Here is a 72,089-nt window from a genome sequence, read left to right as displayed (position 1 = left end):
GGCAATAATGAGGGGCGTCCATACTCTTACTCTAATTGAAAAAAGCTTGATTAAAACATCAACCAAAAAAAATGCTTGATTTGAACATCAACCGAAAGAAAAAGATTATTCGAGCATCAATAAAATAAAAGCTTTAAAAAAAGGTTTATTCGTGCATGAATGAAAAAAGGTTTATGCATCAATTGAAAAAATGCTTTGTTCGAGCATCACCCTAAGTGGACGGAATTATCATGCACCTTTGCGTCAAAGTGGATAGCGTCTCAAGATTCTCCTCTATACATTGTAACCGACCTCCTCCGCCTATAAGTACATCTTCATGAATCATAAAGAGGCATCCGTTTTAAGATGGGAAATGTAGTCTGGTTTTGGAGACAGGTTTTCCTATACTGTTAAATCTTATGATAAAGAAAAGAAAAAAGGGGTTGTTCGGGGCTGGTATCCTGATTATAAAATGGATGGTGATGTTAACATACGCGTAGATGCAGATGAAGATAAAGATGGGAAGCGGGTTATTGAGTTTTCCTCTGAACAGTATGCATGGGCTCGGGGTATAGAATATGGTAGGATGGAATTTGCGACCAATGGAACTTGTAAGAATGTTGATTGTTCTTACAAGTTTATATTGTATTACCCTGAATTCGTTACCATCTTCCTTATTAATAAGAGAGATGAACGCTCCAGCGAAGGAATAGTAGTAATCAACAAATGAGTGCTGACTTCTTATCAGTCTAATATATTTCGATATACGCTTGCTATTGTTAGATCTTACCCTATAGACACTCTCTCTGTGAGAGTTTATAGTCACTCTCACTGTTTATAAATAATTAGACTTGTGTTCATATAGACACTCTCTCTGTTTATAGATAAATAGAAATATTATATTTGTTTTATTCTGTTTATTATGTTTTACTACTGTTATTAATTTTAATGATGCTGTTTAATTTTGATGTCTTTGAGAAGATGTTAATTAACAATTTCTTGGAACATCTTAATGGAAGGTAAGGAGAGAAAAATTTAACAGGGGGAGAATTCAATAATTGAGGACGAGTGAAGATTTCAGTTTTTTATTATGTATATGTATAAACTTGCTTCTTTCAATCATTGGCAGAAATTAAAGGCAAACATATGAATTTATGTTCATTTCCAATGTAAACAAAAATGTAAGGCCATGTTGGTGATGTGGTGTCTACACGATGTTTGCCCTAAAGGTTTCTGATACCTTTAACCATTTGTTATAAAGTTGTTTGTGGCAATCTTGAATGTATAAAATTGAAATTATGGAAAATTTAATACTATAAACTTTTATATATCAGAATTGTGATAATAGTAATGAATGATACATGTTTATTATATCTGAAAAAAATGTTAAATATGCAAGATTTCGTAGTTAATGAAAAGTGGATTTGGATATGTCATTGGAAAGATACTAGTTATATATAATATATGCTACTTTAATGAAAACAGTAAATTAAAGTCTCGATATCTTTAGACCTTCTATGTTTCCTACTAAAAGAGGGGTAAAAATTTTATTGAATTTCAAAGAGAGCTGAACAACACAAGAAACAAAGAGAACTACATAGCTTTATCCTGGTCTACAAGTTGAACCAGCATCTGAGTTAAATCAAGGGGAAGCATCCTAAGATCAAGAATGTTCCAAGCCGGCCCCTGCTCAGAGGCCCATTTAGCCAGACAATTAGCCACACCGTTCCACTCACGAGGGATATGCATAAAGGACACATAATATAGAGAATTGCATAACTGAATGATCTGTTGAATAACTAGAGCCAAATGCCAATCCACATGCACAAGGTTCCTATTATGCAATAAGTTCACAACCACCTGCGAGTCGCTCTCACAGATGATTCTTTTCCAGCCACGGAGACAACACTGTTCCACTGCAACCAAGATAGCCAGGGCTTCCATGAGGTTATTAGTATGGTAACCCTTGTATATAGAAAACAAAAATTGGATATCACAAGAACTATCACGCCCAACTCCCTCCCCCAATACCAGTCGGACTAAGATTTCCCCGAGAAGAACCATTAGTGTTGATTTTTAGACCTTCTGTGTTTAATCATATAAGATAATTTTATTTTATTATATAATATAAGAATCTATTACTTAAAATTAATTCTCATGTTATAATAAGATTTTGTGATTTTGTTTGTGGTTAGTGTGCAAAAGGATATTTTTGTAACATTATATTTGGTTTGATGGTTAGGTTGAGATTATAATTTTTCTTAATATTCAATTATGAAAAAGAAATAGACTTCATTAATGTTTCCATGATCATGTTTTTATGAGATTATTATTTTATTAAGAATTATATTCAATATAGTTTAGTTTTGGGTTATGTTTTGCGTTTAGTTAGGTTTGGAGAAACCTTTCATTTTAGTTGAGAATTGGATATGTGCACAAGAGTGAAATGGGTTTTATTTGTTTCAATGATATTGTAAAGATTAAGCTTTCATGGTCATATATATTTTCCCTATAATGTTTAGCATTATTTTGAATTAAATGCATGGATTGAATAAGCTGACCATAGTAGCTATCATATTGTCTCATCATTTGTTGCCCTTTATTTAATCTTTGACTCTACCTCACACCTCTCACTCTCTCCCCAAATTCCCACTCTAATTGACATATTACCTTCCAACTCTCACCATTTCTTCATCTAATTTACCCTCTATCCCTACCTCACATCTCTCTTGCACACTCTCACATTTCATTTAGTTTGTTTATGTTTAACTTGGTATCTAGTGTCCAATTAAATTTGCAAGTGTTCTTTCAATAGGGTTTATTATTTGAAAAAAATATTTCATTGGATATGTGATAAAGGGATAAGATTTAAATTTGGTTGATATCAATATAGGACTATAATATTTTTTATGGCTAAACAATATTTGTTTTTTATTTTTTATTTTTTATTTTTATTTTTATTTTTAAATTTTATTTAAAATTTACTTTTTATATTTGATTATATTTAATAACAATTTTGTTCAATGATTAATATAAAAATATTTAAATAAATATAAATACATTTAAAAAAATTAATTGTAGATATTACTATTAAGAAGGAGTTTGTTGAAAACAGATTGATAAAAGTATGACAAATGTGTTTCAATCATTATTTTGTCACTGATGTCAAACCTGCTTTTTTGTTGGTAAGACAACTGCTTATATGATTTAAGTACTATCACTTATTTGATTGATCAAAAAGATTTGATCAAAAGATGTAACAATAGCACCTAGAGCAAAGGTCGAGTTATGATATAAAAAGGATTACAAGAATCAGCTCAGACAATGGTAACATAATGCATTGATAATCTACTTAAGGTTGCAAAGTTTGGTTACACTAAGCAAGTTCAGAAGAATAAGTTAAACAAAGTTTGTTTGCCAAGCTTGACTGAATGGATAGTAGGTGTTGAGCAAAGTTAGTGCAAGCCGAGCAGAAAATCAGTTGGAGCCAAGTAAATTTTAGGGTATCCTAAGAAAAATAGTGGATGCTAAGTAAAGTTTAGTTGATGTCAAGCACTAGTAAACTTTAGTTCGTGTTGAGTGATTTTAAAGACAATGCCAAGAAAAGCATTATGTGCTAAGCATCAGAAGCAAGTTAATGTTGAGTGCCAGCATTACTACAAAGATTGTGAATTCGATGGATCTAAGCCAACAAGTTAATTTTCTTAGATTGTGTGAACTAGGTGGAAGATAAGTTTGATGAGCTGGTGGCACATAATTCATGGTAAACCATTTTGAGGTGAATTAAAGGAGAAGTTTCTAGAATTGATATGGAATGAGGGGTAGATTCATTGAATCCTACCTAATCTATTTTAACCCTAAATTAGATGATGGATAATCAATGATAAAATATCTTAATTCTTTATTTATAGGAATGGCTAGTTAGAAGAAAAGGTTGTCATGTGCGAGAACATAAGGAAGACAAGGAGTTAAGGATATTACTTCATTCAATGACCTAAATGAGAGTCTAGATTGGCATGTTAAGTAAGAAGACTTAAGGGTATGAATGCTTGAAGGATGAACAAGATATCAGAGTTGAAATGTGTGAAAGCCAAGAAAAATGAAGGATTGAAATAGATATCTGTAATTTGCAAATGGAGTTGTAAGTTGTTATCAGATCAAACCTTACTGTTACTCTCTAATAATTGTATCGGTCTAGGGTAAATCCTTTGGATTAAGGTTGACCTAATAGTGATTTGTAAATCCTTTAACCAAATGACATTCCAAGTGAATGGTCTAAAGTCCTCTAACAAGGCTCACTCCTAACAGGGTGACTGAAATCTTTTAATAGAGTCACATTTAACAGTGTGTATTGTAACCTTTAATAGGGTTGACCTTTCACAAGGCATCACTTTAGAAGAGTGAAAAAGAGTAGCATGTTACTGGTGGTTTTTTCCAAATTGAGTTTCTATATAAATCATTGTGTCAAGTGTGTTGTTGAATCTAAGTAAAAGCACAAACCTCTGTCACCCTTTTATAAAGGAAAAGGATAACAAAAGTATAATTGTTCATCTTCAATGACATAAAACTAGTATTATTATTTAGAATTAGAAAATTAAGTAATGAAATGTGTAGAAATGAATGAAGTTTATTATTATAATTTTATTAATTATTTGGAATAATAATTGATAATTTTTTTAAATTTTTATAGATAATTTTTTAGTTGCTAAAAAATGCTAAAAATTAGGGGTCTAGTTCCCACCACAAAACTATATAGAAATAAACTTATTCCCCTTTAATCTCAAACTACATTATAGATAACATATATAGCTAGAACAATCAAAAATAAAAATTGGCTTTAGACCTATATTTTCTCTTTTATAATGATTCAAATTTCAACTTACCTGAAATGGATAGTTTCTATCTCCCACCACATTTTTCAAAATAAATTTATTCTAACAAGAAAAAAAATTATACATTTGGGAAGATGATTCTCTCCTCTAGAATGTCATATAATTTTAAATTTGATATGATTTAATTTATTTTTCTTTCTCAAAATTGACGTCTGTTTTAGTGTTAAAATATGTGTTATAGAATTTTTTAATTGCATTATACTAAATCTAATTAAAACAATATAAACTCTATATGAGAATATTCTTAACTCTAAGATCTATAAAATAGTTATTATATTTTATTAAAAATATATCATAAAAAACAGTAATCTTGAGTTATTGAAATGTCACTTTTCTAAAATAAATTTATTTCATTAGTAATTGAATACAAACTAGTATAAAACATGCATTTAATAGAAATTTTCAATTGGAAAAGTATGAGACCATATATAACTTAGCTAGAATAAATTTAGCTACATCATATGTTTGAGAAAAAATGATTTTTAGATCAAAATGCTCAAATTTAGTCATTCTGAAAGGTTAGCCTGAAAGGTGACACAACTTTGTACTATTACCCATCTATTATGTTTCATGTTTACATTTGTGCAAATTGATTTGATAGTAACTTACAAGTTTTAAGTGATTGCATAATCTTATGGATCCATGCATGATGATAAATGTTTTATGGGTTCACTAAGAAATAAATATTTATATTTATATATCTGGACCTTTGATAACTGATTCACCCCCCCTCCCATTATTTTAAAGAATTCCAACAATTGGTATCAGAGCCATCTGCTTAAGAGGACTAGTTTGAAGGTACTAGAAGCACAAAGATCAAGATGTCAAAAAGAGATGTACCTATAATGCCTCGCCAAGAGATCCAAAGACTTAACCTAAGTTTGGTAGCATTTTTTTTTTTAAATCATGAAAGTAAAACCATTCATAACATTTGCGGAAGCAATAGTAACATCCAACTAAAAGTAAACATAACATACATAACAAGTTACATTCTTCATGAATCCCTTAACATTGTATCACATCTAAATTAACTATTCATCTAACATCACATCCTTAGCAATGATACATCCAATGTTCTTAAATTACATTCCCGATTGCTCAATCATCCACTATACATGCCACAAGGTATGAAAATATTAAAAGAATAAACATCCGTATAAATAAACTACATCATCATACTAACTCTAATGAATGATGCAATAACATAAATGAAACCATACATCATCCATGATACATCATCATAAAAGATAACCACATATCACAAACATAAATAACTAAATGCACGGTTCCTCCCAACTGTAAATAGCATCATTAGAATATCATGAATCCTAGCCATCCCTCCGTGTGTAACACCCCAAAGCACTGAAGAGATCGTCGGCTATAACATAGTAGGAATGTCACTCCTAAAAAATCCTACATCATATGCAGAAAGAAATCTAACATGCAAGTAAAGCATAAGATAACATCATCTAACATATGTAAATCATCAATATAAGAAACATACCAGTAAATACATCCATCATAAGGTATATCATCAATCATAATGATCCAAGAACATAATGAAGATAAATACCAACCAAGGATGCTCCAGCCACGGTGTCTCAAATGAATCTCAAATGATAAGAGTGATAAGGACTACCACTTGACCGCATGGTACCTAAATGATCCACTCCCACCATGCTGAGGAGATAATCTCAAGTCCCAAATAGGATATCAAAACCACATAACATAAATACTCTCTAAATCTAGGAATCTTAAAAGTATACTAACTCAAGGGTTTCAATCACAAAATCGACATCTAATTTCCAAAGGCACACAATGACATGTAAGAAACCTACTATGCAAGCGGAAAAGTGTCATCGCCTATATCATGTAGAAGTTACCCTGGTAGTTAGCTAAACTCCACGGGTCCCTACTAATTCTCATGTGGCCACTAGTATCCTCTCATACTGACAAGGCATACTATGGAATGCAAGGTCGCAACCAATCGTTCTCTCTACTCCCATCCTAGTCTGTACTAGCACTCGAGGCATGGGTGAGAACATCAACAATTATCTTTTTCGGTTCATTTAATCCCCATTTAGTGTATATGTTATCACTTATTAATAAAACTTACAATGAGTTAGCCTAGTAGCCACGTACGGCCCCGACCCCCATTGCAAGCCACTTCTCGATACTACAAGTAGATAACCTACCCTAAGCTCATGAATCATAAATCGCCCCAGTCCTATACAAGTGACTAGAAAGAAATACCAAAAGATAATCCATAATAAGAATCATCAAATATCTATAATAAAAGCATCAAATCTCCATGAGCATCTGAAAAGCATCCATAGAAAATCATGACCGCAACAGTTCTCTATTGGCAACTGAAGGTATCACTGATAATCAAAAGTATCCATTGGTTCTCAATAACCAAAATATATCTCAAAATCATACTGATCAAAGACTCCGAAATGGTTGAGTCAAAACATGTCACAACATGACATCATCAATAAATAGATCAACATTTTAGTCCCATCATGGCAACTAGAAAGTAATCCAAGGATAACTGATTGATGACCCAAAAATGGTTAAGTCAAATGTCTCAAATACAAATAACTCAGCTTCACTCAAGAAGACTGATACACAATAACAATCAGTGAATACAAACATCTTATAGAGCATACCATCACATTACCATGGTTGGGTTTATAAAGATTGAATTCAAGACATCATCATGCCATCACATTCACATAACCCCCGAGCCTCTGGTAACAACCTAACACTAGTCAACAATCTAGTCAACCCAAATCCAAAATAGATAGCATAGATAAAACACAATGCAAACTCATGTTTTAGTTTACTAAAATCACATAGTTAAATTAAGTGTGGAAGTTTCAGTTTTTGTTTGCAAGTATACTTCAAGTGTATAGGATTAATCATTTGACCTACAAGTCAACCCATTTGTTTCTCCGATAGCATTATCCTTCCATTATTTAAAATAATATTTTAAGAATAAATTAAATATTAAATATTTAATTAAATTACCCTTAATTAAATTATTCGCTTTATTTAACTAAGATCCATATTACTAATTTAATAATTCTTCCTTAATGTTACTTCAACTTCTCAACATAATCAAGGGATCATTATTCGTTAAATTATAAGGGAGCCAGTTATAAATCCTTGAATAAGAAGATTATAACTTTATTAAAATGATCAATTAAATTAATCAATTAAAATAAGTACACAATCCATGACCTTTTTAACATTCGAATAGTTCTCAATTAAATATTACTAAGTCTCATCATTAAAATATCTAAGATCATTATTCAAGTCATTAGAATAAGGCTTATCAACTTTGATGTAAATACATAACAACTTTACTAAAAGAATCGATATTAGCATATCAATTAAAACTCTATACATAACTTAATTATTAATTAAATTTAATCAACTCTAGTTAATTAATTTAATTAATAATTACATATCCCAATCAATGACCCAATGAATATCAGTTGATTAATAACTAACTATAATTTGTAAGTTAAAAGTCAACTATAATCCAAATCTCTAATATTAATAGTTCAATAATGACGCGTTATTATTTAATAACAAGTTATTTTGGAAAATCTTATTAATAAATCTACAATGACCACCTTCATCACTCTTTCAAAAAATACTAACATTTCCTTAACAACCTTGTATTAATGATAATCATTTAGACCATTATACTATTATTTATTAATGATTTGCTAGACCCAACAAACATTAATAAATAATAAACTCATCAAAACTATAAATAATTGATCTAGAGAACCTTCCATAAACCTCATTAGTTAATATTTAACTAACTCTTAACACCATTAAGGTATATCAATAATTTATTTAATAATACATAATGTATTCAAATCGTAGCAATGTTGTTATAATGTAACTATGACTCCTTGTCAATTAGATCTTAATCCCATATCATTAAATTCTCTTAATTTAAATCATCATAATAATCATCATTAAACATCTTTACATAATATAAATTACCATCTCTTAATTATTTAATATACATTTAATAATTAATATTAAAAGTCAACCATTAGACTCAATTTTTCTAATCCCTCAATATTCAAATTACTAATTCAATATCTCTTCTCTTTTAATAATAATTTGCAAATTATTTTTAATACTTTTAAATCATTTATCATTTCCAATCAATCCATTTACAATTTCAAGAACCCCAAAAATAATTGATGACTTAAATAGTTAAAACTCATTCTATTATAACTTATTAAAATTTTCTTGATTTGATTAATTACTTAAATAAAAAAATTTATATATATATATATATATGTATGTATGTATGTATGTATGTATGTATGTATGTATGTATATGTACATATATAGATATATATATATACATATATATGTATATATATCTATATATGTACATATATATACATGTATATATATGTACATATATAGATATATATACATATATATGTACATATGTAGATATATATATATACAAGTCGTACTTCGCAATAAAAATAATAATAATTTTTTTTTTTAACAACGCTAACATCCTTGCCTTTAAAAGGTCGTGTGGCCCTGCCTATCGTCGTAGGGCCTGTGATGGCTGTCGCAGTACCTGCAACTGCAGGTACGATGCCGCGGATCGACTGTAATACATATGAGGTATGGGGGTACATCCCTCCACAATACTTAATATCTTTTTTTTATATAACATTTTTTAATAAAATGTTTGACACTATGCGATTCGAATTTATTAAAATGATTTTTAACTATGATTACAATTCAACTTCAATAAGTAAACACATATACATACATACATACATACATACATACATACATACATACATATATATATATATATATATGTATGCATACACACACACACACACACACACACACACACACACACACACATATATATATATATATGTATACATATATACATATATATATATATGTATATATGTATACATATATATATATATGTATACATTGATATATATGTATATATACATACATATATATGTATGTATACATACATATATATGTATGTATATATATATGTCATGCAGAGTTTTATTGACCAGTATAAATTTTTATAACAAAGATGTGTGTGTGTGTGTGTGTGTGTGTGTGTGTGTGTGTGTACATAAGTATGCAGACTTGAAAATATAAATGGTTACATTTTTGCGTAGAACATATACACAATTTTTTTTCTTTTTGAATAATTGATCTCTAACTTTATCCAATATTCCATCTAATAGGTTTGACTATGAGTTTTGAAACCATTTTCAACCTATTTTCTCAATTCGATTTTAATTCGAACCCAAACTCATTTTAAATCTAATTTCTTCTTAAATTGAAACTAGGGTTTTCTATTATTTTCTTCTCAACTAATTAAAATTAACATACATATCTAGATTCCAATTTCAAGATTAAAGACTCATTCATAAAGAATATTCAAATACATATAATAGTCACGAAGAAGACAGGAAGAGAAAGAGTCCAAATAGAATATGTGAAAATCATGAGTGCACCTGGACACTGATGCTAATTTTCCATCCCTCAGAAGTCCATAGAAAATCCCTTCCTTCTCCAACATTTGCAATTCTTCCAAGATCCAAGCCAACCAAACCCTCCAAGTGACTAGAAGTGTTTGTAGAAGCATATGAGCATGTAGACGCATATGAGCTTCTCAAATGCATGTAAGCTTTTTAAGCTTGTCCAAACACACTAGGAGAGCCTCTATTTAAAGGCCTCTAAGATGCATCTAGAATGTCTCTAGAAGAAACTAGAAGATAAGTCTAATAACTAAGCATGAGTCTTTTCCAACCTTCTAGATGAGTCATAAGGTTGTAGACACCATGTGCTCAAATAATATGCTAACTCCTAAGTGTAGACAACTTGTGCATACTTAGAGTGCAAACTCCTGTGTTGTCTACATGACAACTTCCGAAAATTTGCAAAATCTTATGTGAATAAATATTAAAATAATGCACAATAATTAATATAATATTTACTTTACTCTTTTCAATTTAATTTATTTATTATTTTTAAATCTCATGCACTAACTTTAATATCTCCACTTGTTTAACCTTAATATATTTATATTTTAATCACATGCACACATCAAGCAATCTAGAATCTTTTAATAATTTTAATATCTTTTCCCACTTTTAAATTCATTTTCAAAACTTAATTGATAAATATTTATTAACTTAAATAAATATTATCACAATCCAACTTTAAAAATTATAACCTTTATCTTCAAATTTAATTATTTTATTTAATTAATTTTCCAATTAATTAAATAAAATAAATATTAAAATACCATATTAATTTTTCATTAAATTAAACCATTAATTAAATCTTTTAATTAGGCTTAATTAATAGAAAATGCACTAAAGACTCATAAGATAAAATATGAAAACCCATCATAGCCAAAATACATACAAAATCAAACCAAGGGTTAATATCACGAATTACGTCATCCAATGCATTCGGAGGGCACTCAACTAAGATAGTTGTCCTAATTTTCGATTAGGACAAATGGCTTAAAGGGTTGGGATTTGGACTTGAGAATTTATCTCCCTTCTCTTACCATTGAGATAATGTGATAGGGTACGCTCATCCTGACAATTTAGAGAAGTCAATACCTGGTACCTACAACCTGCATAAAAACTATGCATGTACATACTATATATATATATATATATATATATATATATACGCTAAGCTAAATAGGCAATGGCAAGAAGTGGTGCATCGTGTAGATCCTGACTAGCAGGTGACTATGAGTCCCTTCCTTAACCATATCAGAAATGCCATCCAAGAACAAACACACACACCATACACATGCAAGTATGGGGTAAGTATCCATAAGAAAACACATGTGATAATAAACCATCTAACTAATCAATAACTGAAAATAATGTAATAATCATCATGCATACATGAAATGTAGAGTCTAAGTAATCTTATCACATATCAACTGAATCCATAGCACAATATCTGATAGTCTCAAAACAATGCTGCTAGCCCTAAAAGAGTTCGACAATGATAACTAAAATGCGACCTGGGGGTAGGCACTAGAATACCCAAGCTTAAAATAGAGATTTAACTTTTCTACATGAAAATGTCAAATGAAGCTACACCTTGGAGAACTTGGAGATCATGCATAATCTACCATTACTACTAAGCATGTTGATCCTACTAGTGCCCTAATTGCTGAGGATTTAAAAAGGAAGAAAGAACACACCTAAGCAATGTTGGAGATTGCCTCTGCCCTAAGCTATGTTGACTTTGATGATATCAAAAGCCTTAACAGTACAAAGAAAATGTGGGATGCTCTTCACACAATCTATGGAGGAGATAAGAATGTTCTAAGAGCCAAAGTTGAAAGTCTCAAAGGTAAGTTTGATGATATGAGAGTGCAAGAAGGTGAAAATATTGCTGAATATTGCTCTAGGATAAAAGATGTTGTTAATGCAATAAGAGGAGCTACTAGTACAATAGATGACGATACAGTACTGAGGAAAATTTTAAGAACATTGTTCCCTATATATGCTATTAGATTTTTTGTAATACAAGAACTAAGATGTGTACTAGAAAATGTTCTAATCCTTGAAGATCTGGTAGGTAGACTCACTACTTTTGATCTATCTAACTTTGATAATTATAAATCTGAAAATATTGAATCTACTTTCAAAGCTAAGTTGTCATTGAAAGAACCTAATGTGAAGAAGAAAAGGATAAAATATGTGTCCAGTGATAGTGATACAAATGAGGAGGATGTAGATAAACTTGAAGCACTACTAACAAAGATATTTCACAAAGGTAAAGGAAAGTTTAAAGGTAAACTAACTATCATTTGTTTCAATTGTAATGAGGTTGGTCATATTGCTACTAGATGTCTAGAAAAGAAGAATTATAAAGGTGGTGAAAAGTATAAAAGTAAAAGAGATGAAGACAACAAAGATTACGAGGACAAAGGCAAGAAGTCTTGATACATTGTTGAAGAAGAAATAAAAGATGAATCTGATGAACATAATGATGAAGTGGTGTATGTTGCAATTAAAGAAAAATACAATGAAGATGAGGCAACTGTACTTGTTTTTTTTGTGAACAAGAATGACAGATGCATCATTGACAATGAATTTTCACATCACAAGACTGGGGATAAAAGTAAGTTTATTACATTTAATTGTTATGATGTAAATAGTGTAATATTTGGTAATGATCTACCATGTTTGATAAAAGGAAAAGGTTCTATCAAACTCACTGGAATAGATTTTATGTGACAATGCATACTATATTGAAGGACTTAACTATAATCTGTTGAGTGTGTCACAATTGAATAATTTAGGATATAAGGTTGAGTTTGAAAACAATATTGCTAAGATATATGATACTGATGGAAAATAAATTGGAAAGGGTGATCAAACTAGGATCAATCTATTCTTCCTTGATATAGAGGATGCTACTTGTTTAATCATAAAGTTTGATGATGTGTGGCTATGACACAAGAGATTATGTCATGTTAATTTTGATAACTTGGTTAGTATTAGTAACATGAGAAAAGTTAGAGGTTTGCCTAAATTGAAGAAACCTGATAATATAATGTGCAAATAATGTAAGTTAGAAAAAATGACAAAGTCAAGTTTTAAGAGTAAAACTCATACTTCTAAATGAATACTAGAAATTGTTCATGCTGACTTGTGTGGACCAATTGAAGTGAAAAGCTACAAAGGAGATAAGTACATTATGTTGTTTGTTGATGATTATTCTAGAATTATGACAATTATGTTTCAGAAATAGAAATCTGATGCTTTCCAAATGTTTAAGTGGTACTTAGCAAGAGTTGAGAAGGAAATTGGTAAAAGCTTCAAATGTTAGAGATTTGATAGAGGAAGACAATTTACATCAAATCACTTTGCGATGTTCTTTAATGAAAAACGAATCAAAAGATAGACATCTGCTCCTAGAACCCCTCCACAAAATGGAATTTCTGAAAGGAGGAATATGTCTATAATTTATTGTGCTACAACACTCATGATGGAGAAAAATGTTGCTTTTGTTGAGATCAGATTAAAAAAGATCTTTGTTAAGGGAGATTGTTGTGATTAGATTCGAACAAGGAGATTGTTGAAGAAGATTGCATGTTTCAATTATTGTTTTGTCACTAATGTCGAACCTGCTATTTGCTAGTAAGATAATTGCTTATATGATTTAAGTACTATCACTTAGTTGATTGATGAAGAGGATTTGATCAAAGGATGTAACAATAGCAGCTAGAGGAAAGGTTGAGTTATGATTATGTAATGAAGTACAAGAATCAATTAAGATAGTGTTGACATGATGTATTGATAATCTACTTAAGGTTACAAAGGCTAGCTACACTAAGAAAGTTTAGAAGAACAAGTAACACAAAGATTGTCTACCAAGCTTGATCGACTGGAAAGTAGGTCCCAAGAAAAGTCAATACAAGCTGATTAAAAAATAAATTGGAGCCAAGTAAAAGTTCATTCTAGTGCATGTTGAGCAATACAGTGGATGCCATGTAAAGTTTAGTTGATGTCAAGCACTAGTAAATTTTAGTTTGTCCCAAGAAAATTCATAGAGGATGTTGAGCAATGCAATATGCGTCAAGCATCAGAAGCAAAATAATGCCAAGCTACTGCATTATTTAAAAGATCATGAATTTGATGAATCTAAGCTGAAAAGTTTGTTTTCATGAAATTTGTGAACTAGATGGAAGATAAGGATGATGAGCTAGTGGCACAGACTTCAAGGTAAACTATTTTAAGGTGAATTCAAGTAGATTCTAAGAGATGTTTCTAGAAGAGAGATAGAATGTGGAATAGATTCATTGTATCCTACCTAATCCATCCTAACCCTAAATTAGATAATGTAAAATGAGCGAGAAAAGATCTTAATTTCCTATTTATAGGAATGGCTAGTCAAAGAAAAGAGGTTATGTGTGAAAAACTTAAGGAAGAGAAGGAGTCAAGGGTTTTGCTTCATCAAGTGATCTGATAATAGAAACTACATTGGCATGTTAAGCAAGAAGTCTCAAGGATATGAATGCTTGAAGGGTAAACAAGCTATTAAAGCTACAAAATTTGAAGGCCAAGTAGAATGGAGGACTAAAACAATGATCTCTAGTTTGCAAATGAAGTTGTAAGTTGTTATCAATTCAATCTTATTGTTACTCTCTAACAATTGTATCACTCTAAGGTAAATCCTTTGGATTAAGGTTGACCTAACAGTCATTTGTAAATCCTTTAAATGGGTGACATTCCAAGTGAATAGTGTAAATTCCTCTAAAAAGGCTCACTCTTAATAGGGTGATTGAAATTCTTTAAGGGTTTCATATTTAAAAATGTGTATGGGTATGTGCAGGATCATGGTGTACCAAGCTATGGCCTTAAGTGGCAGTGAAAAATTAGCAAATCAAGGCTATGTCGACATGACACATAATTTTAAAGTGGTTATGGACTTTATATCAAAAAGTTGTAAGAAAATAATCTATAGAAAATTGAATGTAGTTTATAAACTACTAGGCCTTATTTGGAGAAAAAAATAATTGATTGGTCAAAAGTTTGGATTTTAATGCAGTACTACAAAAATTTCAAGGCTAAAATAAAAAGTAGGTGTATGCCTAACCACCTTAATCAAAATTAAATGATAATATTGTTTTAATAAAATTAAAGATATAAAAAGTAGACTCATGCCCATATGTGATGCATATTTTTGGGTATTTTTATTCCAAATAAATAATTAAATATGAATTTTCTCCTAAAACTTTTTCAAAAAAAAAAATCTAATGTCTAGCCACCTTAACTAATAGAAAATTTTACGAAATTTAATTTTTAAATTTTTTTTCTTATACTAGGTGAAGAATAGAAAGTGATGAAACTTTTGGATTTAAAAAATGTTATACCATTTGAAAGTTATAGCTATTTTTCAATCAGCATGTTAATTAGCAGTTTACAATAATCTTCATTGAAAATTAACTAATAAATACTTATTGAACTCAAAATTTGACAACAATTATATCAATGGAATCTCGTAAGTGATATAAAAAAACTATTCTCATTTCATTCAATTTTAATCAAAATAAAATTGTAAGATGGCTTCCCGAAGACTGAGTGTCATTGAAACCCTTCTCAAACACATTTTTTGGGTTGATCGAATAGGCTTGGTAAATGCTAGGCCTGATCCGATATCCGATCATGCCTGGCAATTTTCCACACCAATTTGGAGGGAAATTTGAGAGGGGGGATTTTTTTCAATTTTAAATTTGGAGGCAGAGAAATTTAAGAGGAAATAAACTTAAGAGGAAAACTCTAGAATGTTTTAGAGGGAAATTTATTTCGAGAAAGTGTGCACGTTAATATTATTATTATTATATATTATTATAATTATTATTATATTATAGTAATATGTATGATTATTATTATTAAATATATATAGTAGTATTACATCACTAAATTATTATATAAAATAATATATATGGTTATTAATATTATTAAATCTATAACCTAGTTACATATATGATTATTATTGTTATATAATCTAATAATATATTATTATTATAATAAATATACAATATTATATAATTACTAAATATAATACTGTCATAAAATGCATAATTTTGACGCATTTCATGACAACATATGTCCATAGGCCCCCTAGTGACCCCTTTCGATGCATTCCTAATGGGTCCCTAGCGGTCCTAGAGATATACATTGTCATGGAATGTGTCTAAAGGGGCTATAGGTCACCCAATGACCTCCTTCAAACCATATGAATAATTCTAATATGTTCCTATCGGTCCTAGGACTCCTAAGGATATATGTTGTCATGTAATGGGTCAAAAGGGATCATAGGTCACCTTATGACCCCCTTCGATCCATATGAACAATTCTAATATGTCCCTAGGGGTCCTAGGATCCCTAGGGACATATGTCATCGTAAAATAGATCGAAGGGGGTCATAGGTAACTCTATGACCCCATTCAACCCATATGAATGATTCTAATAAGTCCCTAGGGGTCCTAAGACACCTAGGGACATATGTCATCGTGGAAAGGGTTGAAAGGGGTTATAGGTCACCCTATGACCCCCTTCATCTTGTATGAATGATTCTAATATGTCCCTATGGGTTATAGAACCCTTAGAGATTTATGTCATCATGGAATGTGTCAAAGGGGGTCATAGGTCACCCTATGACCTCCTTCAACCCATATGAACGATTTTAATATGTCGATAGGGGTCCTAGGACCCCTAGGGACATATGTCATCATGGAATGGGTTGAAAGGGGCCACAGGTCACCCTTTGACCCCCTTCAACCCATATGAATGATTCTAATATGTCCCTAGGGGTCCTAGGAACCCTAGGGACATATGTCATCATGGAATGTGTCGAAGGGGACATAGGTCACCCTATGAACCCCTTTGAACCATATGAACAATTTTAATGTGTCCCTAGGAGTCCTAGGACCCCTAGGGAGATATGTCATCATCAAATGCATTGAAAGCAGTCATAGGTCACGCTATACCCCCTTTAACCCATACGAATGATTCTAATATGTCCGTAGGGGTCCTAAGACCCCTCGGGACATACGTCATCATGGAATGTGTTGAAGGGGGTCATAGGTCACCCTATGGCCCCCTAAAACCCATATTAATAATTCTCATATGACCCTAGGGTTCTTAGGAACCCTAGGGACATATTTTGTCATCTAATAGGTTGAAAGAGGTCATAGGTCACCCTATGACCTGCTTCAACCCATATGAACGATTCTAATATGTACTTATGGGTCCTAAGACTCCTAGGGACATATGTCATCATGAAATGGGTCGAAAAGGGTCATAGGTCACCCTATGACCTCCTTCAAACCATTTGAATGATTCTAATATGTCCGTAGGGGTCTTAGGACCCCTAGGGACATATGTTGTCATGGAATGTATCGAAGGGAGTCATAGGGGGTCATAGGTCAACCTATCACCCCCTTTGACCCATATGACCTATGACCCCTTTGACCCATATGAATGATTCTAATATGTCCCTAGGGGTCCTACGACCCCTAGGGACATACGTCATCATAGCATGGGTCGAAAGGGGTCATAGGTCATATGAATTCTTTTGTTCTACTGTGTGCTATTGTCGAGTTCTTTTGTTCTTGGGTGAATTCTGGCCTAAGCCAAATTCTTACATGGTATCAGAGCTGAGGAGGATTCTCATCATGTAGCCGTTCGAGACCATTCATGCTTCAGCACATCAATTCTGGAGTATCTGCAGAAATTGGGAGCATCTAGAGCCAGATCCGACCTCTCTGTTGCGTTCAGAGTGCTGAATCAGTGAAAATTGACTATAAATTCGCCTATCTTGGGTGAAAGTTGATCGTAAGGCAAATTTTTTTTGCAAACCGGCACCCGAAGGCACCGATTTACAAATTGGGTATGATCGTTTTAATAGATCTGATAATTTATTTTATTTTCAAAATCTAGTTCTCTGCATCAATTTTCCGTTATATTTTCAAAATTTTAAATTGAAAAGGCAGAGAATTTTTTTTTCCGAACCGAGCAGTGACACCCCGGCTCGACGGTATATATTTGTGGTGGAGTTTTATATTATCACAGGAATTATTTATTTACAGTACCAGCTCGGCCTCTGTAAATTTGGCCTTACTGCGTTGGTCACCACAGACTCTAAATGACAATACACCGGTGGCAACATCTTAAACCCACCGGTGATACCCACCAACCACCGGTGGGAGCTTTCCATTCGACGGCCAGGCCCAAAGTCTGTCGGACTTTTCACTCGCTTAACATTTTGTGGGAGTTTCATTTTATAAAGAGCATATTGCGCTTTCCCACCAGTTGTGGGACTAATTCCCATATTCCCGGTGGTGCACTTTGCAAATTTCAGTGACGCATAAAAAATCCAGCATCCATAATCCGTAGTCCCGCCCGCTGCTCCCTGCAACTGCGTCACGCAGTGCAGTTTGAATCGTCCTCATCAGTGCACAGTCAGCACTGACTGTATAGCGTACACATCATCACTGAGTCACCATCTCACTCAGCCCATGTCAGCTCGCTTAGTCAGTAGTACACATCACAATGCCTGACTGTCTTTTTCATACGATCCGTACAGTACGGAATATCTACGTCAGCTGGTGGGCCAAGTTTTTTGCTGACATCATCATTTTATGACCTGAAAATTGATGCCCATTTGGATGTCATCGTAGGCCATTTTGTAACTGAAGTGACGGCCATATGAACGTCAAATTTAACCCTCTCTTTTGCTGGTGCAACCCCTCACCAAATTAATTTTGGTTTTGGCAGTCCAACTTCAAGAGGCCATAACTCACACATCCGGACTCCAAATCAGGTGCCATTTTTTTTGAAATTGGGTAAAATTTGCTAAAGTTTTTAGTGGTGCAACAATTTTTTGGTTTTGGTGTACGGATTTTTTAGAATTTGCATTTTTTGGTGACTGTACCTGGATAATCCTGCATTTTGCAACTTCAAACGCTCCATTCGGGCACATCTGGAGTCGAAAACAGGTTTCATTTTTTTTGACAGTGCATATTTTTTTGTCTACTTTTCAGATTTGGCATCAGATTTTAGTGTTATGTGGACAAAATTGTTACTTTCAGAATAGGGCCTTTCTTTGCTTTATATTGCTTTAGTTTTGTAGCACATTGTAAAGTTTTCGATTTATACTCTATTGAGCAGTTGTAACGAGAAAAATCAAAAGTCCACAAAGGCCAAAATTGGCAAGTGGCCCATTGTAATCGCACTACTGATAAAGTGCCCAACGCATCTATTTTGGGGGGGTTTCTTGATTTAGTGAAAAGGGGGGGGGTATTCTTGGTGTTGTGTTCTCTCTTTTCTGCAAATTTCTTTCATTTTTCTGCATCATGGGCAACTTTAAGTTTCCTAAGTTAACTCCTCATAACTATGCTACGTGGTCTATCAAAATGTTGTATCACTTAATGCATAATGGAGTTTCACAATATGTAGATGGTACTCTTCCTAAACCAGCAGGTGATAATGTATCAACAAGTGAAATTTCTAATTGAGTATCCATGGATAGGAAAGCCCTAGGTGATATATGTTTGGGGGTAGATGATAAGATCATGTATCAAATCATAAAATGTACTACATCCAAGGAAGCCTAGGATCCCCTTGAAAACCTTTATGGTAAAGTGTCTGAAGAAGATGTGTTCAAAATAGAAGATGAGCTAGTTTCCTTAGATCCTAAGTCGTATGACTCCATACAGGACTTCATCATCAAGGTGAATGAATTAAGGACAAAGCTTACTGATTGTCGGAATTCTATCAAAGATGACAAACTGATCTATCTTATTCACAACAAGCTGCCATCCGAATATTCCACATTTGTATCTTCTTTTAACACCTCAAAGACTACCTTAGGGTCTGCCTACAAGAAAGTAACTTTTGATGAATATGCTAAACTATTGGATGATGAAGAAAAGAAGTTGAAAACAATGGGGATTCTCCAATCACCTCAGACCAAAGCATTGGTGGCCAATGAGGGTTCTCAACATTCAGCTGGACAATCTTCAAATAAAGGAAAGGGTAAGAAGAAATGGAAGAGCAAATCTAAGGATGCAGAAAAAACAACACAACAATCCAATCAACAAGGCAAGTCCTCGAATTCCAATAAAAAAGGGTATAACAATAATAAGGAGAAGAAGAAGTGTGCTTATTGGAAGAAAATGGGTCATGAAGAGCATGATTGCTATCCTAAAAAGATTGATGAATTGACCAACATCATGAAGAAACATAATGTTCCATTGCCTAATGCTTACAAGGAGAAGGGATCTTCTTCAGAATCAAAGAACAAAGGGCAAGCACTCATGGCAAATGCAAAGTCTTCAAGGGAATGGATATTTGACTCAGGTGCCTCATATCATATGGGTTCTTCAAAGGGGGATTTTTCTTCATTGAATAGCTCAAGGGTACCACACATCTTCATGGGGAATGATAGCAAAATGGAAGTTGAAGGAAAAGGAAACGTGGAAATGGAAAATGGAGAGTTTCAAGAGGTTCTCTATTTTCCAAACCTAAGTTCGAATCTCCTTTCAATCTACCAAATTACACACCTTGGAGATGGACATAGAGTTGAGTTCCTTCCTGACTCAGTTCAAGTGCACAGTCTTAAAGATAATTCCTTGGTTGCAGTAGGGAAAGTGAATGATCACAAGAGGTTGTACTCTTTCTTGCATTTTGTATCCAAGACTCCTTCAAAAACATGCAATTATGGCATGAGCGGTATGGTCATCTTGACTATCGCTCTCTTTAGCAACTTTGCACATACCAAATGGTCAAAGGTCTACCTCAAATCAACTTTTCTAAGGGTAAGTGTTCATCAGATTCAGTGGATATGCATCTAGAGGGGAAGTTACAAAGAGGGAAGTCTTCTAGAGCAACAAGTGTTCTTCAAATGGTTCACATGGTATTAGCAGGTCCTTTTGCATTCAACTAGGGTCGCTACATACTTACCTTAGTTGATGACTTTTCAAGGTTCACTTGGGTCTACTTTCTGCATAGTAAGGGTGAATTTTTGGATGCATTTCTAGACTTCAAGGCTCATGTAGAACGACAATCCAGAAAGGACATCAAAGTACTCCACATGGAAAATGGTAACATGGATGTGAACAGAAGACTTAAGGATTTTTGTAGACATGAGGGCATTGATCTTCAAATTCCTTCAGCATTCAATTCGCATAAGACAGATGTTGCAGCATTGAGGATTAGAACTCTTAAGTCTATGGCAAGTTGCATGATTCATGCCAAGTCTCTAGATCCATCATTAGAAGTCAAAGCAATCTCAATTGCCACTCACATTCTTAATCGTTCTCCTCATCCTGCCTTAGATGGAAAAACTCCTTTTGAGGCATGGTGTGGTAGAAAACCTATTGTGACACACTTCAGAGTCTTCGGTTGTCCTACTTGGGCAAACAGATCTTCCAGGGGTCGCAAGACACAGACATCTCGGCCTTGTACTTTCATTGGTTATGAAGATAGTGTGGAGGCATATAGACTTCTTGATCCTGAGACACATAAGATTTTTGTGGAGAAGGATGTACATTTTGAGGAAAGTTCTCCAAGCTTGTCCTCTCTTCCTCTTCGCCCATCATATAGTGTGGATACTGATAGTGAAACCAGCGATAGTGCTTCAACAGCTTCAGACACGTGGAGTTCTATCGACAGATACAGTGAGAGGTCACTTCATCAGTTCAGTCCGCATGCATACATCGCCACAGTGATAGGTCCAGAACAGCAGGGTACATTCAGTCTTCTAGATACAGGTTCAGTGACAGATTTGGGGGACAGTATTCATGATCTGCCTCTTCTTCTTGATGCAGAATTACCTTCTTCAGTTGTCATGAGGGTTTTAGACTCTCTTGTTCATTCTCTACATGATCAATCCTTACAGGTTGAAGTGAATGTAGATTATTATGATAAGTAGTTGCAGCAAGGTTCTTCATCAGTTGCAGGGACAGACAGTTCTTTGGGACAGGTTCTTCAGCCAATTGAGCAGGTTTCAGAGACATCACTTATCCATGGGATTCTTTCCACACACAGCGGAAGCATCTCATTTGTACCCTTGGCATTGTTTCTTCCTAAGGGGAGGAACACCATTCTGCAGTCTTGGATCAGCTTCTTCATTGGAGCATTCACTATTTAGCATTCTTCTTTTGGGGGGGGAGCAAACTCTGTCTCTCTTCCTTCTCTCATTCTCTTATGTATATATTGGATGTATGTCATAATTGAAGGGTCTTGATTACTCCATCCATCCATGCATCCTATCTATCTCTCTTTTTGGGGGAGGGTTTTTCCCATGAGGTTTTCCCTCTTTCCCCGCTTTATGGGAGATTGCATATCATTATGTACATGGGTACCTAACATGGCCTAGTAGCCGGGACCCATCTTGCATTTTCATCCTAGATTGCGTAAGCTTAAGGGCATTCCCCTAACTTGCACTTAAGGGGGGTGTTGTTGTAAATAAGTATTTACTTATTACACTTACTTAAGTTTTACTTAGGTTATTGCATTATTTAATTATTTTGCATTATTTTATTATTATTTTAGGTGAGACACTTAGGAGTTTGTGAACTCTCATTGAGTTACACAACTCTAATTAGGCACACGGTGTCTACAACACAGGAGTATGCATCATTTACTTAGTTGTCATGGTGACAACACAGTTTTCTGCACTCCTCATTTAGCACATGTTATCTACTCCACTGATTTCTGTGCTACACCATTGTAGTCTTATCCTCACATCATTGCACTTATTCCCGTGCTTAATGGAGGATAATCCATATCTGGTGGACATGTGCTTGGTTGTATGACATGTCATGGTGCTAACTTCTAGGCATTCTAGAAGCTCTCCTGAGGCCTTTATATTCAGGCACTCCTAGTGTACTTAGAATATGTTGGTTGTATCCATTATTGAATGAATATCATCATTCTGATCATACTCTGCCTAATTTGGTCTACTGTGTGCTATTGTCGAGTTCTTTTGTTCTTGGGTGAATTCTGGCCTAAGCCAAATTCTTACACATTTAATATTACAAAAGCAAAGATGACAGAAGATTTGATGAAAACCCTAGCGACACTGTATGAAAAGCCCTCCACTTCAAACAAGGTATTTCTCATGAAGCGTTTATTTAATATGAAAATGGCAGAAGGTGGATCTATTGCAGATCATTTAAATGAGTTTAATACTATTAGTAGTCAATTATCTTCTGTGGGTATCAATTTTGATGAAGAAATTAGGGCTCTCTTGATTTTGTGTTCTTTACTTGAAAGCTGGAATGGCTTGGTAATCGCTGTGCATAATTTTGTTCCTGGATCTAGTACCCTAAAATATGATGATGTGATTGGTGTTATTTTAAGTGAGAAAACTTGTAGAAAATCCTCAGGTGGATCTACATCAGGAAGTGCTTTGAATGCACAAAGCAGGGATAGAACGACTGAAAGAGGAAGTAACTCTGGAAATCATGGAAAATCAAGAGGAAAGTCAAAGGGGAGGAGGTCTCAATCGAGAGGACCAAATGATTGTTGGTACTATGGGAAACTAGGGCACAAAAAGAAATATTGCTGGAATCAAAAGAAAAATGAAGGTGATAAATCAGATGGAGACAAGGAGGCAAATGTGGTAAGTAACAAATCTGAAGAGGATGCTTTGCTTTTGTCTTTAGAAAGTGTTGATGATTCATGGGTTTTAGATTCTGGTGCTTCATTTCATGCTACGCCTCATAGAGGTTATTTCATTGATTATGTCCAAAGGGATTTTGAGCTTGTTTATTTGGGGGATAATGAACGCTGTTAGATTGTTGGAAAGGGAAAAATTAAGATTAAGTTGCAGAATGGAAATCATTGGCTACTACATGAGGTAAGACATGTTCCAAAATTAAGTAGGAATTTAATTTCAGCAGGGCAACTCGGTGATGAGGGTTGTGTAGTTACTTTTAATGATAAAAATTGAAAGGTTTCAAAAGGTTCCCTTGTAGTAGCAAAAGGTGTGAAAGTAGGCACCTTATATCTTTGTACAGGTCATATTGTTCCTTCTACTTTGATTGTTTCAGAGAAAAATGAATGTTCAGGAACAATTGCTATAGTTGAGCAGGGAGAACAAATAGCTGCTGTAAACAGAACTGTCGCACAATAGACTTGGGCACATGAGTGAGAAAGGTATGAAAGTACTTCATTCAAAGAAAGTTTTACCAGGTCTGAAATGTGTGAATATAGATTTCTATGAAAGTTGTGTGTATGGAAAACAAAAGAGAGTGAGTTTTGTAAAGACTGGGAAGGAAAACAAAAAGGAGAAATTAGAGCTTGTGCATACAGATGTATGGGGACTAGCTCAGGTATCTTCCCTTGGTCACTCTCATTATTATATTACATTTATTGATGATGCAACTAGAAAAGTATGGGTTTATTTCCTTAGACAAAAATCTGATGTATTTCAAACTTTTAAGAAATGGAAATGCTTGGTTGAAAATGAGACTAGTAAGAAATTAAAATGTCTCAGATCTGATAATGGTGATGAGTATTGCAGTCATGAATTTGAAGATTATTGCTCCACTAATGGTACTTGTAGATAGAAAACTATTCCAAGGACTCCACAGGAAAATGGAGTGGCTGAAGTCATGAACAGGACTATAATGGAGCACGCAAGGAGCATGAGGTTACATGTTGGGTTGCCCTTACACATGTGGGCGGAGGCTGTTAATACTATAGTATATTTGATTAATAGAGGTCCCTCTACTCCTTTGGGCTATGGTATTTCAGAGGAAGTATGGAATGTTAAGAAGGTGAGTTATTCGTTTCTCAAGATCTTCAGTTGTGAAGCTTTTGCTCATATAGACTCTGAAAATAGAACCAAGCTAGAAGCTAAATCAAAGAAATGTATCTTTGTTGGATATGGCATTAATGAATTTGGTTATAGGCTTTGGGATTTTGAAAATATTAAAATTGTTAGAAGTCAGGATGTCATATTCAATGAGAAAGTGTTGTACAAAGATCTATTGCAGCAACATGAGAAGAAAGAAGATGATTATGTAGTGCTAGATGATACTCCAAAAGCTGATGTTCTAGCCATTCTTCATGATGTGCAACAACTGCAACAATAAATACCACACACACCAGTGAATGTTAGATAGTCAACAAGGAAAATTAGACCTCCGCAAAGGTTTTCTCCCTCTTTGTATTCTATTTTACTTATTGATGCTGGTGAACCTGAAAGTTATGATGAAGCTGTGCAGGTGGATACTAAGATTCAATGGGAGTCTGCAATGAAAGATGAAATGGACTCTTTCCTAAAAAATTAGACATGGGATTTGTGCAAGTTGTCTGCATGTAAAAAGGCTTTACAGAATAAGTGGGTTTATAGGTTGACAGAAGAGGAAGGAGGTAAGAAAAGATTTAAGGCCAGGTTAGTTGTAAAAGGATTTGCTCAGAAAAAAGGAATTGATTTTGATGAGATATTTTCTCCTGTTGTTTGAATGACTTTTATTCGTACTATTTTAAGTCTTGTGGCCACTAAGGATTTGCATTCAGAGCAGATGGATGTTAAAATAGCCTTTCTTCATGGTGATTTGGATGAAGAAATATATATGGCTCAGCCACAGGGTTTTGAGGTCAAAGGTAAGGAGAACTTAGTGTGCAAATTGAAGAAAAGTTTATATGGCTTGAAGCAAGAACCTCGGCAATGGTATCTAAAATTTGACAGTCTTATGCATGAGCATGGATATAACAGGTGTCATTCAGATTACTGTGTTTATTTTAAGAGGTTGGATGATGATAGCTACATTATTTTATGTTTATATGTTGATGATATGCTTGTAGCTAGGTCTAACATGGATCATATTAAGGGGCTGAAACGCCAATTAGCACATGCCTTTGCTATGAAAGATTTGGGGGCAGCAAAACAAATCCTTGGTATGAAGATTTGCAGAGATAGGAAGAACAAAATATTGATGCTATCTCAAGCTGATTATTTTGAGAAGGTGTTGCAACATTTATCTATGGAGAATGCTAAAGCTGTCAGCATACCTTTACCTAGTCATTTGAAATTGACTAAGGAAATATGTCCCAAGACACAGGAAGAGGAGGATAAGATGTCCAAGGTACCCTATGTTTTAGCTGTAGAAAGCTTGATGTATGCTATGGTATGCACTAGGCCAGATATTACACATGCAGTGGGAGTCATTAGCAGTAATATGAGTCATCTAGGATTTGAGCATTGGAATGCTATCAAGTGGATTCTCAAATATTTGAGAGGAACATCCAATAAGTGTTTACACTTTGGGGGCTCTACTACTGATTTACAGGGCTATGTTGACTCAGATTTGGCTGGGGATATTGATACTAGGTGGAGTACTATAGGTTATGTCTTTACTATTCGTGGGGCAGCCATGAGCTGGGTTTCTAGGTTATAAAAGATTAATGATCTATCCACTACAGAGGTAGAGTATGTTGCTGCTACAGAGGCAACCAAGGAGATGATATGGCTTCAGTTCTTCTTGGAAGAATTGGGACATCCTTAGAAGGATGACTATTTATTCACAGATAGTCAGAGTGCCATTCATCTTGCTAAGAATTCAACTCTGCATTCTAAGACCAAACACATACAGTTGCGGTACCATTTCATTCGGTCAATTTTGGAGGATGGACAGTTAAAGTTGGAGAAGATATATACCAATGATAATCCAGCAGATATGTTGACAAAGGTTGTAACAAGGGAGAAGCTAAACTCCTCTTCAGCTTCGGTTGGTCTTTTAGATTGAACATGAATAAAAGCATAGTAGAGTCCAGGGTGGTTTGATCTAGTGGGAGCCCCATGTGGTACTGGTATTGCTATAAGATCAGTCTCCAAGTGGTAGATTTTTTTTTAGTGTGGAGCCTGATCAGTCCACAAGTGGGAGATTGTTAGATTGTGGTGACTGATCAAGAAAGTACTGTACATACTTCATAAATGGTAGTCGACATATTATGGCCGACATATGGCTGACATGTTATAACCCTAAAGGGGTTTAGTGCTTGTATAAAAGGGCTTAGGGTTGGGTATTTTTCATTATGTTGTGATGCGAAATTGGTTCTTGCGGTGGTATTGAGCTGTAAAGGATTACGGATTGTAATTAGGTTGTAATCACTAGATTGTAATAACATCAAACTTGCTGTTTAGTGGACGTAGCCCAAGGATTGGGTGAACCACATTAAATATTGGTGCCTTGTGTTCATTTCTATGTGATCTATTATTTTTTTAGTTATTGGTTATATTTGCATATAGTTTTTTATTTCTGTCGATGGTTTATCCTAACAAAAACAAGTCCATTACATTGAATTTTTATGATGGAAATAGTGTAAGATTTGGTAATGATGCACCATGTTTAATAAAAGGATAAGGTTCTATCAAGCTCATAGATAAGATTTTATTTGACAATGCTTACTATGTTGAAAGACTTAACTATAATCTATTGAGTGTGTCACAATTAAATAATTTGGGATGTAAGGTTGGATTTGAAAACAAGGTTGCTAAGATATATGACACAAATGGAAGACTGATTGGAATTGGTGATCAAACTAGAAGTAAGCTATTCTATCTTGATATAGATGATGGTAGTTGTCTAATTGTAAAATCTGATGATGTATGGTTGTGGCACAAAAGGTTATGTCATGTCAATTTTGATAACCTAGTCAATATTAGTAACATGAGAAAGCTTAGAGGATTTCCTAAGTTGAAGAAGCTTGATAATGTAATGTGCAAATAATATTAGTTAGGCAAGATGTAAAAGTCAAGCTTTAAGAGTAAAACTTATACCACTAAAGGAATACTTGAGATTATTCATATTGACTTGTGCAGACCAATTGAAGTAGAAAGCTACAAAGGAGATAATTATATTATGTTATTTGTTGATGATGACTTTTAGAATGATGACAACTATATTTTTAAAAAATAAATCTAATGCCTTACAAATGTTTAAGTGGTATTTGGCAAGAGTTGAGAAGGAAACAGGTAAAAATTTGAAGTGTTTAAGATTTGACAGAGGAGGAGAACTCACATCAAATGAATTTGAGATGTTCTGTAATAACAAAGGAATCAAAAGACAAACATCTACCTGTAGAACCCCTCCACAAAATGGAATTTCTAAAAGAAGGAATATATTTATAATGGACTATGCTAGAACACTCATCATGGAGAAGAATGTTGCTTTGAAATATTGGAGAGAAGTTGTAAGTACAACTATCTATACTTTGAACCATGTACAGGTTAAGAAAGGTACTCATTCAACACCTTTTGAATTATGGTATGGATATTTACCCAATATAAAATACTTTAAGGTATTTGGAAGAAAATGTTACATTTTTAAAGATTTTAGGAATGGTAAACTTGATGCAAGAAGTGAAGAAGTTATATTCCTAGTATAATACACAAGAACTAAAGCTTATAAGTGTTTGAATACTAACACTAAAAAAGTTGTGGAAAGTGCAAATGCAAAATTTGATAAATATATAGAAGTGTATGAGGCTAAACCTATGAAAGAACTTGTTAGTGTTTTAAAATGCACTAAAACTACTAAGTGACAAAATGCTTAATACCAGAACGACAATACATACACGATCTAAAGACTAGCCAATTCTTATTAGCAATTGCGTATGCAAAGTATTTGGACCCAACTTTAGAAAAATCACAGATGGTTTTCTACTCTTTTGGCTCTGCAAAACTAGGGTGGGTATACCCAGGGATGATTCAAAACTGGAACAACTGTATGAGTATTATTCTTAGTTTCATTCTGATTCTCATTTTAAAATGCTCAGACATATACATAATTCTTTACTAACTTGATAAACACATCCCATAAAATAGATATGGCCAAGAATTCTTCTATAGATCTATAGATATTCTTAACAATAGTGGCTAACTAAAGCTAAAGCATTCCATGTAGACAAGTGCTGGCCAACTTTGAAGATCGACAGGAAATAAAAATAAAATTTCATTTGATGTTGCATTTTGATAACCATTTATGATATATTTCTCCTTTAGTTATATCAACTTGATCAATGCCTAATTCATTGGGGTTCAAAGTCTATACCAAGTTCTTAGATCTAATTTGTTGCCTTACAACAAATTTTATCAGCAATTCTTATTAGAATTCATCATTCAAAACCCTTTCCACTACTAAAGAAACCTTATCACATTCATCAAAGCTTTTATTTAATCCATTGAATTAACAGAAGTGATAAATAGATATACAACCTAACTAGATTGCATTCAATTGCACAAGCCTTTACTTATACAATATCAAGACAACCAAGTAATTGAAAGGAGACAAGATTCAAAAATAATAATATGGGGACAGTTCACAATTCATATTCATCTTCTTTGAAAATGGTATATCATTTACAATAGACTCAGAATGACCTTCAAAAAGAAACACAACTCATTCTATATTCATGTATTCTCAGAGAATTGACAAAAAAATAACATTATAAACTTGCTTTCAAAATTTGGACCAAAAACAGACTAAGCATAGTACTTAGAAAAATATAATTTGGACCATTCTTTAGCCTTAGAATCTCATTTAAATAGTGTGAGATGCAACAAGCTTCAGGCTAAAAGAAAGTGACAAGTTTCTTTTAAAAGATACTGACATACATCTGTCATAAAAGACAAAAACAAATAACAGAAAGGCTATTACATCAAATAGTCCTTGGTGGGTCCCTTTCTGTTATGCTTCTCAGTTGTTTAGACAAGAAAATATGATATAATTCTTCAATTATTCTTCATCCTTAGAGTAAATAGTCATGAGGTTTGAAAGTGATGTATCATCTTCAGTTACCTGCAAACTTACTTTAACTTAGGGATTTTCCATGTCCTCATTACTAACTACAAGGGTAACTTTTACTTTTGCATCTTCCTCCTCATCATCTCCTAACATTTGTTCTATAAATTGATTTTTCCATTTGTTATAAGCAGCATCATCTGGGCAATCAAAATTTAGAGCCTCTATTTGTATAACCAGTAAAGAATTTGCATTTTCTTCAAAATCATCAAATTCTTTTCTGATGTCATTATAAAATAACTATATCTTTACCAAATCTTCATTTGTCCTTGCCCAAAACCAGTGGCCAGTTTCACTCATGATGTTCCTGATCCTTTCATAAAATATTTCATCTAACTCCTTTTTCCATTTTTCTTTTTCCTTTATTGTATCAGTGGATTCTAAAGCATAAGGAAATAAAGTGAATTTTTTAGCAATATACTTGGAAAAACAGAGTGTTAATCTTTTCTGTAAAGAATCCCTTTTATCATCAAAATCTTCTAGTTTATTTAACAAATCAAAAATTTTCTCTACTTGATGATAAGGAATTTGGACAATAGATATACATATAATTGTAATATCATTATTCCTCTCCCTCCACTTCTATGCAAGGGGAGTCAATTTATCCTTATCTCTATTGAACTCATCCATGAGGGTTGCAATTCTTGTCAACTGATCAAAGAAGGTTGACCATTGTATTTTATCCCTTAAATACATCACACCCTGCTTTAATTTTCTTTCATACTAATTTTTTAATTCTACCTGCAACTCATGTAATTTGGTTTTTTCTTCTTCAAAGTCTTCTGCAGTATAGAATTGGGGCCTTTCAGGGGTGTCTGGTATTTCAATAATAGGGGTTGCTCCAACAAATGACTATGAAGGGTATGCAATTCTAGGAGTACTGGATTCTCCCACCTTTATTTTCCCAAGTATCTTCTCTATTTGAGACATCTTGTTTTCAAGTGATTGTATCTGTATACCTCTTTCTTCATATGCTTTTAACCCTTCTTCAAACCTAACATTAAGTTGGGTAAACTTATCTTCTTCTTGGCCAGATACAACACCACCCAATTTTAGCACTTCTGAGGCCATTCCCATTATTTCTTTACTACTTACCTCACCAGCCCTATATACTGTCAATGTAGTAGTATGCTCTGCTGCAAGAAACTCATGCATCTTGGTATTTTCCCTCTTATCTATGGACCATATAACAAGGGCTTGGTGGTCATCACTAAATTTGACCCCTCTATGGGCTTGTAGTACTTCTTTAGTAGTTGTTAGTTGAACATCCTTCTGCTTCCTTATTGAATCAAAAACAATACCATTTGCTATATCCCATTTCGGCAGAAGGAGGACTCCTTATTTTCTAACTATTTGCCTCCCAGCTTCAGGAGTAAACTGGGCAAAATCATTCAAAAAATTTGACTTTACCTCTTCTTTAATAACCAGGTTGGGTTTATCTGGTTGCTCAGCCTTGATCTTCTCACAGGCTTTCTCAAAAAATTTCATATTTAATCTCCACAAAAACTGTGTAAAGGCTCTAGATCTTACAAAATTTTCATCATTAATAAATCTTTCAGAAGCTTGGGCAACGATTGGGTCAATTTCCTTACCTTGGTAATCAGCAATGATTAGGTCCAAGGAAGGTATAGGAGGTTCTTGTGGCTCTCCAATATCCAGGTCTATAGAAATGACAATCACATCCCCTTCTCCACCCATTTGTCTAAGATGTTCCCTTAGAGATGCCTCATCATCTATCTGGATTGGGTACTGGCTTGGGGAGTATTGTTCCTTTTGAGAAGAAGAAAACCCCTGCTCTAATTTTTGTCTTTTTGGAGAGCTGGCTGCAAATGGACTTCTTGACCTTGATTTCTTATGAGGGGGTTCCTGTTGCACATTTTGAATCATGACATAACCTACCCTCTTTTGCAATGTATATTGGCCAGGAGCTACCATATTTCTACTGCTTATTCTTCTTTGTACTTTTGCTGCCTTGTCTAGATGTGCCTCAACAAACATAGCTTTCTTTTCATTCATGGTTTGAATTATTATTGCAAAATTATTCATTAATGCCTGTATTTTGGCTCCTCATTATTTCTTATCTTTCAATGGGTCATATTGGGGGTCAACAGCATTAATGAATTCCAGGGTTTTACTGAAAACTATCCATTTCTCTTTCCTCAATTCTTGCTCTTGCAATGTGAAGATATTTTTTATTATATCTTCTGGATAGTAAACCTGATGTACCATATGGGAATCTCTCACCCTTTCTTTTAATAGGTCATAGAATCCTTCAGTGTCAATGAATCGAGCGTGAGACTCTACCATGTTATACCTATCCAAAAACAAATTTAAGTGCTTCCACCCCTTTTTGACAAAGGCAAAATCATGCACTACAGTAACCATTGGAAAGAAAGTGCCCTTCTTAACCAATTCCCTCTCATCTATAGTACCTATCTACCACAAGAGCTCAACAATTCCTATCTTCAAAGGCACATGAAACGGTAGCACATGAGGTTTTCCCAAAAAACCATAAACTCTTATCACTGTTGAAACATTGTAGGGAATTATATCCCCCCAGTTATGATTGACAAGTAGCCCTTTAGCATGGTCCTTGGGTTTGACCAATTCTAATAATGCTTGTGGGATTTTGGGGCTATCTCCTCTTAAAAGCAGTCTAAGCCTTGATGCAAAATACCTATCAAATCTTACATAGCTAGCATCTGTGGCTTCTAAAGTCATATCTACACTCTACAACTGTACCGAATTCCTCTCTCCATCCTTTGTTGTTTCCAACTCCATACCCTTGGAGAAGAAAGTATATCCTTTGTATAAGCATACATGCATCATCAATGAATACCAGCCTAATGGTTTGTTTGTTTTTCCCTTTGCTATTCCAACCAAACCATTGTGAATCTCTTTTGCTATAAAAGTGACAAAATCCAAAATGGTACTCATTCCAAATTGAAGGGTTTGAGCAATTATAAGGACGACAGAACCTGGAATTTGATCACTTTCATCTATCCCAAAGATCTTGCAAAGAGAAAAATACATTGCTTGAGCTCTCAAGTTGAAATGTCTTCTCAATAATGGCTCTGGGGTACTAGCTGTAATCATAGGCAAATTACCGACCTTGGCAGCATGCTCCTATAGTGGCCCTGATCTCAAGTATATTCGTTGTGCATCATATCTGGCTTGCAAATCATCCATATCAATGATTTCATGCACAGTGTGGTTAGGGTTAAGGTTGAAAACCTCACTGAATAGCTCAGGGAAAACCCTAAAAAGATTGACTCTAGAATGATTTTTTACCCATCCCGTGATAAGATCATACTTCTTTGCTAGGTCCATCAATAAATCACTATCAAAGAAAATAGTGGGGACTATTAATTTTCCAATATCAAATTCCCAAACATTGCTCATAGGAGTGTCCAGTTTTCCCTCTAAAAATCATTTTTTAAACAACTCCAGACCTCCCATGGAAACCTGGGCATCCCTTATCCAATTAGCTTTGTCATAAAAGCCTTCTGCTACAACTATTCTAGGATTTTTTGGAATTAGTTCCCTTCCCTTAGTTAATTCATGCTCTGATAAGGGGAATTTTTCAAGAAAATCATTATGCACAGAATGCTTTAAGTAATCCTTTTGACTAGTAAACTCTTTTCGAGGAGGCATTTTGAATGAACCCTAGGAAATTCATAACAACAGATGCTTTAAATTTACTTAGAAAGTCACGGAGCACTTACCCTCCAGAATTCACACTTCTGCACTATATGATGTCTTCTGCAATTTTATTGGATTATTAACCAAGTATTTCCGTGCCCTAGCTCTAAAATCTTGAATAACCTGATGTTCTTTCTGCACTTCGGTGGTTCATTAATGGTGAAATCGTGGGCTCTTTTCATAAATTAAAACCACATGCACAAGGTTTGGATCACATTTACTCTCAGTAACCATTGCCCGCAATTTGCACTCAAGTTTCAATCCCATCCATAGATTTTATCAAATCGGACAGTTCTGATTTAAAAATAAAAAGCTTTACGACTTTTTTAGAAAAATGCTACGTGTCACAAATGCACTTCCCCACTTTACTTAAATTCTTACATCTTCATAATGCAAGGATGCGTCGTCCGTTGATCAAGACAAGATCAACGATCAGACTAATCCACTTTTTATTTAATAACCAGCTAGCTAAGCTGACCAATAAGAAATCATCATATGAGCTCATACTATCTAACAACATTCCATGCTAGCAGATTTTGTATCTTCTTCTGAGCAAGCAAGTAAATGACATCATCTAGTCCACATGTCGCAAATGCACTTTCCCACATTACTTAGAAACCTACAACTGCATAATGCAGGGATGCACCAACTGTAGATCTTTGAAAGATTAACGGTGATGCAGACTCCACCCTGTCAGGCATCTAAGAAAAATTTTGATGTCACCACGAACACATGTTTGCAGGGCGCATCCCCACTTTTTTTAAACTTCATTCAAATGCAAAATGCGGGGACGCACTGTTCGTTGATCAAGATAAGATCGACGATCAGAAACAACCCTTTATTTCATGCTTGCATTGTCCACTTGGGCCAATGATATGACTGTTGTTAACCTGCGTGTTCTGACTGTTGCATTTATTTTTGACACCTTTCTGGCCCACATGGATGAGTAGTTCTAGCTAAGCACAATTGTCAGATCCTATGGCATGACTTCTACATTCTTCATAGTTTGGCCCCACTGTGACATGCATAAAAAATGCTCTTCCCTACTTTACTTAAATTCCTACATCTTCATAATGCGGGGATGCGCTAATTGTAGATCTTCATAAGATCAACGGTTGATAAGATTTCATTTCCATTCGGTAGCCGAAATCCTTCAGTGCACACCTAACAATACACGTCATCCATCGTTTACAGTGTAGCACACTAAATTAGAAATACCTGACCCCACTTTGCTTAAAAACCTTCATCTTCATAATGCAGGGATGCACTGGCCCTTGATCTCTGGTAGATCAACGGTGTTCGAAAAAACTCTTCAACCTAGCGTCCTTTCAAAAACAATATCACAATTAAAGGCACATGAAAGGTTTATCACAAGGATAAAAAAAAAAATTCTGATGTGAACAAAACATTAGGATAAAACATTCCACCAAGATATATCAAGAAAAATCCCCCTTTTTTGTAAAATTTGAAAATTAGGGCAACATAAAACCAAGGTATAAGGGTTTTTTTTATGCACTTAGGGCCTTTTTATGGATAATTTGAAAACCAAACCCTGAGAATTTAAAGGGAAGATACAACTTATAGAACAGGGCATAATTAGGGTAATCTAATAATTTTAAGGATTTCACACAATAAAACCCTAGTCTGCAAGAATCAAAGATTTAATTGTTTTTTCATCCAAATATCAGAATTTTTCTATACTATGAAAAATCACACCAACAAAACTAGAAGAATAAAAATCATTTATATATGCTTATAAAGGTATGTCTATTGAAGAAGATGCTACAAATTAAGAACAAGCATCAATAAATGCCAAGTCACAAACTATGAATGTTGAGTTGCATTCAGGGACCGAACTACATTCAGAAGCTAGGTTATAGAATGAAGAAGAAGCCCTTTTTGATTCTGAGATTAGTAGAAATGTTGAGTTACCTAATAGAGATGTACAAAATGATTCTAAAAATGAAAGATCAAATGAAGAAAAAAGAGTTGAACTAAGATTGTCCAAATATGTCAAAAGACATCACGTTATTACAAAAATTATTGGAGATAATGAGGCTAGGCCAATGACAAGAAACAGTTTGAGAAATGATACATGTTTGCTAAGCATTAAGGAACTTAAATTAGTAAAAGATGCATTAGAAGATGAAGATTTGACTAAGGCTATGGAAGAAGAGACAGAATAAATTGAGAAAAACAAGACATGGACCCTAGTTCCCAGACCAAAAGACAAGAATGTGATTGGCACCTAGTGGGTATTAAAAAACAAGCTAGATGAAAATAGTGAAGCCAATAGGAACAAAACAAGATTAGTTTGTAAGGGATATACAAAAGAAGAAAGAATTGATTATGGAGAGACATTTTATCCTATTGATAGATTGGAAGGAGTAAGAACTTTACTTGCTTATTCTACATACAAAGGTTGCAAAGTTTATCAAATGGATGTTAAATCTCCATTTTTGAATGGCATATTAGAGGAAGAAGTTTACATAGAATAGCCAAAAGGTTTTGTTGATGTTAACAATAAGAACATGGTATGCAAATTACAAAAAGTTCTATATGGTTTAAAATAAACACCAAGAGCATGGTATGAGAGACTTCATAAGTTCTTGTGAAGATTGGATTTGAAAGGATTGATGATAACAACAATCTATACATAAAGAAAAGGAAAGGAAAAGGTATTATGTTATTCAAAGTTTTTGTTGCCGATATCATATTTGAAGGTCAAGATGCCTTATGTAAAGCTTTTGCAAATGAAATGAAGCAAGAATTTGAAATGTCTATGTTTGAAGAGATCAATTTCTTTATGGGTATGAAAATATATCATATGAAATATGGTATATACATCACTCAGTAAAAAAATGTCAAATAAATATTGAAAACTTTTGGATTGGAGGATTCAAAACTAGTGAGTACACCTATGGTGATAGGATTCAATTTGTCAAAGAATGATGATTCAACTAAAGTGAATCCAACATTATACAGGTCTATGATTGGAAAATTATAAAATGTGGTACATAGAAAACCTAACATTGCATTATCTATAGCCATAGTTTCAAGATTCTTTACAAATTCTAGGGAGAATCATTTAATGGCTGTGAAGATAATAATGTGATATCTAAAAAGAATAGAGGAGTATGGTCTATACTATAAGAAAAATGAGAAATTTGAATTAAGAACCTACACTGATGCTAATTGTGTTGGAAACATTGATGATAGAAAAAGCACTAGTGGAGGAGCATTTTCCTTAGGCAAGAGACTGGTTATATGGACTAGCAAGAAACAAACCTGTACCTCACAATCTACTATTGAAGTTGAATATGTTGCTGCTATTGTAAATTGCACAAACATTGTATGGATCGAATAACTACTCAAAGGTATGAAGAAAGAGATCACAAAACCAGCGATACTTTATTGTGATAATACAAGTGCTATCAATTTATCAAAGAATCATGTGATGCACACAAAGACTAAGTATATTGCAATCAAGTATCATTACATGAGAGAATTAGTTCAAGATAAAGAGGTGAAGATGGAATATGTAAACACAAAAGAACAAGTTGTTGACATCTACAAAAAAGAATTACTTAAGGAAGCTCATGAGTATCTAAGAGGTAAATTAGTGGTGATACCCCTATCCAAAGCTATCTAAGTAACAAAGAGGAGTGCCCTACATCAAACAAGCTAATTTTCATATGTTACAAATTCATGTAGAGGATTTTACTTTAGGAGCTACCTAAAGTAATCTAAGAACTGAAAATTCAAATCAATCACAAGGTGATAGAGGGAGAAACTGAAGAAACTAAAAAATTTTATATCTGCATGTAAAGATGACAAGTCTTTGGCATTGTTTTCAATGAGGGAGAAATCATTGATCAAGAAAATAGAGGGAGAGATCACTGATAAAAAAATAAGAGGGAGAGATCATTGATCTAGAGATAATTGTTCAACAAAGGAATGATAATTGGTTTACTGATCAAAGAGGGAAACATTACTAATCAAGATTACTGATCAAGAAGAAAAAATTTGCCGATAAAAAGCTATAGAAAAGGGAGAAGAGTTATCAAAGAGGGAGAAATCCAAATCTACCTAGTAAGAGGGAGATATAAGAAGAAACTTAGAGGGAGTTATAAGAAGGAATTTTGTAACCTCCTTAGAAGATGGAAATTGTTGATAGAGGGAGAGATTTCAATGCAAGGGATTGTTTTCTTTATGGTATTGTCTTACTATTTTAAACTAGTCAGTTTGATTGAATAAAGTGTTTGGACCATTTGGTTGATTAGTTTGGTTTGCCATCAATGCCAAAGAGTGAGATTGTTGAGATCAGATTGAAAAAGATCATTGTTAAGGGAGATTGTTGTGATTATATTACGAGAAGGAAATTATTGAAGAAGATTGCATGTTTCAATCATTTTTTTGTCACTAATGTCAAACCTACTATTTGCTAGTAAGATAACTGCTTATATGATTCAAGTACCATCACTTGGTTGATTGATGAAGAGGATTTGATCAAAAGATGTAACAATAGCACCTAGAGGAAAGGTTGAGTTATGATTATGTAATAAAGTACAAGAATCAGTTAAGACAATAATGAAATGATGTATTCATAATATACTTAAGGTTACAAAGGCTGGTTACACTAAGAAAGTATAGAAGAACAAGTAACACAAAGGTTGTCTACCAAGCTTGACCGAGTGGAAAGTAGGTGCTGAGAAAATTCAGTACAAGCTAAGTAGAAAAATAGTTGGAGCCAAGTAAAAGTTCATTCTAGTGTATGTCAAGTAGAACAGTGGATATCGAGTTAAGTTTAGTTGATGTCGAGCACCAATAAACTTTACTTTGTGTCAAGAAAATTCATAGAGGATGTTAAGCAACATAGTATGTGCTGAGCATTAGAAGCAAGATAATGCCAAGCTACTACATTATTTAAAAGATCATGAATTTGATGAAACTAAGCCGACAACTTTATTTTCTTAGAATTTATGGACTGGGTGGAAGACAAGGATGATGAACTAGTGGTACAGGCTTTAATTTAAATCAATTTTAGGGAAATTCAAGTGGATTCTAGGAGAATTTTCTAGAAGAGAGATGGAATCTGGAATGGATTCATTGTATCCTACCTAATTCATCCTAACCCTAAATTGGATGATGGAGAATGAGCAGGAAAAGATCTTAATTTCCTATTTATAGGAATGGCTAATTACAAGCAAAGGGGTTATGTGCAAGAAACTAAAGGAAGACAAGGAGGCAAGGGTTTTGCTTCATCAAGTGACATGATAAAAGAAACTGCATTGGTATGTTAAGAAAGAAGGATTAAGGATATGAATGCTTGAAGGGTAAACAAGCTGTTAGAGCTACAAAGTATGAAGGCTAAGCAAAATGGAGAGCTAAAATAGTGATCTATAATCCGCAAATAAAGTTGTAAGTTGTTATCAAATCAAACCTTATTGTTACTCTCTAACAATTGTATTAGTCTAGGGTAAATCCTTTGGATTAAGGTTAACCTAATAGTCATTTGTAAATCCTTTCACTGGGTGACATTCCAAGTGAATGGTCTAAAATCCTCTAATAAGGCTCACTCCTAATAGGGTGATTGAAATCCTTTAATAGGGTCACATTTAATAATGTCTATTGTAACCCTTAACAGGGTTGGCATTTCATAGGGCATCACTTCATAACAGTGAAAAGGAGTAGCATGTTACTGGTGGGTTTTCCCAAATTGGGTTTCTATGTAAATCATTGTGTCAAGTATGTTGATGAATCTATTATGTTCCATGTTTACATTTCTGCAAGTTTATTTGACAGTAACCTACAAGTTTTAAGTGATTACATAATCTTATGGATGCATGTATGATAAAAATAAATATTTTATGGGATCACTAAGTTTTTAAAAGTTATTTTTATACATCTGGACCTTGGATAACTAATTCACCCCCTCCCCTCTAAGTTATTCTAAACATATTCCAATATCTTTGAAATACTAGAGTGAAGCTTTAAGTACAACTATCTATATGTTAGACCATGTACAAGTCAAGAAAGGTACCCATTTAACACCTTTTAAACTATAGTATGGATACTAACCCAATGTAAAATATTTTAAGGTATTTAGAAGAAAATGCTTTATTCTCAAAGATTTCAGGAATGGTAAACTAGATACAAAAAGTGAAGAAGGTATATTCCTAGGTTATTCAACAAGAAGTAAAGCTTATAAGTGTTTAAATACTAACACTAACAAAGTTGTGGAAGTGCAAATGTGAAATTTGATGAATATACAAAAGTACATAAGGTTGAACCTATAAAAGTACCAGAAGAATACAAATCATTTGTATACTTTTATGAAGGTATGCCTAGTTAAGAAGATGCTACAAATCAAGTTACAAACCAACAACAAGTTTTAGTGACTATTGAGTCACATATTATGAATACTGAGTTACATTCAGGAACTAAGCTACATTTAAATACCAAGTTACAAAATGAAGTTGAGGCACATTCTGATTATGAGATTAGTGTACATGAGAGATGCTGAAATACCTAATAGAGATGCACATAGTGACTCTAAAGTATATAGACCAAATGAAGAAATTAGAGTTGAACTAAGATTGTCTAAATATGTCAAGAGACATCATTCTACTACACAAATCATCGGAGATAAATATAATAGACCAATGACAAGGAATAGATTGAGAAATGACACATGTTTGTTGAGCATGAAAGAACCAAAAATAGTGAAAGATGTCTTAGAAGATGTGGACTAGAGTAAAACCATGGAAGAAGAGATTGAACAAATTGAGAAAAACAAGACATGGACTCTAGTTCCTAGACAAGAAGACAAAAATGTCATTGACACCAAGTGGGTGTACAGAAACAAGCTAGGTGAAAATGGTGAAGTCACAAGGAATAAGACAACATTAGTATGCAACGGATATTGTCATGTCCCCTAATTTGAGTAATATAGGTAAATTATTATGAATAAATAAATATATTATTTCTTAAATGTTAAAAGAAATATTGATATATTACTAATGGTATAATATATTATTAAAGGATAAATAATAATATATTATATATATAATAATACGTTACTAAGGTGATAAGGTAATATTAAAGGTCAAATCATTATTAATAAATAAAATAATAATAATAATAATGTTATTATCATACAATATGATATTACATTATAATTATAATATGATAATAGTATTAAAATATAATAAATAAAAGATTGATAATATTAGTAAGATAATCAAGATATCAATTGTACACATAATAATAACAATAATGTTATTAATAAATTATGTACATTGTTATTAAATAAATATTGAATATATAAATATTAATAGTAGTGCATCAAGCATTATTATATAATATTGATATATAATTATTATTATTATGATAATATAAAAATATATAAATAAATGATTAATGACATTATATTATGAAATGGACATGCCACATAGTTACATGCCTACAAAATCATGTATACAAAGGTACACATGCACGCATATGCATTAATGGGCATATACATATGCATATATGGCTACATCTTACATCATCACGTCATCTTGAGATCATTGATATGTCTATGATGAAATTCATTTTGGTATCATTGATATATGTATATATACTTACATGATACAATGATGTATCACTTGATCATTCTAACATGTATGGATGTATCCATATGGTAACATACTTCAATAACATTTTCGGAGATGGCATCATCAATCCATGGTTGGGTGTCACTGTCGTGCTGTGGATAAATAAGTAATTTATGATTTTAACAATTACTTATGTTAATCCATATGATTATTATAAGTAATTAAAATGTCTCAAGCAATGAATACTTATCGGCACTTGATTATTTTATAAGTCAATGAGATTACCTTAGGTAGTACATTATCAGCTCTAAATAACTGATCCACTTATTTTTTTGTTAATTAATCAAGGCAACAAGCATAACAAGTAAAGGCAATGGTTCACTATGCCTATTCAAATATTATATATGGAGAATGTTAAGTCAACAATTGAATATAGGATAGGGAGATGGAATGGCAACACATTAATAGTTGATAAATATTCAGACCCGATTGCACATCAAAATACACGGCTCACCATTGTTGAAGCATTGCAGATTGCATACATAATAGAGTTATATCAGAGAAAACATGGAAAAAGATATAAATAAAGAAAGGAAAAGTAGCAAAAATGAATGACCCTAAAAAGGGGTCATTACAGATATGCACAAGAAGAAGGAATTGACTATGGAGAAACATTTTCTCTTATTGCTAGAATGGAAGGAGTAAGAACTCTGCTTGCTTATTTTGTATACAAAGGTTTCAAAGTTTATCAAATGGATGTTAAATCTACATTTCTAAATGGCATATTAGAGGAAGAAGTTTGTATAGAACAACTAAAAGTATTTGTTGATGTTAACAATAAAAGCATGGTATGTAGATTACATAGAGCTTTATATGGTTTGAAATAAGAACCACGGGTATGGTATGAGAGACTTCATAATTATCTTGTGAAAATTGGATTTGATAGGACTAATGATAACACAAATTTGTACTTGAATATAGACAAAGGAAAAGATATCTTGTTATGTAAAATTTGTATTGATGAAATCATATTTGGAGGTCAAGATGCTTTATGTAAGGCTTTTGCAAATGAAATGATCCAAGAATTTGGGGTGCCTATGTTTGGAGAGATCAAGTTCTTTGTGGGTTTGTAAGTACATCAGATCAAATCAGGTATATACATCACTTAGTCAAAGTATGTCAAGGAGTTATTTAAAACTTTTGTATTGGAGGATTCTAAGCTAGTAAGTACACCTATGCTGACAAGTCATAAATTGTCAAAGAATGATGATTTATCTGAGGTGAATCAAACATTATATATGTCTATGATTGGCAACTTACAATATGTAGTACATAGTAAACCTGATATTGCATTATCTGGAAGGATGTTTACAAGATTCTCTACTAATCCTAGAGAGAATCATCTAGTGGCTATAAAAACAATAATAAGATATCTAAAAGGAATAGAGGAATATGGTCTTTATTACAAGAAAAATGAAAAATTTGAATTAAGAGCCTATGTTGATGCTGATTGGGTTAGAAACATTGATGATAGAAAGAGAACCAGTGGAGGAGCTTTTTTCTTAGGAAGAGGCTAGTTACATGGACTAACAAGAAACATAACTATGCTTCACAATCTAATATTGAAACTAAATATGTTGCTACTGCTATAAATTGTACAAACATTATATGGATCAAACAACTACTCAAAGGTATGAAGGAAGAGATCATTGAACCAATGATAATCTCTTGTGATAATACAAGTGCTATAAATATATCAAAGAATCTTATGATGCACACAAAGACTAAGCACATTTTAATCAAGTATCATTACTTGAGAGAATTAGTTCAAGAAATCTAGACACAATCAAGGATAAAAGCCACGGCTTTTTTCCCTCTAAATAATAGTTTTAGAGTTTTTAATATTCTACTAAATGTTAGCACTCAATGCATATGCTCAATTGCTTGCTTGGAAGATTCTACATTTCAAGCTTCCCATTGAGAATAGGTTGAAATGTATAATGGTCCAACCAGTGAGTTTCCCATTCAACTATAAATCAGAGAGCTTGAGACATATTTTTTGGGACTTCTTGTTTGTGAGGAACCAATGGAATTCTATTTTCGATGATTTGATTGATATTTTTGATCACAAGCTAAGTTGGAAAGAGGCTCTTCTAGGGGTAGTTTTACATAAAAATATTATTGTTGATGGTGTGCGGAAGGTTATATTATTCCATAAATGGAGAACAAGATGTGTAGCGGTCTTTAGTAGTCACAATAGTCATCATCTAGAATTTGTACTTTTAAGGCTTAGATTAATCAACTACTTAGCAAGAAAGCGATCAATATAGGGCGTCACATAGCTGCATTTGTACAGGACTAATTTCTAGAATTTTTCATACAGTTGCTATTTGTATTGGTCTAGCTATGAAATTTCTCTATTTTGTACTATCGTTGTTATTTGTTTTGTTACAACAATTTCATATACTATTTTTTGTGTATCTAGCTGATTTTCTTGTAGTTTCTATCTGCAACTTTGTAATTTGCATTTTTTCGATTAAAGAAAAAAAAAGAGAAATTATTATGCATATGTACATGATGTATTTTTTATAATTGTTTATAATAGTCATTAGTAGTGACATTGATGGTGGAATCAGTATATAGATTAGTAAAAAATAAATAAAGATTTATTATTTCAAAAAATAATATTTTTAATAATAATTAAGTAGTAGCATAAAATAAAATTATAGTAGTCAAATGTGAATATTGCATTATTGTAATTTTCATTGCATTACTTAAAATATTCTAAATAATAATTCTTCCTTTAATAAAAATAGAATCAATGTTTACTAGATTAAGAAGGAACTATTACAATTTTTCCCCATTCTAGCTCCCATTTTTCTACATTCTACACTATTTATTAAGTATAAACATTTTAATGTATAATAACTGTATTTCGTAAATGAAAAAATATATTACATAAAATTATCATCATGAAGACTATTTTTCTTTTTGATATTTATATCTCTTCCATAAATTCTTTATCTTCTCTTTTTATTTTGACTATTACAAAAATTATGATTTTAGTTCTTACTAATGTTGAGTTCTCTTAGTGTTGAATAAAAATGCATTTTCTTACTTCATAGCTAGTTATAACAACTATGAAAAGATAGTGACATTGTAAATGTTTATCTTTAAAAGCATGCCAACGAGAGTTGACAACACGTGGAAGTTGTGGAGAAGCGTTGGCTGCCGGCTAGGCTAGGGTTTTTCCCCTAGCTTGTTCTTGTTGTTTGATCTTTATTATTTTTTCTGTTCTGGTTGGATTGCTAGCTACTGGACATAATTTGTGTGGGTGTTTTTGGAAATCTTCTATAGTCAATTTTGGATTGGGGTTTTATTGTTTGCATGGCAAGGCCTGGGATTTCTTCTGTGTTGGTGAGAACAGATGGTTCTTCTCCAACTATGCATGCAATGCGATCTGAATCATTTTATTCAGGGGAGAGCTCCAAGCTGAAAAAAATTAATGGTTGTTTTCCGCGTAGCCATGATCGCCCTATTCTGGTTATTCCTCCAATAGTTGTAATGGAGGACATTGATTATTGGACCAAGCATGCTTTGATATGCAAATTTCTTGGAATCCGAATTTCCCTATCCGCTCTTGAGGCATGGATCCACTACTCATGGCAGGTGGAACGAGATATGGAGATTATGTTGGTAGGGAATAGTTATTTTTTTGTTGTATTCTCTTGCATGTCTGATCGTGATCGTGTTTTTGAAGGAGGCCCTTATTTCTACAACCATGTGGGGTTATTTGTCAAACCCTGGCATTCAGGTTTTAATTCTGCTGAGGATCTCCCTTCAACAGTGCTAGTTTGGGTTCGCTTGCCTCATCTTCCCTTGGAATTTTGGCGTGAAGAAATCCTTCGACAAATTGCTACTTTTTTGGGGAAGCTGGCTGCAATCGCACATCAATCACTCAATAAAAAGGTTATTTCTTATGCTAGAATTTGTGTTGAAATTAATTTGAATAACCCATTACCAAATTCTTTGGAAATTTGTCTAGGGGATTCTTCTTGGGTGCAGCAGTTAGATTATGAATCCCTCCCTTTCTGTTGCCAAATTTTTCAAGATTATGAATCCCTCCCTTTTCGTTGTCAAATTTTTCATGAGTATGGTCATTTACAGGGTCAGTGCCCCCGTAACTTGAGTTTCAAAGGAGTGGATGGTTCTACAGCTGGCAATGCTGGTGGTTTGGCAGATACTACAGGGAAAGGACAATCTTATATGGCTAATACTCTAAGGGGATGAATCTGCAAGATGCTACAGGTAAGGGTAAGGCTCAAATGTAGGATAAGGATGGATTTACCCCTGTTCGCCCTCGAGCTAAGGGACGTGGTCAAAAGAGGCCTTTGAAAGAAAGATTATCTAATTTAGGTTTTAACCGCTTTGAGGTGCTGGATAGTATGGTTCTAGAGGAGGGTATTCCTCCTCCTATCTCTTCTGATCCACTTTGCTCAGATGAGAGATCTACTCCTAATGATGCTTGTGGGGCATCCCAAGTTGTAGTATATCAAAACTGTGAGGTCCCTGTAGCTCCTATGACAGAGGCTCTGGTGACTCCTGCAGTGTTGGAGGATAATGATGTTGTTTTGGCTGACTTGGTTAGGGATCTGCTACCATCAGGTAAGGGCAAGGGATCTCCTCTCCCCTTGGGGTTGATGCCTCGACCCTTTAAGTGAGTTTTTTTTACTCGCCCTCTAAGGAGTGGGCGCAAAATAGACCAAGAGAAGATTAAACTCACAGGAGATATATTGATTGAGTCTAGTTCAGTGAAACCTTTGGATTCTCATTTTCCCAATTCTACCCAATGATGATTATTCTCTCATGGAATGTAAGGGGGTTGAATAGCATCCCTAGACAAAAGGCTATTCATAACTTGGTGATTGATCATAGTCCTGATGTTTTTTTTATCCAAGAGACTAAGCTCTCTATGGAGTCTATGGCCCAACATGCCTCTAGTATTTGGTCTCGTGGCCAATGCCAGTGTGTTGGGGCAACAGGTAGTGTTGGTGGTTTAGCTATATTTTGGGATCCTCAAAAAATTTCTCCCCTTGGCTGGATGTCTTCTCGCTCAGCTCTCTCTATGGTAGCTTCTACTCTCGACTCTGGAGAGGTAATCATGGTTACTAATGTGTATGCACCTGTTGATCTTGTGGGAAAGGAGGAACTTTGGGAACATATTCATTATATGAGAAATTGTCATCATTATCATCCTTGGGTGTTAGCAAGGGACTTCAATTCAGTTTTAAGTCTGGAGGAGAAGCATGGTGGTTTGGCTAGATTGGTGGCCTTCTTCTGCTCTTCTTCGGCAAGACATATCTCTTTTGCATCTCTCTGATGTTAAGCCTTCTAATGGTCTCTATACTTGGAATAATCGCAGGACTGGTGTTGGTGCTATCTCAGAACGTCTGGATATATTTCTTGTTTCTTGCTTCTAGGTTAGTGGGGTTTAGATCATTAGCCAATCAAATTTTTTGCTATAGGGGCTTGTGTTCCAAAGCATCCTCCTTTTAAGTTCCAGTTGATGTGGCTTCGTGACTCCTCTCTTCGTGATTTTATTTTCTGTTGGTGGAAAGATGGTGCTCCTGCATATGGTATTGCACTATTCTCATTTTCTAAAAGGCTTCAATATGTTAAAAGGCAGCTCAGGATATGGAATAGGCAATGCTTTGGGAACCTTCACTTTATGAAGAGGCTTTCTCAAGAAGATCTTAATGTCATCACAAGGGAGATTAGAGATCGAGGTTTCTCAGAGGATCTTGGCAAGGCTGAATCCCTTGCTTCTAGAGCTCTAGAAGAATGGGAACTTAGAGAGGAAATTTTTTGGAAGCAAAAGGCTAGAGTGGATTGGCTCCAAGAAGGTGATTGTAACACTGCCTTTTTCCATAAAACTGTGCAATCTTGCCAAAATCAGAGCACTATCTCTTCTTTGGTTAATTCTCAAGGTATCCAACTGAATTCCTTGCCAGCTTTGTTCCAAGAGGCTATTTGGTACTTCTCTACCCTCTTCTCTAAGGACTCTCCTCCTGCTGACAATGAAGAAAATATTATTTTGTCCTATATTCCTTAACTTATCACTTAGGAAATGAATGATTATCTCATGCATCCATTCTCTTTGGAGGAGCTAGAGGAGGTGGTCTTTGGCATGCCTAAGGGGAAGGCTCCTGGTCTTGATGGCTTTCTAGTTGAATTCTTTCAAGAATTTTGGGACATCATTAATCATGATTTGTTGGAGGTGGTTAAGGAATCATATGCTAGCAAGCAGATGCTTCAAGCTTTGAACTCTACATTCTTGACTCTTATTCGTAAGAGAGAGGGTACTAATCAATTGGAGTTTTTTAGACTAGTTACCTTATGTAATGTGGTTTACAAAGTTATTACTAAGTTGATTGCTGAGAGAATGAAAAGGTGGCTTCCCATTATTATCTTAGAAGAACAAGGTGGTTTTGTTGCTGGCAGACAAATTTTGGATGGGGTGGTTATTGCTACTGAGGCTATTCACTCTATGGATACTTTAAGGGAGAGAGTCATGTTTGTTAAGCTGGATACGGCTAAGGCCTATGATAGAGTTAAATGGAGCTTCCTAAGGAGTATTCTTCTTTCTTTTGGATTTAGCTCTGACTGGGTGAGTTGGACTATGAGTTGTGTTACTTCTGCCTCTTTTTCTGTTCTTATTAATGGTCAACCTTCTCAACTATTTGGTGCTTCTAGAGGCCTTCACCAGGGTGACCCTCCCTCTCCATATCTATTCATTATCATGGCTGAAGGCTTGGGCAGATTCATTAAGCATCAGGTGTCCCAGAATTCTATTCAAGGTAGGCGGTGGGGTAATGGCTTACCTTCTCTTTCCCATCTTCAATTTGTTGATGATTTTTCTCTTGCCAGTCTTGCTAGGATCAAGGAAGCTGAAGCCTTTCAACATGCTTTGGATGTTTATTTGGTAGCTTCAAGCTAGAAAGTTAATGAGCAGAAATCTTCCATTTACTCTTTTTAACACTCTTGATTCTATCTAGCAAATGATTGTTGGTATCTTACGGTTTCAGATTGGGTCACTTCCTTTGACTTATCTTGGCATTCCTATTGTTGTTTCTAGGCAGCCATGTCTGTTTTGGAAAAAATTGATTACCAAGCTTCAGGATAAGGTAAATCATTGGACACATAGATGGCTTTCTACTGCTGCCCAGGTTACTCTTCTTCAAGCTGTTATCCAAGCTCTTTCTACTTATAGAAGCATGGTTCAGGTTGCACCTATTTACTTTCTCAAAGAGTTTGATGCTCTTTCTCGACAATTCCTTTGGAGTGGTAATTTGCGTAGTGCTAAATGGAGCTTGGTTAATGGGGAAACTATTTGTAGGTCTAAAAAGGAGGGTGGTATTGGTCTTTGATCTGCTCTCTTCAGTAGTCAAGCTTTGGCTGCTAAACTTTATTGGCGATGGTGCTCTAGACAACATCAACTTTGGGCTCGTATTATCACTCATAAATATTTTCATGGTGCTAATCCTTGCTCTATTTATGCACTTCCTCTTGAAGGTCGTGGCTCAATGGTTTGGCATACTTTGAAGACAGGTGTGATGTTGGTAAAGAGGGGTCTGTTCTGGATATGTAAAGGAGGTTCTCAGGCTTTGTTTTGTTCAGATGCTTGGGATGGATTCCCTTCCATTTTATCCATATACCCTCATCTTCAGCCTCTTTGTGACTCTTTTCTTGCTACTAGATGGGATAAAGTGGCTCATTACAAGACTCCTTATCAATTGGAACCTGTTGTTGGTTACAGATGGAAGCATTCTTTTGATTGGCCTCCTGGAGGTACAGACATGGATCGTCAAGAGCTTTCTCAAATTTTGGCCTCTAGAGAGTGTTCTTATTTGCTTGGTTCAGATGTTTTGGCTTCGGGTAGTACCTTGTCTGGTAAATATTATGTCTCTGCTAGGCATCAGGAGATAACTAGACAATTATTTGGGGATGCTGAGGTCCCTTGGTGGAAGCAAGTTTGGAATAAAGTTTCTTGGTCCAAGTCCAATTTTTTCATGTGGTTAGTGGCTCACAACCGTTGTCTTACCTGGGATAATCTTTGTAAACGTGGATTTCAGGGCCCCTATTATTGTGTTTTGTGTGGTAATGGAGAGGAGTCTATCTTCCATCTGTTCTTCCATTGCTCCTATTCTACTCAGATAGGGCACCTTTGGTGGAGCGCTTGGGGTTTCTCTTGTCGGCATGCTTCCTCTTTGCCTGAGTTCTGGGCCCACTTGGGTAGTGCTCCCTCCAAGTCTTCTTCTCTCCATGCTACTTGGATTGCTGGCCCATCTTTCATGCTTTGGCATATCTAGTTGGAGAGGAATCGTCACATATTCCAAAAGGTTCATCTTGGTATTTTGCATCTTTGGTGGAAAATATCACATTCTCTTCAGGAAACTATTCTTGTGAAGTGTGAGCTTGATGGGGTTATGGATCTGGTTGATCTTGCTATCTGTAATCGCCAAAATTTTCATCTTCAAGATGGGGCTGCAGCTCATAGGTTTCCTTCTATGCACCATTAGAGGAAGGGTCGAATTAATCCGAATGGGCACTGGACTCCTCCTCCCTCTAGAGTTCTGAAAATTAACACTGATGGTTCTTCAAGTGGGAATCCTGGCCCTGTTGGTATTGGCAGAGTGGCTCGTTGTATTTCTGGGGATGTTAAATTTTTCTTCTCAGTTCATAAGGATGATTATACTAACAATCTCATGGAAGCTCAGGCTATTTTATATGCTGTGGAACAGTGTTGCTTGCGGAGATGGAGTAAGATTATCTGTGAGTCTGATTCCCAGGTGGTGGTGGACATGCTTTCTTTGCAAGAGCTTGAGGATGTTAGTTGGCAGCTAGCCACTATTGTTAAGCAGATTATTCTCTTCTCTACCTCTTTTCAGTTAATTAGGTTCACGTATATTCCTCGTGAATGGAACAAAATTGCTAATTGTTTAGCCAAATGGGCTTCTAGTCATGATCCAGGTTGGAATATTAGGGATAGGAGGCAACTGTCCTTTGAGATGGTGCAAGAATTTGATGATCTTGTTGCTCAGGATTGAGCTCCTTGTTGAGCTCTCCTTGTTGTATTCCTTTCTGTCTTAATAAAATTTCTAATTACTAGCTATTCTTTATATATACTGTAATTATGTTTCAATATAAATTTATAATCCTATTTCATTATGGAAAAACATCTTATCCATAAATACATGATTACATTCATGTGTAATTATCTTTCAATTTAAATTTATAATCCTATTCCATTATGGGAAAACATTTTATCCATAAATACATGATTACATTCAGGTCAAATTACGTCTAGCTTGGATAGAATTGACAAAATACATTGAAAATATAATAATTTTATTATTCTTTTGATACAAATAACCAATACAAAGCTTGCAGGAGTTTTTGAATCTCCTTTTTATGGGACTCCTTGTATGTACCCTCAAGTCTCAAGTTTGTCTTTCTCATGATGGGCTTATAATTAATCCTCCAAAACGAAACTGCAAATCAAGAAGATGATATTTTCCTTGGCTTTGATAATTGGAGATGATGATGTTTTACATGGACATCGTGTTGTATTTATACCCAAAAATATCCTATACGCATTATAAAATGGACATTTTCCTGTTTTCTTCATGTCCACTGAGTAATTCATCATACCTTGGGTAACACTCTACCTGATATATGCTTCCTTCTACTTAACATGCAAAAACTAGGAAAGCAGTAGTATTTATAGATCGACGCCACTTACGAAGTTTCCCCATGTTTGCATTTTCTTACAAGTTATTGAATTTGCAATTTTTCCATGTATTTCTATAACATCTTTCTCCTATTATTAATGACAAAATTTCCATACCCGTCTCAATATAAAATTTGAAGCTTGAACAGTTCAAGATTTTTTATGAAATAAAGAGTGAAATTGCCAGGAAATAAATTAACAAACTCTGATTTTAGCAACACTAAGTTGGTAAACAGATTTTTCACTGTAGAATTTGTCCAATGGAATGTTTGTGGCAAACCATTCACAATAGTTGGATAGGCCCTTTGTATCCGTCCTTCCTCTTCGTTTAGAGGGGTAGCTCCCTTGTAAGATGAAATTTTAGATTTTTCGATAAAGATAAGAAGAACTTAGAAAATAGGAAGGAAATCCATTGATAGCGAATGCACCACACGCCTTCAACATTTTCATAACAATGATGTAACTATTAATGAGAGCAATCAAGGACTATGCTTGAGAACTTTCACCAACACAATGCTAATTCGACCATTCATGAATACTCACACCATACAATGAAAATACTCATAAATGAATCGACACCTTAACAATTTAGACTCTTAGAAAGAGAATGCTCAAATGTACATCCTTTATTTCTTTTCACCAAGAAAGTAAGAAATAACTGATTACAAAAACAACAATTGTACACACTTTGCAAAAATTGCTTTCTTATCAGAGCATAAGTGTTTCCGGTTCCCCAAGTCCAAAAAGTCCCTTATTACATTGATTTTCAGGAATGTATAGCCAATCTAGAACAACCAAATTTTTAGATTTTACCCAAAAAGTTAGAGTTTAAGCTATTCTAAGAAGGTTCCTAACCAACTCCAACTTTTCATGTCTAATTATAAATAATGGAATAAGAAGATCTTCTAACATGGCCTGATCTAGCTGGATTGCTATCCTTCTTTCCAGATTGCTTTTACAAATAGAACTTGCATTTAATATCACTGTAGTGCACAACATTCCAAACAAAAAGCTGGTGGAAGTGACACTCTTCTGCATTGGCAGTAGACTCTCAACAGTTTCAAGCAGATCCCGTCCATCTTCTTCAGATGGAATTCTAATGTGTCTAGCACCTTGTCACCTAGTAAGACAAGGAAAATGCCCTTTTGCAAATATTGTTAGTGCTCCTCTAATATTTTCAAGCTTAACATCTTTGGTTCCCAATGATGAAATAAGTCTCTTATATAGTGGAAGACTAATGACCGAAACATCTTCATGCCACCAGTCAACTCGAACATTTTTTTCAATCTAGCTCTCGTACTAATTCAATTACACAAGACACTACCTCTAGGGCTTTGCATAGACCCACGGTCCATCATAGGCCATCCAAATAAGCTTGGATCTAAACATGCTTTCATAGCAATTGAATCAACACATCTCTTCATAACCTGAAGCTTCTCTGCATGTGGAAGAACATCTTCACAGCCTTGAACTGCTCTAATGGATTCCTTCCAATTAGGGAGAACTATGTGGTTTAGGAAAATCTCTATCTGAGAAATCAAATTACCCTTCCCATAAGCCTCTGTCATCTCCAGATATTCAGCAATGCAACGCAGAAATAAAACATTCAAGGCTGTCAGTTCTAGTTTGACACCATAACAAAATTTTGCTACAAGTTAAAATGTAGTGGCACCACCCGGTATGTCATGCAGCTACAAATATCATCCCTCTTCATCATCTGTAGACTCTTGAATAAGTTTTTCCAACTTTATGCTCCCAGATATCAATGGAAACTTGTGAAGGTGAAAGAACATGTCTCCAACTTCAATTCATATATCGCTGGGAAGACCAGTCGAGCAGAACCCAAATATTCTTCTAAAATTCTTTTCAACTATATAGAGATGAATTAAAATAAGGATTCTCACACCCATGAACAACCATATATTTGTTATTACCACAATCATCATCAAGAGTGCTTCAGCTAGAACAATATATTTTTGTGGCATGCTGATTTGTAAAATAATAATTCAAGTGGCTACTCAATCTCTTAGAGCGATGTGGAATTCCCTTAAATGATTATCACAACCTAGTTACCTCTCTCACTTTCAATCCTCTGAGAAAAAATCAACCCCAAGCTTATGCATTTTGTCATACAAATCATAATTGACATTAGTTCCATACTAATGACATTTAAAACTTTCTTTTCTTTTGTGTGCAGTATTCACTTCTCAATGTGAGAAAAATTATAGATATGGATAAGCGTGGAGTTACAGCAGCATAAATATGTGTCATTTCATGGCATTATCGAGTTCACCACCCAAATTACATTGGGTACGCACTAAAAAATGAGTCATCTCCTTATCACATTGGCTAAGTGAAGTATCTCAAAGACCCGAGCTCTCATGAACTTTCTCCTGTTAATGCATAAAGATTTCCTCTGTTCCTTGTAGCGGCTCTTATTCCTATTACCGAGTTGGCAATGAAATTAAATCAAACACATCAGATTCATGGTCAAGCCTATGGCTTCATATGCTTTGTTTATGATTCCATTCAGTGCCACAGTTGGAGAGGTAGAGATACAAATTGCAAAATCATTCATTCACCTTGTCTATAGCTGACCATCATTCCAACTGCTACGGGTTGCTCAAGACTAGCTTTGATGGAATAGCACATGTGCCTTGAGTATGGTATTACTTCAAATGATTCACGTGCCTTGTCATGCATATCAAACATGTATATTTGCAAAGAGGACAACAATTACATGGCTCATACCAGATAGCCTCCTCTTCATTATAGCCAACAAAGGGCTCACTCCTGCTTCCATCACAAAAGCATCTTGCTATGCCAGGAGATCCATCGACCACAACGCAAAAGATGAAAGTACTTGCCAAATCTTGACTTCTTTGAAATGATTTAATCATCTCCTTTACTTATTCCTCTACTCCTTCCAGGTGTATAGATGATCAAGCATTAGTGGAAATGTACATTGATAATGAATGGAAACTGCATCACCTTCAAATCACCATGACTGACCTACAGGTGCCTTCTCTACAAATAAAACCAATATTCAGATTATATCTATGAACTTTATTTCCAGCCAGCAGTTGTTTTGAAGTTGAGTTTGGGTTGGAATTGCTCGGGTTAGGATTAGGTTAAAAATTTGGAGTACGGGGAGAGAGAGAAAAGTATGTGGAGAGAGAAAAATTGGAAGAGAGAGAGAGAGTTAAAACCCAAACCCAAAACAAAAACCCGTACTTCTCTCTAAAGGTTGGAGTACATGGAGAGAGAGGATTGTGAAAAGGGGAATGAAACTCCATCTCAAACCTCGTACTTCTCTCTACAAGTTTGATGCAGGAGCATCTTGCATGGAAAAATTATTGAAAAAAAAAAGAAAAAAATCTGGAGGAGAGAGAAAGTGACAAAAATTAGAGGAGAAATAATAGAAAAATAAAAAGGGGAAAAAGGAGAAAAGAAAGAAAAAGAGGATTTCTATTTTCGAGGTGCATAGGTGGCATAATAGAAAAAATAAAAAATAAATGGTTGTCATTCCATTTATCGAGGTGTGTGGGTAGAATTCTAGAAAGTTATGAATATTGTAGAAAGTTGTGGATATTGTAGAAGGTTATGGAAGTTGTAGAAGGTTGTGGATAAGCCATGCATGGGGTGGTAAGTGCCTATTTAAGCAAGGCATATGAGCATTTCAAATCAAGCTTGGAGAAGCTTGAGAAGGAGAGGTTGTGGAAAGGTGAAAGCTTGAGGAGTAGAAGCTTGAGGAGTGGAAGCTCAAGGAGTAGCTTGGAAAAGTGAAAGCTTTGGAAGGAAAAAGCTTGAAAGTGTGAAAGTGTGAAGGCTTCAAGGTGTGAAAGAGAAGGAGGAAGTGAAGAGTGAGTTTTCCCGAGTCTGTGGATAGAGCGCCGAATGTGAGACAGTTTACAGCAGGATTGTAGCAGAGTTGTAAGTTTGTAGACAGAGCGCCGAATGTGAGGCAGTTTACACTTGGATCTTGGATAAGGTTAGAGAAGAGCTAGTGGCTGCGGTTTAGAAACAAGAGGTTGCTTGGTGGCTTGCGAGCACAAGTTGAGATCTCAAAGGTTTCTACCCGAGTGTGGATCTGGACTAGTTTGGGTTTGGATTGGATCTTGAGAGATCTTGCAGATATGTTATTGTAATTGCTATTGGATTTTCAAGTATAATAAAATTGTCTTCATATTGTTGCATTCTTGGTTGTGAGTTGGTAAGGGTGGTAGTGGTACTTCATCAATGGTATTAGAGCCGTACCGTCATCAGTGGTATCAAGTAGGAGTTCCTGAGTGTACAAGTAGATCGCCGAAGTGTGAGGCAGTTTGTACCAGGACCTTGGTTGGGTGAAGTTTATTAGAGTGGGAGTTCATGAGCGTGTAAACAGATCGTTGAAGCTGAGGCAGTTTGCACCAGGACCTTGGGAGGACATGCAGATTGATGGATTGATGCAGAGATGGAAGATTGGACTTGTTGAGGCATGATTGTGGAGAGCTTTTGAATTGCAAATCCGTTGTCCTAGACTTGTGATGTGGTTCTTGATTGTTCGTGCAAGGTGGTAGGTTGCGATCTGACTTGCAAACAATTTGGTTATCATAAGGAGCGTGGGAAGGATTTGTTGGAGAGGGTTTACAAAGATCTTGGGAGATGGTTCCAAGAGGATTGGACCCTAAGATGATTGCAAAAATCCATGATATAGTGGAGAGGAATTTTTCTAAGATGTTTTCTCGGTTGGATGCTAGATTGGCTAATCAAGCTAAGAAGGTCAAGGTGGAAGAGGTTGGTTTTGTTGATCAGTCTGTGGAGTCTAATGCAGAACCTGTAGAGAAAATAGAGGTTGTCGTTGAGGATATTCCTAAATTTGCTAATATTGGGATGGAGATTGGTTTTCATGATAAGTTGGTTGAGTCTGACATGAAGATTGTGACGCACTCAGTTATGGATGATCCAATTGTTGTTGGTGGTGACTTTTATGTTGCAGAGCATCTTGTTGTGAGCAATGAGGTTGTTGGTGTTGAGAGTTTGGCTTGTGTTGATGGAAATCTACATATTGTTGCTGATGTGGACTTGGTTGTTGCTGATTTGGGGTTTGTTGCTACGGGTATGAATTCACTAGTTGCTGATGTGGATGAGGATTTTCTGATGAAGCATTATGTTTAGTTTGTTCCTGGGAATGAGCATGTTGATTGGATGGTTGAGATGCTGGTGTTTGATAGAGTAATGCAGATGTGGAAGATTTGCATGGTGGTTTTGTTGTCCCTGTTGAGGTGGAAACCTTTGGTGAAGATGAAGATGGTTGTAGACCTTTCTTTTTGGCATCAAAGTGTGGGAGACACTTTTCTATCTACCGGGGGAGTCTGATGCAGGAGCATCTTGCATGGGAAAATTATTGAAAAAAAAAAATCTGGAGGAGAGAGAAAGCGACGAAAATTAGAGGAGAAATAATAAAAAAATAAAAAGGGGAAAAAGGAGAAAAGAAAGAAAAAGATGATTTCTATTTTTGAGGTGCATAGGTGGCATAATAGAAAAAATAAAAAAATAAATGGTTGTCATTCCATTTATCGAGGTGTGTGGGTAGAAATCTAGAAAGTTGTGAATATTGTAGAAAGTTGTGGATATTGTAGAAGGTTATGGAAGTTGTAGAAGGTTGTGGAGGAATTATAGAAGGTTGTGGATAAGCCATGCATGGGGTGGTAAGTGCCTATTTAAGCAAGGCATATGAGCATTTCAAATCAAGCTTGGAGAAGCTTGAGAAGGAGAAGTTGTGGAAAGGTGAAAGCTTGAGGAGTAGAAGCTTGAGGAGTGGAAGCTCAAGGAGTAGCTTGGAAAAGTGAAATCTTTGGAAGGAAAAAGCTTGAAAGTGTGAAAGTGTGAAGGCTTCAAGGTGTGAAAGAGAAAGAGGAAGTGAAGAGTGAGTTTTCTTGAGTCTGTGGACAGAGCGCCGAATGTGAGGCAGTTTACAGCAGGATTGTAGTAGAGTTGTGAGTGTGTAGACAGAGCGCCGAATGTGAGGCAGTTTACACTTGGATCTTCGATAAGGTTAGAGAAGAGCTAGTGGCTGCAGTTTAGAAACAAGAGGTTTCTTGGTGGCTTGCAAGCACAAGTTGAGATCTCAGAGGTTTCTACCAGAGTGTGGATCTAGACTAGCTTGGGTTTGGATTGGATCTTGAGAGATCTTGCAGACATGTTATTGTAATTGCTATTGGATTTTCAAGTATAATAAAATTGTCTTCATATTTTTGCATTCTTGGTTGTGAGTTGGTAAGGGTGGTATGGCCGTTTGTTAGTGGTATCAAAGCGATACTTCATCAATGGTATCCAAGCCATACCGTCATCAAAGTTTTAGTACGTGGAGAGAGAAAAGTACGGGGAGAGATAAAGTTTGATTTTTCTTGAGGACTAATCTCTCTCTTTCTGATTAATTAATATAATTAAACATCTCTGTATAATTTTTGGGTAACAGCTGGCTCTATCTAGGGACAAGGACTATACAGGATGCCGAATGAACCTAGAACTAAGAAATGGCAGTGCTTTATCACAAGGGCTATATAGTCATACCAAACGGGGTAAATCTGAGAAAAAGGGATGAAACACAACAAAAATAGGAACAAAACCAAACTGAAAAGGAAGGAAGGCACAACAAAAACTCCTAGCTAAGATATGTACAAGGTGGCAGACTAGACACCTTATTGATGATAATGTTTCAAATGTTGCCCATTGTAAGGCAAGGGCAACTAAGTACCACTTAGGTATGACAAAATGAAGGAATTCTTTCCACATACCTCTTTGATTTGGAATGAGCTTCTCCATAAGGAGTCAAATTTTCTATGTAGGCCCTTTGGTTCTCAACATTTATCCCAAAGCAAGACAAGATCACCTTCTTGAAACACCCTTTGCTTAGCCCTCTTATCAAATAATTTCTTAACATGAGATTGATGTTCCTGTATTCTGTCTACGACCACCTCTCTCTCTTCTTCCAATTTTATCAGATACAACATTTGTCTTTCAAGAGCATCTTTGAATTCATAATTCTCAATAGCATTTTGCAATTTCAGGGTAGATAATTCAAGAGGAAGTGGGAGAGCTAGTTTAGTTCCATACAGGAGCTCAAAGGGAGACAACCCATTTGCTCTCTTTTTAGTGGTGTGATTTTCCCAAAGTGCATCATATAGATGTTTATGCCAAGATCTCCGAATGACATCTATCAATTTTTGCACAATGGTCATAATATTTTTATTGCTCGATTCTGCCTGACCATTGCCTTGGGCAAAATAATTTGAGGAGTGAGAGAGAATAAATCCATATTGATATTAGAAGGAGGAGATCTCCTAGGAGGAGAAGTTGGTAGCATTTTCAGTAACGATTTTGTTAGGAACTCCAAACCTAACCAAAATATTTTGGATGATAAAATTGCACACCACTTATGAAGTCATTTGTTTGACTGGAATAGCTTTGACCCACTTTGTAAAATAGTCACTTGCCATCAAAATGTGAGTGTATCTGATAGTGGAAGAAGGATGGATAGGACCAATGAAATCTAAAGCCCATTGTTGAAAGGGTTCTTCAATCACTACCTACTTCAAGGGCAATGCTACTAATTGGACTCTTCCTTTGAAATATTGACAAGAGTAACACTTCTTAACCTATTCTTTTACATCCTTGAACATCCCAGGCCAATAAAAAAAATTTCTCAGGATTTTGTAAGTTGTTACTGATGCTGAGTAATGACCTCCACATGCTTCATTATGGAACAATTGAAGCAACTCCTTTCTTTGTTCAGAATCTACAAACCTCAAAAAGGTACCGTCTATCGCTTTCTTGTATAAAGCATCACCCGAGAGAACATATTTCACAAATTTCAATTTCAAGGTCCTCTCTTTAGGTGATAAATGAGTAGGACAATCTCCATATGTCAGAAAATAGGCAATATTTGAAAACCAGTCATCAACATTGCTAATGAATAAAACTAAAGGCATTTCTTCCTTTACTTCTTCTTCACCTTTAAAAGATCCTTCTGCAATTTCCTTACACAAACCTTTTCCTCTAACAAGCTTTGTAGGTTTAATATCAAGATCATATTCTTGTGCTTTAGCTATCTAGGAGGCCCTTTTTTTCACACTGATCTCTTGTTGTGTCAAAAGCGTCTTCACTGTCGAATTAGGAACAAATACCTTGGAGTGAGATTTTAGGATGTAGAACCTAAATTGTTTCACTACTCTGACCAAAGCATATGCATTCTTCTTAATCAAAGAATATTTCAATTCATGTTTCGTAAGAGGGATGCTCATGAATACTATTGGGGCCTTGATATTGTTTTTTTTAGGTTGTGTAAGTATAATAGATAAAGTGTTCTCAGATGCATAGCAATAAAAATGAAAATCTTTAGAAAAATCTAGATAAGAAAGGGTAGGAGCATTAGTAATAACAGATTTGATTTGTTTGAAAGAAGCTTTACCTTCCTTTGTTGACTTAAAATTTGTATTCCCTTTCATCATATCCACAATTGACTTTGTAATCTTAGAGAAGTCTGGTACAAACCTCCTTATGAAGTTTAGCTACCCAAAGAAAGACCTGACTCCTAGTTTACTCATGGGAAGTGACAACTGTTGGATAGCTTTCACCCATTCAGGATCTATTCGAATACGCTTTTTAGAGACAATATGCCCTAGTAGTTTACCTTCTGTCACCCCAAATATAGACTTCTTAGGATTTAGTGAGATGCCTTGTGTTCGACATCAATGCAAGATAGCTTCTAGATGGTGCACATGATCTCTTCTTTATTTTGAAAAAATTGTAAGATCATCAAGGTACATCACAATAATCTTATTCTTGAAATCCTCAAATGAATGATCCATGGCCCATTGAAAGGTGGCTCTGGCATTTATCAAACCAAAAGGTATTCGATTGTAGGCAAATGTGCCCCATGGAGTGGTAAAAGTTGTTTTATGTTGGTCTTCTAGTGCGACAGTGATTTGATTATAACCAAAGAAGCCATCTAGCATTGACATGAGTTCTGAGCTAGATACCAACTACATAATATGATCCATGATAGGGAGTCCATAATCATCCTTAAGTGACACCTGATTCAAATTTCAAAAGTCAACACATATTCTTATCTCACCATTCTTCTTCCTGATAGGAACGATATTGGCTACCCATGTTGAATGGTGAATGGGATAGATAATCTTTGATTTAAGCATCTTATCAACCTCATTAAAAATAGTGTCAGCTACCTTGGGATTGAATTGTCTTTGCTTTTGTTGGAAGGGAGTTGAACCAAGTTTCAAAGGAATCTGATGTTTAAATTTCCCATTCATGAATTCCTTAAGATCTTCATAACCCCACCAAAAACGTCTTGGTAGGCTCTCAATAACTTCATGAATTTTTATTTCTCTTCTGATGCAAAATCTTTCCCTATTAGGACCATCTTGGGATTTTCCTTAGAACCAATATTTACTTTCTCATAACTTGAACAATTAGAGGGTTTAGTATCTTCAAATTTCTCTTTCCTTTTATCTTTTTTATCAAAAAGACTTTCTAGGGTGACTAATCCTCTCAGGATAACATTACCTTCAAGTTGAATAACTTCAGGGTCATCTCCTGGTGTTCCATTATGATTACACAATCCTTCAAATTTTAGGTCTGAAAATGGAGGCTTCCCTCAAGAAATGTAATGATTTGCCCATCATCATCAAAAACTTACCAGTGTCAATCATTATCAGGCACACTGGGTCTATGAATCATCTCTATTGTGTAAACATCTTTGTTGAACTTAGGGTGAGGAATAAGGAGAGAGGCAGAGACTACAAGACAATTTGCTTTGGAATTTTGTTCGTGAGGAATAGCAAATAAAGAAAAAGCATCAAAATTCTCAATCTCATCCCACACTCTATTCCTATATGCCTTCAATTTTGTATTCTTTGTTTGATATTGTCTACATACCTGGTTGACAACTAATTATGCATCTCATAATACCTTGAGTTGTTTGATTCCTTTTTCTTTTTCATACTCGAGACCAAATAGGAGAGCTTCATATTCTACGGTATTATTGGTGGTTTCAAAGGCCAACTTATAAGCTTTTGGGAACTTCTCTCCTTTTGGTGATATCAAAACAATCCTAGCACCTGAACCAGAAGAAGAAGAACTTCCATCAAACTCCATTGACCATAATTCATTAGTTATATTAGGCATAAGAAGCTCAGCTACATCTTCTTCAGTAGATGTCATCATATATGTCCCATGCCCTGTATCAACATACAATATTTCTGCTCTTGGATCATCTAATTTCAAGACTGTATATTTGGCTTTAGGTTCAAGATTAAGCTTAACCTTTTTATCTCCAATTAGGATAAGGGCACGAGACATGTCCATCTTGATCTCATCACCAAGATCTTTGCAAAAAAATTTACTCAAAAGCATCCCGTAACTGGCAAGAATATTAGCAACCACGATGTTCAATTTTAACATCTTCTTAGGATGTGCTACAAGTGCTACTTGAGCATCCTTTAACTGGCCAACCAGTGGGACTTGTTTTGCCTCCATAGAGTACACTTTTCCAGATGGTTTATTCAGAGAAAGTCCTAAGGCATGGGCTACATTGGAAGGCATAACATTATCAGACGCACCGAAATCAATAATACAATTACTTAACTTGCATCCAGCTATATAAAGAGAAACATAGAAAGGGTCAAGTTTATCTAACAAGGACGCTACAACAAAAGATTTTTTCTCAGTCATGGGACCTTCCAAATTATCTTCTGCTTCTAGAGAGACTTCTGACTCATGGTTGATAATGATCTTAGGCGAATCTTTTCCTTTACAAACACATTGAATCAACCTTTCTAATTGATGAGGGTTTTCCTTAAGGTAGTCCAACTGAGAAATTTGTACTTTGGTCTTTTTACAATGATCAATAAAATCAAAAGAATCTTCAACAATGGGAGAGGTTTTATACTTATCTATTTCCTTCGCTTGTGAAAGCTCTTCTAGAGTATGCTTCTGAGATAGTATTCGCTTAGTCATCTCATCAAAAGCTTTTTCCTTTGCTTGTTTACTCCACTTTTCTTCCAATCTTTGTCTCTAATTTTGTGTAGATGCATTGCAAGAATGATTGTTGATATCTTTGGCTTTCTCATCATTAGATTCATACTCTAGAAATTTTATGGAGGAAGTCCCAGTAGTAGTTTCTGTTACATCTTTAGGAGCTACATATTCTTCTATTTTCTCTATTGTCAAATGCATTTGCATGAATCTAGCCATCTTGGGACAGTTTGCACCATCATGATCTATTGTTAGGTGAAAATCACACATATCAGCCCGTTTACCAAATGATGAGGGATGTTTGATGGCTAATCTTGGTGTTGATTAGGGTAGCCATTTAGTTTGTCTATTTTGCTGATATGGCATATAATTCCTCCTTGGAATATCTTGATATAGAGGTGGGGGATTATAGGGCAACTTCTTTTTGAGTTGTAGCACATCATTAGCCAATTTTTGGTATAAAGGATTAATGGTAATGACAGGAGCTTGCTGACCTTTTCCCTTTTGTAGATCATGACTCCATTTTCCTGAACTAAGCAAGTCATCTTCCACCTCGATAGCCAAAGTTTGCACGGCTGCTAGATTAGGAGGTCTTGCGCTTCGTATTTGAAAGCTTACATAGAAGGTTGAGCACTGATGAAGAAAGTCATTTGATTTTCTTTAGTGGGTCTTTTGTTGATAGGAATTCGATTCATTGTTTGATTAAAAAAAGCAATGAAATCTCGCATTGGCTCATGAATTTCCTTCTTCATCTGAGTCAACTAGGAAAGGAGAAAATTTTCATCTTTAGAAGTCTTAAATCTCCTATCGAAAGCTTCAATCAAAGTTACCTATGAATTAATTGATCTAGCTAGTAGCTATCTAAACTATTCAGCTGCAGCTTCAGTGAGGGTTTCAACAAAAAGACGGATAGAAACATCTTCATGTTGAATTACGAGAACATCGCTTGCTGTAAAGAATGCACTTATATGCTGATCAGTAGTGACTTTTTCATAACCAGAAAACTTGGGAAGAATTTTTTGAGAACCAATGGGCATGTCATGTAATTGGTTCCCTAAAGCTAGAGGACCAATAGAAGCTCCCCATGGGACTGGTGGCTACGGCGCTTGATGTGCCATAGTCAAAAGAATGATATTCAAGGGCTACAAATTTATAGCTAAAGGTGCAAGAGTACCTGGTAGAATCAAAGCTTGAAAAGCCATAGGAGAAACAATAGCCTTAGTTGGTGAAGAAGACCTACTAATAGACTTGACCTTTTTCTTCTTCTTAGGAGTAACTGGCTTGAAATATAACTTCCAAAGGGCTTCAAAATCTTCGTCTACTAGACCCTTTTATCTATCTACCCGGGTGTATGGTTTGTCAGCCAGCTTAGTGGTTATTATTTATTTGCCCTTGAATATGACCAAGATTCTATCTGTTTATTCTTCGAATGACCACTATTCTTTCAACAACTACAATATTCTGACAAATAGGGGCTCTTTGCAAGATTTCTCCAAACTCTTCTTCTTCTTCAAGAACTTGATTCACTTGATGATATTGCTATCCACTTCATCTACAGCTCTAGGCTAGAGTGTTCAAGTTCAAGATGATATCTTCCTCGGTGTCTTGAAAGTTGAGGTTCAGTTGGAGAATAGGAAAAATGTTCTCATGCAGAAGCATCATTATGCTTCATTACAAGTGACTATCAATCTTTCTTGTTCAGTCTCCCTAGTGGAGTCGCCAAAAATCTGTTAGTAAACATATTTGTCGCGGTAGAATTTTTCCAATGGAATGTGTGTGGAAAACCATTCACAACAATTGAGATAGGCCCTTGATATCTAACCTTCCTCTATGTTTAGAGGGGTAGCTCCCTCGTAAGATGAAATTTTAGATTTTTCAATAAAGATAAGAAGAACTTAGAAAATAGGAAGGAAAACCATTGATAGCAAATGCACCACATGCCTTCAACATTTTCATAACAATGATGTAACTATTAATGAGAGCAATCAAGGACTATGCTTGAGAACTTTCACCAACACAATGCTAATTCGACCATTCATAAATACTCACACCATACCATGAAAATACTCATAAATGAATCAACACCTCAACAATTCAGACTCTTCGAAGGAGAACACCCAAATGTACTTTATTTCTTTGCACCAAGAAAGTAAGAAATAATAGATTACAAAAACAACAATTGTACACACTTTCCAAAAATTGCTTTGTTATCAGAGCATAAGTGTTCCCAATTCCCCAAGTCCAAAAAGTCCCTTATTACATTGATTTTCAAGAATTTATAGCCAATCTAGAACAACCAAATTTTTAGGTTCATAACTACCCAAAAAGTTAGAGTTTGGGCTATTCTAAGAAGGTTCCTAACCAACTCCAAATTTTCATGTCTAACTATAAATAATGGAATAAGTAGATCTTCTAACATGGCCTGATCTAGTTGGATTGCTATCCTTCTTTCCAGATTGCTTTTACAAATAGAACTTGCATTTAATATCATTGTAGTGCGCAACATTCCAAACAAAAAGCTGGTGGAAGTGACACTCTTCTGCATTGGCAGTAGACTCTCAACAGTTTCAAGCAGATGCCGTCCATCTTCCTCAGATGGAATTCTAATGTGTCTAGCACCTTGTCACCTAGTAAGACTAGGAAGATGCCCTTTTGCAAATACTATTAGTGCTCCTCCAATATTTTCAAGCTTAACACCTCTGGTTCCCAATGAAGAAATAAGTCTCTTAGATAGTGGAAGACTAAGGACTAAAACATCTTCATGCCACCAGTCAGCTTGAACATTTTTTTTTTAAATCTAGCTCCCGTACTAATTCCATTACACAAGACACTACCTCCAGGGCTTTGCATAGACCCATGGTCCATCATAGGCCATCCAAATAAGCTTGGATCTGAACATGCTTTCATAACAATTGAGTCAACACATCTCTTCACAACCTGAAGCTTCGCTGCATGTGGAAGAACATATTCATAGCCTTGAACTACTCTAATGGATTCCTTCCAGTTAGGGAGAACTAGTTGGTTTAGGAAAATCTCTATCCAAGAAATCAAATTACCCTCCCCATAAGCCTTTGTCATCTCTAGATATTCAACAATGCAATGTAGAAATAAAACATTCAAGGCTGTCAGCTCTAGTTTGACACCATAACAAAATTTTGCTACAAGTTCAAATGCGGTGGCACCACCTAGTATATCATGCAGCTGCAAAAAGCATCCCTCTTCATCATCTGTAGACTCTTGAATAAGTTTTTCCAACTTAACGCTCCCAGATATCAATGGAAACTTGTGAAGGTGAAAGAACATGTCACCAACTTCAATTCGTATATCACTGGGAAGACCAGTCAAGCAAAACCTAAATGTTCTTCTAAAATTATTTTCAACTATATAGAGATGAATTAAAATAAGGATTCTCACACCCACGAACAACCATTTATTTGCTATTACCACAATCATCATCAAGAGTGCTTGAGCTAGAACAACATAATTTTGTGGCATGCTGATTTGTAAAATAATGATTTAAGTGGCTACTCAATCTCTTCGAGCTATGTGGAATTCCCTTAAATGATTATCACAACCTGGTTACCTCTCTCACTTTTAGTCCTCTGAACAAAAATCAACAACAAGCTTATGCATTTTGTCATACAAATCATAATTGACATTAGTTCCATACTAATGACATTTAAAACTTTCTTTGCTTTTGTGTGCGGTATTCACTTCTCAATGTGAGAAGAATTATAGATATGGATAAGCGTAGAGTTACAGCTGCATAAATATGCATCATTACATGGCTTTATCGGGTTCACCACCCAAATTACATTGGGTACGCACTCAAAAATGAGTCATCTCCTTATCACATTGGCTGAGTGAAGTTTCTCAAGGACCCGAGCTCTCATGAACTTTCTCCTGTTAATGCATAAAGATTTCCTTTGTTCCTTGCAGTGGCTCTTACTCCTATTACTGAGTTGGCAATGACATTAAATCAAACACATCAGATTCATGGTCAAACCTGCGGCTTCATATGCTTTTTTTATGATTCCATTAAGTGCCACGGTTGGAGAGTTGGAGATACAAATTGCCAAATCAGTCATTCACCTTGTCTATAGCCGACCATCATTCCAACTGCTGTGGGTTGCTCAACACCAGCTTTGATGGAGTAGTGCAGATGCCTTGAGTATGGTATTACTTCCAATGATTCACGTGCCTTGTCATGCCTATCAAAGCTGTATATTTGCAAAGAGGACAAAAATCAGATAGCTCATACCAGATAGCCTCCTCTTCATTATAGCCAACAAAGGGTTCACTCTGGCTTCCATCATAAAAGCCACTCGCTATGCCAGGAGATCCATCGACCACAGTGGAAAAGATGAATGTACATGCCGAATCTTGACTTCTTTGAAACGATTTAATCGTCTCCTTTACTTGTTCCTCTACTCCTTCCAGGCGTATAGATAATCAAGCATTAGTGGAAATGTACATTGATAATGAATGGAAACCGTATCACCTTCAAATCACCATGACTGACCTGCAAGTGCCTTCTCTACAAATAAAACCAATCTTCAGATTATATCTATGAACTTTATTTCCAGCTAGTAGTTGTTTTGAAGTTGAGTTTGGGTTGGAATTGCTCCAGTTAGGATTAGGTTAAAAAGTTGCAGTATGGGGAGAGAGAGAAAAGTACGTGGAGAGAGAAAAATTGGAAGAGAGAGAGTGAAAACCAAAACCCAAAATCAAAATCCGTAATTCTCTGTAAAGGTTGGAGTATGTGGAGAGTGAAAAGCACATGGAGAGAGAGGATTGTGAAAAAGGGAATGAAACTCCAACTCAAACCCGGTACTTCTCTCTACAAGTTTTAGTACATGGAAAGAGAAAAGTATAGGGAAAGAGAAAATTTGATTTTTCTTGAAGACTAATCTCTCTCTTTCTGATTAATTAATATAATTAAACATCTTTATAAAATGTTTGGGTAACACACTTTGATTACTTGTTGCAAATGAATTTCAAGTTCTTGAAGCAGCTTTAATTGCATCCCAAATTAATAAATCCTCTCTGTGTACGTCTTTCAACCATTGTAAAAAATATCCCCTACGGGCTCAAACTCTGACTTATAAAATCAACATTTTTACATAGATCACCATGCCTTGTGCGAGACATTACCTTAAATACTAGTGTAATGGCGAAATTTCCACTCCACTCCTTGCCAATTCATATTGTAAAGGATCTGTAAAATTTTCAATTTGAACGATTCAAATTGAAACAGAAAGACACGGTGGTTTGCACCGATAAAAACTATCTAAAGCTGACATGCGCAGTAATGAATGTCCACATTCATTTCTCTCTACTACTTTGATATCCGACACTGAAGAAGGTGAGGAGAATCTTACATTAGGTTGACACGTTGGATTCTCAACTCTCATTTATTTGACTCTTATTACTTTCAAATTTGTAGCCCGTAAATAGCTTTACAAAGAGCTAAAGAGTTATTATCCGTTCTTAGATACATAATTATTTTGGGGAACAAGTATAAACTTTCAATTATCTATTATTCGGAGTAACAATATAGAAAACATCATGTAGAAAGCATTCAACTTGTATAAAGTCAATATAGAGGCACAAGTTATAATCCATTTTGAAGCATGATGCAGTCAAAATTTTACAAATAATTAACATCAATATAAGAGGAAAAAATAAAAATCATTTTTGGAATTACAAGCTTTCTTTATTATTCTTCCAAACCCTCTACTACAATGAGAGAAATCATAAATTTTAATAAAAATCTAAAATTACTATTTTTAGGCATCTCTTTTATATTAAATGTTTTTTGATTAAAGCTAAAACAAGATTTTTACAAGGCACCCAAGACCCCAATTATTTTACAGAAAAAGAGAAAGCATTAAGTTCTTAAACAAAATTGTATTTAGAGTAGCATAAACATCCACAACCATTACTAGAAAAACTTGACAAAAGCCACCACCAAAAAAAACAAAAACAAAAAAACTAACAAAATGCCAAACTAGGGTTGACACGACAAAAAAAAAAGACAACAAAAGAACTAGGCCAAAGCTTCAACTTTATATGTTAGCACCTGCTGAAAATCTTAAATCTTCTCAAACACCTATTTGATGTCTTGATGAGAAATATAGGTCTCCTTCTTTTGTTTCTTTTTTCTATTGGAACGAATACATTTTCTAGTTCTAGCCTATACCCCGTCCTTATCAAATTCATCTAGATGTAGCACTAGTTTCACTTCCTTTCCCTGGTCCATCAGACTCGTGACCATGTTCAAACAATCAATAAAAGAGTCCAACATATCCTTGCATTTTGTCAACTCTTCCTTATTGGACTTTTCGATTTTGTCTATCTTTTTCTTCAGCTCTTCAATGACCTCTTCTAACCCCTACTGCTCAATGACATTCTCCATCTGCCCACTCTCATATTTCTTATTTTTCATCTCATGAATTTTCCTCCCCTAAGGCCCTGCATCTTAGGTTTAGAAACTTGATAGAGTGAAAGGTCCATTTATCTAGCCTTTGGGAATATAGGGATATTGCTTTAGCAATTTCCAATAGCCCATGGGGAGGATTGACAACTAGGTCCCTAATGTCATTTTTAGTAATTTTAACATTAAGCTGATCTTCATCAACAACATGTAGCATAGGGATATTCTCCTTCTTCTTTTCTTTCTCTTCCGAGAAAGCTTTATCCCTTCTCTTAGACTAACATTCAATACCCTTCCTCTCAACATGATCAATGGAAATATACACATCATGGTCAATGGACTCATTATAGTCTACTTGCCTGATAGATTCTTTGGGTTATTCATCATCCACATTGTTCTTCTAAGACTCCTTTTCATTTTTCTTGGTAGTAGTAGGGGAGCTTGTCCCCTCTTGGTTATTATTATTTTTTTAATTAGACTGCAGGAATCTAGTGTAGCACGCCCCCCCCCGTCCTCCCCCCCCCCCCCCCCCCCCCCCCCCCTCCCCCCCCCCTCCCATGAACTATAGTGTGACAGGTAAACTTTTTAATGTGACTGGTAGTGCTGGTGCAACACGCCCACCCGTAACATAGGGACGGGGGAGACTAGAACCCGTGACCAACCCCTTGCAACAGGGAAGATTTAGCCAACTGGGCTTGTCCCCTCTTGGTTGATCAATGTATACATTTTTCTTTCTCTACTGAGGAATTATAATAGTTTGTGTAGAGCGTGACAAAGTAGGAGAATCCATGCGAGACTCTACCTTGAATAGTAGTGTAATAGAAAAATTTCCACTCCACTCCCATGCCAATTGAAATTGTAAAGGATTTGTAAAATTTAAAATTTGAACAATTCAAATTGAAAGGGAAAGACATGGTTGTTTGCACCGCGCGATAAAAACTATCTAGAGCTGAAATTTGCATTAATGACTCGATTAAAATGGGTTTGACAAAAGTATGAGCATGTTCTCTTACGACTTTGATATCTGACACTGAAGAAGGTGAGAACAATTTTCCATTAGGTTGACATGTTGAATTCTCAACTGTCCTTTATTTGACACCTTCTTACTTTCAAATTTTGTTCTCCATAAATAAGCTTTAAACATCACACACTAAGCTTAATTCCTAGACCAAAAGTGTTAAATAGTCAAAGTTGACTTTTTTTTTTCCAAAACTTAGTTTTTCCCTTAGTGTGTGATGTTTCAGGGTGGCCCAAAAGAGCTAGAGAGTTCTTATCCCATCTAAGATAGACCATTTTTTGGGGGAACAAGTATAAACTTTCAATTATCCATTATTCAGAGTAATAATATAGAAAACATCATGTAGAAAACATTTGACATGTATAAGGTCAAAATTCCACAAATAATTAACATAAACATAAGAGAAAAAAGATAATTTTTTTTTTTGGAATTACAAGCCTTCTTTATAATTCTTCGAAACCCTCCTCTACTACAATGAGAGAGATGACAAATTTTAATACAAATCTAAAATTATATTTCTATGCATGTTTTTCATTAATTATTTTTTATTAAGGCTAAAACAAGATTTTTACAAGGCACCCAAGACCCCAATTATTTTATAGAAAAAGAGAAAGCATTAAGTCCTTAAACAAAATTGTGTTTAGAGTTGCATAAACACCCAAAACCATTACCAACAAAACCTAGCAAAAGCCAACACCAAAACCAACAAAAATTTAAAAAACTAACAAAAAGCCAAACTAGGGTTGATGCGACAAAAAAAAAAGACAAAAAAAGAACTAGGCCAAAGCTTCAACTTTATCTTTTAGCTCCTGCTGAATATCTTAAATCTTCTTAGACACTTTTTTGATGTCTTGATGAGAAATATAGGTCTCCTTCCTTTGTTTCTTTTTTCTATTGGAGTGAGTATGTTTTCTATATCTATCCTACACCTTGTCCTTATCAGATTCCTCTAGATGTAGAATTAGTTTCACTTCCTTGCCCTGGTCCATGAGACTCGTGACCATGCTCAAACAATCAATAAAAGAGTCTGACATATCGTGGCATTTTATTAGCTCTTCCTTTGTGGACTTTTCCATTTTGTTTATCTTTTTCTTTAGCTCTTCAATGACCTCTTCTAACCCCTACTACTCAGTGACATTCTCCATCTGCCCACTCTCATATTTCTTATTTTTTATTTGGTGAATTCTCCCCACTAAGGCCCTACATCTTAGGTTTATAAACTTGATAAATTGAAAGGTCCATTTATCAAGCCTTTGGAAATATAGGGATATTTCTTTAGCAATTTCCAAAAGCCCATGGGGAGGATTGATAGCTAGGTCTCTAATGTCATCTGCGGTAATTTTAACATTAAGCTCATCTTCATCAACAACATGCAGCATAGGGATTATCTCCTTCCTCTTTTCTTTCTCTTCCCCAAAAGCTTTATCCCTTCTCTTAGAATAACATTCAATACCCTTCCTCTCAACATCATTAATAGAAATATACACATCATGGTCAATGGGTTCATCATAGTCTACTTTCCTGATAGCTTCATTTGATTCTTCATCATCTACATTGTTCTTCTATGACTCCTTTTCATTTTTCTTGGTAGTAGCAAGGGAGCTTGTCCCATCTTGGTTGATCGGGGTATATTTTTGTTTCTTTCTTGAGGAATTAATAACATTATGCGCAAAGCTTCACAAAGTAGGAGAATCCATGCCACCTCCAAACATTCTTTCAACTAATTCAAAATTTTCTTCTTCCTCCAAAATGTCCCTTTCCATCTCCTCTTTCCCTTGACTCTCTTTCTCCTCTTTCTCTACTTCATAGTCAATGTTTTCCTCATTATCCAAAACTAACTCTTCATTGACTTTAATTTTCTTCTTTTTTCTAGACCGAGGGATTTCAAGCCCTAATCTCCCTAAAATCCTTTTCCCCTTCCCCATCTTTTCCAACAAAGTTAGTTTTTTTTCACTTTATTCATCAATTTTCTTAAGGAGTGGATCTGAATTTTTTTTGTTCACAAAATCATGAGTCAACCTCATCAATCCCTTATAGATGTATAATAGGTTTATTAGGGTTAGACCTCAGTTCATTGATACTAAGAGACAATGATAATAATAGCTAAGAAGGAAAACAAACATTTTTCTTATATCTAAAGTGATTTAAAAGCACAAAATGATAGGTATGGGCCCTCTCATATCTCCCATCTAGGGTCATGTATTCCATCACCTGAGTAAGGATATGATGTCA

The 72,089-nt window shown here is 34.9% G+C and overlaps 2 pseudogenes; both read right to left on the bottom strand.

Annotated features, from left to right (window-relative positions):
* Positions 1-18,536: 18,536 nt before the first annotated feature.
* Positions 18,537-53,276, bottom strand: LOC149566268 (BTB/POZ domain-containing protein At1g30440 pseudogene; annotated as a pseudogene).
* Positions 53,277-63,269: 9,993 nt separating this feature from the next.
* On the bottom strand, positions 63,270-65,898 carry LOC149566267 (BTB/POZ domain-containing protein At1g30440 pseudogene; annotated as a pseudogene).
* Positions 65,899-72,089: the final 6,191 nt, after the last annotated feature.

Source organism: Cupressus sempervirens, chromosome 3 (assembly GCF_028749045.1).
Source record: "Cupressus sempervirens isolate cs-2001-9-10 chromosome 3, ASM2874904v1, whole genome shotgun sequence".
In the NCBI taxonomy this organism is placed as follows: Eukaryota; Viridiplantae; Streptophyta; class Pinopsida; order Cupressales; family Cupressaceae; genus Cupressus; species Cupressus sempervirens.
Note: the sequence above shows the minus strand (reverse complement) of the source record. Positions and strands in the feature narration are given on the sequence as shown.